Below are 72,089 nucleotides of genomic sequence, written 5' to 3' on the forward strand. Positions count from 1 at the left end.
GCTGCACACAGACATAAGCTAGGGGCTATTTTTACGACACCAGATAGACTCTATTTACCCAGCTGATGGTGCCCTCTGATGCCACTACAGTGGGGAATAACTCTTCCCTAAACTAACTGTCAGCAAGACAGATGTGGATTTCCTTAAAATAATAGAGGTCTGAAAAGAAAGGGATATTGATTTAGGCTCTCTTGTCAATCACAGGAAAGAACAGCCCAGCAGCTATAATATAAGGGGAGTTCGTAACAGAATGTGCTTTTGCTTCTAAAGACCAGCAGATATAGTTGGTTTTCATGTTGATCGGATGCACTATAGGCTTCCAAAAGTTTCTTCTGAGATAAAATATTTTGCTGGAGACAAGCAAGACCAAGAGAAGTTTTCCACTGGGCCAAAATAAAATGGTTCCATCAATAACATCATTAGCACCTTCAAAGACAAAGCAGGAAGAGCTGAGCAATATGGGCTTGGTGGGTGTCCTGGGTTTAGCAGTAGCAGTCATTTTTTTTCTCCTTCTTAGTAGCTGGTGCAGCGCTGTGACTGGGTTTAAACCATGACAGTGGGCAACTGGTATCTCTTGCCTTGCGCAGATCCCTCAGCCACAGTTGGCACTGACGCATTGCCCGGGTCCCTGAGGATGCTAAACTGGTGGGCTACTTGGTTCTTTTGGGATGCTACTGGCACAAAAGGTCAGCAGCCTTCCATGGTTTTATCACAGAACCACAGTATCACAGAACCATTAGCGTTGAAGGGCCCTCTGGGTATCATCCAGTCCAACCCCTGCCAAGGCAGGGCCACCCAGAGCAGAGCACACAGGAATGTGTGCTCATTAGGTTTCTCTCCAGACTATTGAAGTCCTGCTGAATGGAAGCACAGCTTCAGGTGCATCCCCAGCTTCATATCATCAGCAAACGTGCTGAGGGTGCACAATACCCCTTCATCCAGGTCAAAACTGTAGTGGTTTGAATTGTACTGTGCTCCCCCTCATTGGAAGCAGCAAGAATGTTGCCAGCCTCAGTCACGCTGCGTCATGCTGCCTCCTCAAGCAACCTGCCCAGTGAGGGCACTCACTGCCAGCCCTGCAGCAGGGCAAGGCAGCACAGGGCTGCACAGACAGACCCATGGTATAAAAGATTATAGAGCCCCTATACGAGGCCCTCAGTGCCATGGGTTAGCGGTTATCTTGGCAGTGCTAGGGAACGGCTGGACTCCATGATCTTAAAGGTCTTTTCCAGCCAGGTTGATTCTATGATTCTATGATCAAACAGAGCTTCAAAACTGCAAAAATACTAACACCCACCAACCCCAGAAGCATAAAGGTCCTTTAATAGGCCTATACTGCTCTTGCCATAAGCTCCAAGCACTTTGAGAGGAAGTGACCTTTACAGCATTATTGTTTATGATCTCTCCATGTGTGCTGGTATAGGCACAAAGAGTATCCTAATTTATTTAAAAGGTTACATATCAAAACTGAATATGCAGTACAACTGTGTCATCACATCAGATAGCTTCTACACAGGAAATCCAGTCCTTGGCATGTATGCCTTCTAGGCACTGGGGCTGGATTCCCTCACCACCAAAAGTAGAGATGAAGAAGTAATATGTAATGAAATACATTATTCATCCTTCTTTTTTTGTTTGTAAACAGTCTATAAAACACTTACAAAACTCCCTGAATAATCCCTGGCTTTAAAGTACTCACAGATTTCTTCAAATAAACAGCATTTTAGCTTGCAGAATATTTGAAGATGGGACTCAAGGCACTCAGCACCTTTGCAAGCAAAGACTGCTCATGCTGAATAATTTAGTTGTCTTGGTTTCAGAAACCTGATCTGATTTCTTTTTGACCCTCTTAGAGCACCTTAAATATCATAAACAATCTCCCCCTCACCTGCTGCTTGTTAGAGGCACTGGCTATGTCTGCAAAAGGAGAATGACCCAGCACTGCCTGTTACCTGCAGTCAAGCTGACTCTAATAACTAGGTGAGAAACCACTCCTCTGCTCTGAGGGAATACCTGTGCACTAGCATGTACTTCAGTTCTTTGATCCCCAAGTAACCAAGTGACCTGAATCAGACGTAGGGTCTGGGGAAAGTAAAAGGTGAAATCCAGACATATTTGGTCCAGCAAAATAAGTGGTTAGACTCTTAGTATCCTGGAGTCAGTGGCATTGGAAAAGCCCTTTAAGCTCATCCAGTCCAACCATTCCTCAGCCCTGCCAAGGCCACCACTGACCCATGGCACTGAGGCCTCGTCTCCACGGTGTGTGCACACTTGCAGGGATGGTGACTCCAGCCCTGCCCTGGGCAGCCTGTTCCAATGCCTGAGCATTGGGGAAGGAATTGTTCCTCAGCTCCATCCAAACCTGCCCTGGTGCAACTTGAGGCCATTTCCTCTTGTCCCATCCCTTGCTCCTTGGGCACAGCATTGGATGCGCTTACAAAACAAAAACTAAACTAAACTTCAAGAGCATATTTCTAGGCTGCAGTTATGGATAAGGACCTCTCCTGCTCCCTGCCCCTGAGATCAGCAGCACAGTGGGCTGGCAATTGCAGGTAAAACCTCAGCCGGGCTGTTCACCTGTACATGTGTCAAGCAGGACACATCTCACCCTCCCACCTTGCCCACTGTAGTTGGTTTCTTCCCCTGCTACGGAAGATTTACTGGACTATTTCTATCATCATCCTTAGTAAGAATATTCTTTTCAGCTTCAGGTCTTCCTTAATCCATGCTCAAGATCATGCTGAAATTTTATATACCATGAGAACTGTTTTATACCAACATCTTAGTAGAGTTAGTGTGTCTTAAGTGAAGTTAGCTTCCTGTATGAAAACACACATTTCCGAGTTCCAATGAGTTTGGAGGTCCATTGCGTATACAGGGCTTTTTCTAACTATTAGCCATAGATTTCTATCACAATTCTTGTGCCTTAAATGGTTAAAGAAAAACCCCACCCACTTTGTTAATTCTGCTTGGACATAGCCACTGAACTTGCCAGCAACAATCTCCTGTCAGGACAAATGAGGAGAAACTGGCCTCTAAGATTCACTTTCTGCTGAAGTACAATGTCCAGTACACTAAAAAACAGTATTCCTCAAGTAGAAAATGGCAATCTGCACAGTTTCTTATTTTCCTGTATCTTCTAATTTGGTTCTGCTTCGTGATGAATTCTGCAGTTCAAAGGTAAAGGTTCTCCAAAGCAAAAACCGTCCTAAGGTCCATCAGGAATGCAGTCCCATGGAATAGATCCCAAATACCAGGCCTCACGATTGGAAATCCAAATCTCACAATTACATAGATCACCAAAAATGTATTTTCTGCAAGTATCCAAAAAGTCTAATTGAAAATTTGCTTTGGCAAATATTCATGAAAGAGAATTTCAAGTCCTTGTATGCTCAGAGCGAGCAAACTCACAAAGCGCCATAGACATGATCAATTTGGAGCTCATTTCTGAATTGAAATGAATATTCATAGACATTTTTGACTATTCCTTTAACTTCACTACAGACTCATCAGCGCTCATTTGCACCTAGTTTTTATTAGTGCAAATCAGGATTAAAAACACGGAAATCAAAAGTTAAGCATGTCTGAGATGTGCCCAAAGAAGAAGAGAATTCAGCCGGATCCTTTCTTCTCTTCAGAATGGAATAAATCCAGCTCCCTTTTTTTATTAAGATTTGAGACTAATCTGTGATCTTTTGAAGTTATTGTTCTGCCATCAGCTCCAGCTATTTATATGCTGTGATACTAAACATTCCTTTACATAATGGTGTCTCTTCCTCCCAATCCCTTAAAAAGCATTCATCTGCAAGACTTTTTTCCCCTCATTTCCTTGGATTCAGTTGAAATGAAGTTTATCAAACTCTCATGAAATGATCTATTTCAGGCTGGTTTCAAACGCTAGAAATTTGAATATTAAAGATGCTTTCATTTATGAAAAGATTTACAAAATCAAGACAAAGGAGGAAGATGGTTGAGACAATAAATTTAAACAGTTGCAGGTCAATGAGTTATTGAAACATTTTCCTAAAGAGTAGCAATAGTCACACTTAGTTAGAGTGCTGATATGTTTCAAGGTCTCATGTGAATGAAGAACTCATGGGATATGATAATACAGTAAAAATCCCACTGTTTGGAAAAGCTTTAGTCCCAGAACTTTCTTTTCTTCACATATTGTGATTTATTCTGTCTCCGTTTGAAGCTGAACTCAGCAGCTCCTCATTTGATTTGCCTCCAAATCTCTCTGGAAATTCTAGGATGACCCCTGAAGCTGTTTGGAAAGATGGGACTGGATTAAAGGTCACATTTTCAAAGATATTTGAGGTGATTTAGAAGTATAAAGGTCTATTGACCTATAGGATTCAAAATGTCTTAGTCACTTTTCAAAAGGGCATAAATCTGGGACTACTTGGCTCTTTCAACCATCTCCCTACTGTTACTTCGTCAACACACACTGAGTTGCATCTCAAAAGCTAACAATCACATTACAGCTAATCAAGTTTGTGCACTATGATGCCAAAAAGCCACTGGTGAGCCTGATGTCCATCAATTCTTGAAGAGCGACCTATTTGTTCTTCATCATTTCCCCTGGGAAGCTGAAGGGATATAGAACAACGTCTTCTTAAGATTATACCTTTTAATACCACAGCACCTTCTAGAAGTTACAGCTGCATCATACCCAGTTAGTGTTTGCATTTATATAGAGCCAGTCGCTTTTCTACAACAGAATTTGCTGGAAAATGTTGGCAACAAATAAGCAAGATAAAAAATCCAAAATAGAAAAGAAAGCGGCTTCACTCCTCCCCCTTTTCTGTTTTTGAACCATTTTTCTTAGATTATCCTAACATCTAAAATCAATATTCTTCTCCCTACTTATTTTCTTCAGTACCCAGCTTCTGGGCATGTTTTATACAAGGCAAAGGGAAAGGTTTGGCTTTGAAGTCACAGCAAACTCAGTGGCCAAGTGCATCAGGAATTCATGGAAACACACATGAAGGCAGAGAGCAGAGAATTGGTACAGATCAGAGAAAGTACACAGGCTGCTGCATCAGTTCAGCTTCATTTATTAAAAGGAATTGACAAGATACTCTGTAGTGGAGGCTCTGCTATATTACTTACAGAACAACAGGTCAAACTTTATGAGAAATTTCTGGTGCTGCCTTTCGGGGATGCAAAGGTCTTTCCTCAGGTGGATCGTTTCATTCCCTTGAGATAAGGCATTCTGATTCTATCCAGCCTGATCACTCTCCACCATTCTTTCTTATATCACATTCACCCTTGTTGCAATAATCTCTGATTACCTACAATTCTGAAAAGACAATCAAAACATGCCATTTCCTTAAACCCCCTTCTATTAGTAGAATATGGAGACGTGCATATACCTCCTATGTTAAGTGATTAGCTAAGGAAGGATTGATTCCTCCTTTGGTGGAGGAAACTGGTTTAACACAGCTTTCAATTCAGACCACAAAATCCTGCACTATTCTCTCCTATTCAGTATAAATAATATTCATCCTTGTCCTCTTTGCTTCTTCATTTGCCCCACAGTCATTTACTCAACTATGGGGCTGTGAAGATTGCAGGAGCTGTTAGTCTACATGAAGACACTGTTATATTCACACCAAAATATGATATGCAAATACACCATTGTAATTCATCTGTTTCTTTAGGCTAATTTGTATTTTAATGGGTTTGGTCATTGGGAATTGAAGTACTTTAGCTTCAGAAATAGAGCTCGTGGAAAACCTTTTCCTGAAATACAGAATTTTCAAGCGGGTTTTCAACCAGCTCAAATCATTGTTGAGAACCTTTATTTAGTGAACCAGCACTTCAATAAATAAGACAGAGATACGACTTTTGTATAATAGCTCATCATTTTGTATATGAGATATAGGGATAGCAGAGAAAGCCCTGCACCACTGGGAGAGTCAGACAAGCTATTTCTGAGGTATAATGTAGTCATAAAGCATGGTTTGAATATTATTCTAAAATGACTTTTTCAGAAGAAAATTTAAATCCATTTAAAAGATGCCATCAAGAATTGATAGACAAGTTCTGGTCATCACTGGGAAACAGAGTTGTGGGTGGCTCCTATGTCAGATAGCTGGCGGAATAGAGTGATGGGAACACTCACAATGTTGATGCGGTGGGTATCCCAGCCTGGCATCACCAGAGAAAAGAAGGCTCAGGTGAGACCTTATCACAGTGTTCCAGTATTTAAAGGGGGGCTACAAAGAAGATGGAGACTCCCTTTTTACAGGGAGTCCCACGGAAAAGATGAGGGGTGATCAGTACAAGTTACTCCTGGGGAGATTCTGGCTGGACACTGGAGGGAAACATTTCCCAATGAGAACAATCAGCCACTGGAATGATCTCCCCACCGAAGTGGAGGATTCATCCATGCTGGACACTTAAGATCTGGCTGGACAGCATGCTGCACATCTAGGCTGGGTCATGCTTTGCCCAGAAAGGTTGGACCAGATGATGCTTGAGGCCCCCTCCAACCTTGGATTCCAGGATTCTATGAAATTCATTTGGGAAGGGGTGTAATCCTTGTCCGTGCTGGGTGTGGCACTGGCTAGCCAGTGCCTTCCGAAGTCACACAGAAGCTTGAAGACATTAATTTTCCCTACCAAAAAGCACCGAATTCAATTTTTATGTAAACTGGATTTAGTCTGACATGTGCAGAAGCTGGATCCTCCACTGGCAACACTCACTATAGGAAACCTGAGCTTTTAAAGACACACACACCAGACATCTTGGAGCTCTCGTTCATCAACTGGGGATTGCTGAGCTCACTGCTGCTGGAAAGCCTGCGCTGTCATGGTCAAGCTAGAGTGGTGCGTGGTGGCAGTTGTTGGCTCTTTAAATAGATCAGTTTGGATGGGAAGAACATGCAGATTCCAGACCACAGTCTGGGAGGATGGTGAAAGAGACTGAGATTAAGAGAGCTATCACTAACAAACCTCACGTGCTGAAAACAAGGGCAGTAGAACTCCTGACGACAGATCATTTCTGTCGTCATGTTTGAGAGTCTGAGTTGAGAGTTTGAGAGAACATCGATTTAAAGGGTGTAATCAGATCCATTTATTGTAAGGACTGGGAAAAAATATGGAAACAGTGAAAGTGAATACAAGTATATCCTTTGCTGTATTTCAAACCAGTAGCATAGCTTTACCCAATTAGAGTGAAATCCATCTTACAAGAAATATCTAATTAGATATGGTAAACTTATTTTCTTTTAAAAGAAAGACATTGATGACTCCTAATTATACACATACATGTTCTCTAAGTAAATTAGTTATTGTCTAAGCCATGATACCGAATATGGCCTTATACAACAGTGTCATCTAGTGGTCAGTGGCCAGACTCTGCCTTAGCTGGGAGAGAGATGGTCCAAGGGACAAGTAATAACCACCGGGTTTGTTGGTTGCCTGTTTAACAGATTGCATTATCCCACATAACAAAACACTTCACGGTTCATGATGTCCATGTTAATGACGAACATTTCAGCATATGAGCAGAAGGCATGAATGGAATGATACATGGACACTGGGAGAAGAAAGGAAAAGCCCATCCGCTGCCAGTCCAATAGGCTGTGCCAGGGGTGCTTTCTGCTATGTTAGCAACAGCGCTACGTTTAAACTCTTTCTTTGCCTCCACATTTGTTCCCTGTAGTGCTTTCGGTCCAGATTTATAGTTTAAGACGGGGGATATTTTGCCGCCGACTGTGCGCAGTGCTGATGGGTCCATAGCCTCACCTCACCATCAGCAAACAGGGAACAACAACCCTGCACGACTGAAGTGATTTAGATCAGTTCATGCATTCAGGTCCGCAGTCCCTCACACGGAGCTGTTCTGCTCTCTTGTATTCCAGAAAGCTGGCTAATACTTTGCTTCCTATCAGACAGCTAACAGCGCTGGGTGAGAGTATAGGGAGTTTGTGCTGCCTCTGAATGCGACACTAGACAAAACTCCCAGGGGAATAAATAATTACATCTTACAGGCCTGCATCCTGAAAGCATTCATAATTAACGGGAAACAGAAAAATCCTGATGTGATGACAACATGCCCTAAAAGCTCTGCATCACCGTGGCCCTGAATGACCTGCCATCGGCTGAGCCCTCTAGCAGGAAATCATATTACATGAAAAAGAAGAAGTTTGTATTCTGGAACTAGGTGGAAGTTCTGGGTGACAGCATTGTATGAATGTACAGTCTTCATACAGACACCTAGCACAGGCTCCAGTGAAAGCCATGTTTTAGAAGGTATATGCCTCTGAGATCCAACACTGATCATAATGGCCAGACATGCAAACCAGACAGTATTTCTCCACTCCTCACTAAACAGGTTCCTTCTCTTCCCAGAAAAGCCCTGTGGCCCAATACCAGCAATCCTGACAAAGCCAACATTCCAAACTGTCAAACTGGCAAGCCATGACCTTTGAGATAACCAAATACAATCCAGATTCCAGCCCAAATCACAGGAGTGCAGTACTATTTCCAAGAATCTACTCATTCAAACTTATTCCTGGAAGACTCGAGCCTTATTTCTTGACAAACAAATGCCACAATTAGGATCATTAAAAGACTGGATTTCATTCAGAATAGGTCTTTTTGAGCATGTGCTACAAAAATTTCAAACACATTACGCACAGGTCTTCAGCATCTAGTAATTACAACAGGTATTGTCATATTCCCCCTGACTAATGACATCAAAATAAGCTTCTTTGGAGGTAAGAAAGAAATGAAGGGCTGGATTTGATGCACCAGCCCTGATCTCTAACCAGCATGGGGTTTTCCCTACTCCCTGCTGCTGGGTCCCACTTACCCAGCTTTTTCCCTCAGTCCAGCACTCCTGAGCAGGGCTGCACTAAGTCAGCATTCTTCCACTGGATTGTTCCTGTGATCAATAGAGAAAGGACAATGATTTATTTATAAAGCAGCAATGCAGCACTGCAAGCATTAGTACTCTTCTGGAAATGTTTCCCATTTGATGCATTTCGTACAGGAGAGAATGCACAATAAACTTCAGTGGGAATTGTAGCCTTTTGTTAACTTTATCCCTTCATTCTTTTTCCTTTTTTTAAAAAGTACTATGTGGGCTTTTTTACTTAAAGCTTGCTGTATATTGATTTAGCAAGGAATAGGTAATAGCCACATCAATTTTCTCCCAGTGAGATGTATTGGTAGAAAACAACTTTTTAACTAGAAACAGAAATGACTGATCTATTGGCTATTATGAGCTATTCTAGTTATACTATACATAGATCATATAGTTGATCTATATAAAAAACATAGGCAAGTTTTGTATTTTAGCTATGCTTCAACTAACATAGGCAGTATCGTTAAGCGCAGGAGGTCCAGGTCACAGTATAGGATACTAGAAATTGCTATGTTGCATAGGAAATGGGATCTATGCCTCAAAGATCCTTATTATGTTGATTATTACAGTTAGGAGAAATAACAGTCAGTGTTATTATGTCAATTTGAGAACTAAAAATGCATCTGCAAAAAATACAACTGGCAACAATCTGGGCACACACTCAGTGTTCCCACAAGAAGTAAATGGGGTAGAAAGTGTGTTTTACACCTTCAAAAAGAGATGATATTTTCCCCCCTTTTGGGTTGCATGTTTCTTCCTAATCATCATTTTGCAATATAATGTCAGAATGAAGCACAAAAGGGATTTTTTTTTCCCCAACAATTGGAATTGCCATGGCAACACCCCAGATCTCAGATAAAGTTTGGTCCTGTACCGATAGTCACATTAGCATTTGTTTTTGTGCTAAGCGCAGCACTGCATGTGAAAAGCACTTTGGTCTCTCTAGCTAAATATAAGAAGGTGTCATTTGATTATTTCAGGAATGGGAACGATAGAAATTTGATAGCTCCATAGGAAGCTTCATCTGCAAAATCACATCTTTTTGATACGACACAAATCATCACAAGACAATTAGGCACAATAATTAGCTGCCAATATTAAGAGCAGTTGCTTGCACCTCTAGTCTCAATTATGCTGAATTTTAATAACTGTCCACTGTCCCTTTTCCATCAGCTTTTAAGTGTCCCAACCATGTTAATCTTCAGTGTTTGTATTCAAACCACACACATATATATATAAACGGATGACATTAAGTGATGCCTTTAAGCTACTGAAGAATCAAAGGAGACTACTTTTCCTAGACATATTTATGAGAATTTCCTTACACTAATGCAAAGAATCAGATGAATTTAAACACAGACTTTTTCTTCCTGACACTCCAAAATCCTCTCCAAAATATAAGGAAATCAAAATCCTTTAAATTACGAACATTCTAATCCGGCATATCTACATATCTATACATGTAAAGGTATTTAGGAAGTGTTCAGGAGGTTTTTATCCTGTAACACTACTCTGTAGGCTTGTAGAACAACCTCCCAGAAACAAAATACAGATGGAGAATACATGACCACTCGAGCTGAAAGCCGATTCCTCCCCAAGCAGAAAACAAACCCAGAATATACTTTCTATCAAAGCAGCATACGACTCAGATTTCAATCACTGATTTTCTCAACTAGTGCAGAGACAAAGGCTTTGTTTTCACAAATGCCATGCTGGAAATATCTTCAAGATAACCATACTTGTTCCCAACTAAACTGCCTGACAAACAAGAGTGTCAAAGCGCTTACTATGAGTTTCAACAGTCCTTATAGAAAAATAAATGGTACAAAATACAAAAAGACACTGAAACTGTATTGCAAAAATAAGACATTTCAGAAAGAGTTGATTATCCATTACTGGGCAAATGTCAGGCACTATACAAACAAAACAATACAAATACGTGGTGTTGGTATACTCAAGCAGGTGCCACATACTCTGTAAAAAATGTGATAAAGAATATAATAGGCAATGTTTCCAGCTGGAGACTGTGTAACTCAAACATAAGACCTGTGTCTCCTTTTCTCTTTAAGGGACAGATGGCTAAACAGCACTGGCTAGGCAAGGATCTTCTAGAAACCTGACATTAAACAAGGCAGTCATGGCTGTCACTGGAAAGATCATAGAATCCCAGAATCCCAGCCTGGTTTGGGGTGGAAGGGACCCTAAAGCTCATCCAGTTCCAACCCCTTGCCATGGGGGTTCCACTAGATCAGGTTGCTTCAAGCCCCTGTGTCCAACCTGGCCTTGAACACTGCCAGGGATGGGGCAGCCACAGCTTCTCTGGGCACCCTGTGCCAGTGCCTCAGCACCCTCACAGGGAACAGCTTCTGCCTGGAATCTAACCTGAACTTCCCTTGTTTCAGTGTGAACCCATCACCCCTTGTCCTACCATTACAGTCCCTGATGAAGAGTCCCTCTCTGCATCCTTGCAGCCCCCTTCAGACACTGGAAGCTGTTCTGAGGTCTCCAAGCAGCTTCTCTTCTCCAGGCTCAACAGCCCCAGTCTTCTCAGCCTGTCGCCATACGGGAGCTGCTCCAGCCCTTGAGCATCTTCGTGGCCTCCTCTGCACTTGCTCCAACAGCTCCATGTCCTCCTGTTGTTGAGGACACCAGCACTGCACTCTCACAGGAAAGAACTTATGCCTTAGATCTAACCTGAACTTCTTCTCTTTAGATCTTAAATTCTAACTTTTTTTAAGAGTATACAGGGTCCATTTGAAATACTGTTGATATTAGAGGTAGAACTTCATGGGTCCAGGATGACACACAGGTCCTCAAATGAGAAAAGTGACAAGCTGCAAATGGTATTTAAGGGCAGAATAAGCTAATGACCAAAACCAAACCCACAAATATCTGAAAAAAAAAAAAAAAGCAAAGCACAGGGCTAGATGCTGTTAGCTGCTGCAGGGCTCAGTTTCCAAGCACCCAGCAGTACTTGAAGTCCTTATTTACTTGCCCCAAGAGGTGCGCATTGCTCCTTACTGGAAATCTTGATGCCTTGATACACAGGGTCCTTCCTTAGACACACGAGTATTTTGGGTTATGTGAGGAATCCTGAAACAGTTTCGAGGTCAAGAGCCTTGAGAGCTCCAAAGCTCTTGCCAGATAAATCCACCATGTCACAGAACCACACAATCCCAGATTGGTTTGGGTTGGAAGGGACCTTAAAGCTCATCCAGTTCCAACCCCCTGCCACAGGCAGGGACACCTCACACTACAGCACTTAAAACCAACTTACATGTGTTTCATTTTTGGTATTTACTGGTGGATACTCGGGAAGAGAAGGGGATTACTTGCTACAATTCTTCAATGCTGTTTACTTTTTTCTTTATCCTCTAGATTTTGATGCTGCAGAACAGCAACCTGCTCTAGTGAAAGGTGTCCCTGCCCATTGTAGGGGGTTGGAACTGGATGATGTTAAGGTCCTTTCCAATCCAAACCATTCCATGACTCTCTGGGAAATAACTGGCATCTTCTTGAAGACATCTGCTTACCTTGAATCTGCTTTTCCAGATGTCACACTTATTATTATTATTCCCTGGGGTGCTAGGCAAATGAGTTGAGTGATGAAAACTCAGTACTTTGGAGACTGTAAACCAAACCCAAAAACTGGGAAGGACCTGGGAAGAAAAGACAGACAGCAGTGAGTGTCTGGGGGATTTTATACCTTTCCTTGCTCCCCTGCAGTTTCTCTAGAGGTTGCTCTTTGAAGGCAATAATATGTAGGTAGCTGTGTCACGGGTAGCTCTATCTGCAACCATGCAGTTGTGATTTTATTATGCAGTGTTGTGTTTTAAGAGCCATTTGAAAGCATTGTTGAAATATCTCGGTGTGCATTACGATGACTTCTGTACCAGTAACTAAAGATGTAGTCCCCAGGAAGTGCCATTTATTTCAGTGGAGCACAGCTGCACTAGAGGAAAAAGCCTGGGGCACCCGCAAGAAGCAATAGGGAAGCAGAGGGAATCAGCAGCTTCTGTCTGATTTGAAAGAAGAAACATCTCTTCTAAAGCATTTATTTGCAAACACCTTGCATGATTACAGGTATTTCTAGAGGAGTCTCCCATTTGTTTTAGTTCTGATTTATTTGGTCTTCAGGTGTTTTGGTGATTTTGCTAATCTTTCCCTTTGCAAATAAATCTACTCCTTGTAAAGAAGTCTAGCGGGTCTTTTTTTAGTATCCAACATGCCCACACATGGAGGTTACACATTGAAAAACATATGCCCCTTTTCAACTTGTGCTTGTGCTCTAATGGAGGAAAAGCAGCAAGTCCCTGAAATGTCTTTCTTCCTATGTAAAAATTGGGGGTTTCATTTTGTTTCCATTTTAGATAAACATGACTGAAATGACAGCTGGGAACAGCAGTTTCTGAAAAGCAGCCACTGTTAAAACTATTGCTGTAGAGAAGCACAAAAACAATAAAAATAAAATTCAAGCCAATTCCAAACCCCTTGCCTTTTTTTTTTTTCCCCTAAAAAAGAGGATTCCATTTCTGATGACTCCAAATTTAGGAGGTTGGTCTGGGAATTTGCTTCTCCTGCTGTCAAAGTTGTGTGTTGTGATCTGGAACAGGTCACTTAATCTCTATCTGCTGTTTTTCTTCTTCCTTCCTTAGCTGTCTAATTTATACAGTGAAATATCAGGACAGACTATAGCACTCTGCTGCCAATACAGCACGTAGAAAAATGAGGCATGATCTTTTAAATACAGTATTCATTATAATACTGGCATTAGAAATGCTTTGCTCTTTTACAATGCAAATGAGAACATCTCAGTTATGGAGGTTACACATACACATGTCACAGAGGCACATTTAAGGACAAGCAAATCTGTGAAAAAAGCAGAAGAATCTGACTGATGAGTCAATTTCATGGGGTAAAAATCTGATCATGAAGGACACTGCACAGTGCATAATGCAGGAGACGGTATATTCATTTACGTGTCCCACTGTATGCAGTTTCAGTAATTAGAAAAGAAATATGATGCTAAAGTTGCCATAAATAACAGAAGTAATCAAGATGCCTTTTGCTCTTGTGTGGTTTTGGAGGTTTTTTTTCTTCATGTCTGACTTACAACTCTCTTATTTCCTTTGTGTGATCTCAAGAGATTAAAGTCCAAACTACCTAGGTGCATCACTGGCAAAATAAGTCATTATGACATGCTCAATTTTTAGAGTCATTAGCTATCTGCAGGCATCGTCTTAAGCAGTGGAGTTAAAAAAACCTAAAGAGAAAAAGACAGGATATATGAGAGTAAAAAGCCTTTGTGGGTGTTGATGGAAGTATATGGAAGAAACCAGCAAGAACAGCGAATAATGGAAGATTGCTAGTGCAGGTAGTGGGCTTATCTAGATGACAAATTGATGAAGAATGAGGAGGAAAACTATGTTGATTTAATGCTGGCAATTTGAAGCATAGGCTGCACAGCTGTTTCAGACAGAAATACCAAGATAAATTCAGAAGCAACCCCTGCTCTGACAGATTAATAAAATACCAAGAATTATTTGAGCTTCTTAGAGGAAGGGATCACTAAAGAGCCCTTCGAATACCCAAGATACTGCACATAAGAATAAAAGAAGAGCTCACCCAGCCCTTGCCTGCCTGTTATCATGAACATCCTTTAAACTGATAGCCAAGCTTTTCTAAAAGGCATGAAAAAACACATATTAGAAGTGAAAAAGTAAAGAATAAAGTTAACACCTTCTGCCTTAGATCTAACCTGAACTTCCTCTGTTTCGGTCTGAACCCATCACCCCTTGTCCTGTTGCTACAGGCCCTGATGAAGAGTCCCTCTCCAGCATCCTTGTAGCCCCCTTCAGACACTGGAAGCTGCTCTGAGGTCTCCACACAGCTTCTCTTCTCCAGGCTGAACAGCCCCCACGTTGCTGCCTCAGCCCGTGATCATCCTTGTGGCCTCCTCTGGACTTGCTCCAACAGCTCCATGTCCTTCTTATGTTGAGAACACCAGCACTGCACACAGTGCTGCAAGCGGGGTCCTTAAAGTCATTACTCACAACTACCGCTTATCCTGGTAAATGGGAAATCCAAGCTTTTTACACTTCCAAAAGAAGACAAACTGACTCCAGGTAAACATTTTCACCGCTGCTTTAAACATGCCTGTGCATACTAAGCCCTCCAATCCCTCACCAAATATGAAAGCCCACAGTTCCCTGGTTCTGCCAGGTGTTTACTATGGGGTCTGAATGATCACTGCTAACAGCACCAGTCTACTCAGTCATTACACAGTACATTCTAGCACATTTTACTCAGCAGCCAGCCACGCCTTTGCCTGGAATTATGAGAGAAAGTTTGATTTAGCAGCATTTTTGCCCAGTTGCAAACAATCTAGCCCTCTCGGAAAGGCTATACTACTGCATCAGCAGCTTTCCACTGCTCTGCTCCAGAGCCCTTTGGCAAAATAACATGGATTCCTTTGCAGACCTAAAAGATCAGAGCTGAGAGTTTGCTCTTTGCTGGGAGAGAAGCTTGCTATGGAAGAATGCTTAGGCAGTGGTAAGACCACATGAAAACATGTCAAGTCTGCCAAGAAATACCAATGGTGTGGAGTAATTCTACCAGAGATGACACAATTGCCCCTCTAATGATATGAGCCCGTTTGAGGAGTGTATCTGAACTACATTCTTACAAAAGATGTTAGGCATTCCCAATGATTTCCTATTTAATACTGGGAAGACTTCAAGATGAAACAAGCTCCTCTGAGCAACTTCTAAAGCCAGGTTTTATTTTAATTTATCAGCATTGCCTAAACTTATTATTCATTGCACAGCCCTCTTCCAGCACTACCTGGAACAGTATAAGCACTCTAAGCACTAATTTAATACTAAGATGGCCTATGTTGTAAAACTGCCCACCACCTCCTCATCTCAGTTCTGGGAAGAACTGCTCAAACCTCAGTCCAACAGACAATCCCAAAGGGTGGGGAAGAGCAGAGGATATGAAATGTAAGTGACTTACCCTTGATATCTGGGTTGAACCTATTTTTCTTGCACTCCCTGTAGATGTAGTACAGAAAAGGTGGTATTTGGAATGCTTTTTTGTCAGGCTGCTGGTTAGTTCTGGTGGTCAAGAAGGAAACTCCTTTATGAAGGAACCTATTGGGAAAGGCCTGTTGTGATTTCTCACCTCATTTGCAGCATCACTGCTTAAATGCAATTTGAAAATCAATTTAAGTTGCAAATTACATCTTAATTGATGCTTAGTGTTAAGAGGTATAAAGCACTTGCCTTCCAGGACCAAACTTGACATTCATCTAGGGGACTTCATTCTTATGGGAAAACCTTTGTAGACTCAAATGTGTCCTTCATAATCTCTCTCAAGAGCTTGTCTCCTTCTGGTCATGAAACCTGATTGCCACCCTTCACTAATTGCTTGTGTTTTACTTGTGCACCAGTTGCAACGATCTTGATTTTAAAGCCTGTGCACTCCTTCCTATAAAGTAACCTCCATTTCCCACCACGGTCAGCAGCAGCATTTCCTGAAGAGAGAATAAAGGATTTTCTTCTTTTTAGGGTCACACATTTAATCTCTGAGCAGTGACCCCATATTCTTCTTCGTGGTTTGTTTCTGAAACTGCTTGCTTAAGGCTGGGTAATTTTATCATGTTTAATATCCAGTGCAAGGTCTAACTCTGCTTGACTTTTGTTCAGTCCACCTTAGTCCTGTGCTTCTTTTGCATAGATTTCTTGGCCTGTCAGTCCTTTCTGCAATTTGTTTTCATTCTCCTGGTTCATTTTTAACAAAGTGGCCTTTCCTCCAGTTAGGTTTTTCACTACAATGTTTCCTTCTTTGTTCTGGATATTAACTCCACATAGTTTGCTACCTTTTGAGTAAGAAAGTTCCAGACCTCCTCCACGTTTGAGTTTCTGAGCTTCTGTGGTAGACTGATTTAATCATTCACACCTGTAGAGTCTCAAGCTTTGAAATCCTCAGTTATACACCTATTTGTTTTACTCCTGTCATTTAATACTATCTGAATCACACATCAGAAGTTCTTTAACCATGACTTAAATGAAATCAGTCTTTTATCGATGAAGTGAAAAACTGGCAGCTCTTACCAGCAGAAATAAGCAGTATTATTAGCATATGTTCTCCAAGCTCTGCTGAAGAAGTTACATACTTCCATACGTGGGGCTGCCCACCTGTATGGTCACAACTCCTGGGAGTACTTAAAGCTTTAACCATGCACAAAATGTCAAAACACAAAATGCTTTAAAAAGATCCCCTTTAGTAACCAAACCCAACCCTACAATACCTTCCAGATTAATAGCATTTTTCTAACCATCAACCCCTGATTATGAAGTGCAAACAACATAGCTACAACTATTGTTGCTTCTTATTTTAACCTGCCTCATAAATTAACATGCAATTCTCTTTTCTGATGACCACATCCCATTCTATATGTTTTTACACTGTGTTCTTGTAATCCTTCTGAAAACCCACATTTTGCCGGTACAGCTCAGTTTATGTGAATGCAAACATCTCAATCACTGTTTCCTGAAATTCAATTTTTACCCAGATGAATTAAAATCCTTCTGCTAATTACAGCACCTAACTATACTCCTGAAGAACTGCTCCAGCCTGTTGCTTTTCCCTCCGGCTGCTGCAATTCCCTTGACAAACCCATCTCGGTGGATTCAAGTGGGGTCTCACCAGAGCTGACAAAGTCATCTTGACATAAAGTCTTGAAATTCACATTGTTTCCTCTGCTATTCTTTTCTAGAATTTTGCAACGGTTCTTCTTAGCATTTGGAGACAAATACTTCTCAGTTTTGAAGACAAAGAGCCTCCAAAACTGTACACGGTACAAACACATCATTCTAAGAAGATATCAGATTTGGGCTACAAAATAAATGAAGTCTACTCTCCTGTGTGCTCATGCCACACCTTACACATTCACTAAACAGGATTCCCACTAGATACACCAGATGTCTTAGCTAATCCTAAGCAAGATATGCAGTGGTGGCAGAACAGGCAGTAGCTGGTTCATTGCATTTCGTCAGGTCCAGGCACAGGGAAACGAACACCCTCCAACAATTTACTTGTCAAGTAGTAGCAACTGATATTTTTAAAGCATAAAGATACTTGGTATGGGGTTATATATAAAATAAGGGGATATTAGTAGAACAGCTGTCTACTCCACTATCAGTTTCATATGTATGTATGCTATCAGTTTGCCAAGATGCTTTGCCTAAGTAAGGGGTAGGAGATCAAGCCAAAATGTAAAAACTATTCTTTCATGTAGAAATCAATCTCAGCTCTTTTTTTGGGTACAGGAGGCATCCCTTTTAATGGTGTTGAAACTATTTTGAGCTGTTTTAGCAATTTTGTAGCAAATACTGCATGGAGAAGAAGAATCTTCTGTTGGACCAACTGCCAAGTTTTCACACAAGGGCTTTCCCACATGTTAATATTTGACAACGAAACTATCCTAAAATGTTGTAAACACAGCTGTTTCCATCGTAGGATTGATGTCTACTATGCTGGGCAAAGCCCAGCACTCACAAAGTTCCCTAATATTACCCCTTTGTATTTTTTACTTATTCATAAGCCTGCTTCTCTAGCTAATAATATTGTGTGATAACACACATTGTTCTTTTGGTCAGTCACGTGTCTCAGCAGTTTCCAGGTTTCTAAACCAACCTCCACTCCTAACTGTCATGCATCATCTGTTTGCAAGGACTTAACAACAGGTCTTCATAAACTGAGCCTGATAGGCTGCAAAAGAAATAAGTTACTGTCTGTGTAAATGGCAAGAAAGGGATCCATGAAGCAAATTCAGAATTAACACCTGAAGACACTATCAGACCCTGCAGATTTCCTTCCAACTCCAGCAGACTCTCATTGTTTGCTTAACCTGGATATTGATTGTAGTTAGACTGCTGGCTCACTTCCTTCAGCTGCGATTCTCAGGTTGGCAGTTCCACATACATCATTCAAATTCCTCTCCGCAGCCACGTTGTTCACATTCTTTCCTCTGGGTCATAATCCACTCCCCATGACCATTCCTTCTTTTCTGCATTACAGTGATGTTTGGGGTTTTTTTTTACATTTTCTGATCTCTGGAGAACACAAAGGGGCAGGTTTTAAGCACTGTCCTTTACAATTAGCAGTACAGTTTTATGAAAGAGCTCAGTGACACAAGATAGAAGTGAGAGATTCAGTGGCAGTATAGCTGTAGAATGAATTTTCTATGTGTGTTATGAATTACTATCCACATATAATTTTCTATCAATAAGTATTAAAATGTTAATTAGGTCCCATGTAGATCCTAATTTTATGTCTTTAGTTACAGAGGACTGAAAACACCTTTTACATGAAAAAATTTCTTATTAGTCATCCTTGTACTGAACTAAGGCAAGAGGTACACAAAGTTTCTGTCTAAAAAGATAGGAAATCTATTAAACATTGTGAGTAGGGAGGGTTAATTCAAACAGCAGCACATAAACCTGGATTGGTTTATGTAGGCTCACCTACCCATCCTTGATTAACTGGGTCACTGAAAGCATGTGTGAACAACAAAAGATTGCTAAATCCTTATGAAGCAAATCTCAAAAGTCTAACAACAGCCTAAAAAAAGATAAACCAATGATCACAGGTTTGCACAGTACTTTCTGAACCTGTTCATTACACTGCAAGAGCTAAACCTGAGAATCGTTCCATTTCGATGCATTATAAACAGACTTTGGTAAATGAATAACATTCCTATCAGTCACTGTCTCTTCTTTCCAGTTATTTAACAACCAGAACCACACCTGGTCATTGATAAACAGGTTCACTGAGGTACAGTATTAATCTGTTTCCTTCTACCTAAAGTTCAGAGCTCCCAAATGAGGCATCAGGGAAATTAAAAATAGAAAGAATGTGGATTCATATATCAAATGGATTCAATAAGCCTTTAAAGGTATGTTAAATATTAATATATTGGTTGCATACTTTGTGCCTAGGAGATACTCTAGTATTTCATGGCATGAAGGACAGATTGCTAAATATGCTATTCATCACAAAGCAAGGACAGCAGCAATTATTTGGAAACGTGAAACCATTCCTTCAGCAGAAGAGACAATGCAAGATTAGAACAGATGGACTCAATCTGACAACAGTGCAAAGTATTAAAAAGGAAAAAAATCGATGCTTTCATATCCAATGAAGCTTGGCAACTGTTTTTAGATATTGTAAAAATTATGAAACCCAATAACGCTTCACCTGGAACATTTTCATGTCTGAAATTTGGCAGAGTCACATCACTTAAAAGGATAGCACATCTCTCGATATCGATCAGGGCTTTGTATATCTACAGTGTCATAAAAATGATCTGCAGCTATAAAAGAGATAACACGATTATGAGTACCCTACATTGTAATTTCCTTTGGGCAGTCAGAAAGCAAAGACAGTCTGATAGTCTCTGAAAGAAAATCAGCTTGGAGGATATCCACTGTCTGACAGAGAAATCATTGTACAATATTCCAGTTAAAGCACCTTCCCAACTTATAGAAGAGCTTAACAGTCACCTTTCAACCAAAAAGCTAACCAGCTCACAACCGATCTGAGAGCTTTAATGCTCTAACTCCTTTGGTAGTTCAGCCATGGAACACAAAGTTAGCCTTATTTTGAACCACAACATGAAGCTTACTATAAAGCTTGCTCTAATAAATGGTATGATATGAAGGTCAGCCTTTAATTTACCATCAAGCTGTCTTCTGAGCATAAACATAATGCCTTCTGCTTACACACTACACAACCCTGAACAAGAACTCTACTTGACAACGCATTTCAGTCCTAGAAAAATGTCCTCTTTGAGTCAAGGTGCCCAATGTCAGCACATTCACTAATATGCTGATTATTTGCACTGCAGTGGTGGAACAGAGTCAAATACCAGGAGCCCTCCATACCCTGCTTCTGCCTGCCTAGGGAGCCGATGGAATAAAACAAGATTTAATCCTGTCCGTATCACTGTGCAGTTGGTGAAACTCGACAAGTCAACATTAAGCATTCCAAGTGGGATTGTAGCCTAAAGGGATCACATGCAGGCTGCACATGAGAGTGAAGGAATAGCTTGGTTCTGCTTCAGTGTTTGTAAATTTAATTTGTTCAAGAAAAAGCAGCTCTGGAAGGGATTATGAGCTAGGATCAACACTCTAACCAAAGGAAAAGGGGAAATGCAAGTAGGAATAATATTGACGTTTCTGTCATACAAAATAGCTTTTTGGGCTTAAGTGAATAAATAAAAGTTGGAGGTGACTGCAGCTCAGCCCTGGCATACGTGAATTGGTGGTCCTGAGTAGGAGGGCCTAGAAAGGCTGAGTATTTCATGGAGATTGTACAGGCATCTAGAAAAATACACATTTAAAAAAATGCTCTAATTTATTTAGCCAAGTATTGCCCACTATTGTCTCAGTGCAATAGCTATTTCTTTAAAAAAAGGGGGGTAATAATATTCATGGCATAACAACTTCTGACATATTGACTCTTAATTATTCCAAGATCTAATTCCACAGGTTAAGGGAAGAATCCCAGAATCCCAGACTGGTTTGGGTTGGAAGGGATCATAAAGCTCATCCAGTTCCAACCCCTGCCATGGGCAGGGACACCTTGCACTGGAGCAGGTTGCTCCAAGCCCCTGTGTCCAACCTGGCCTTGCACACTGCCAGGGATGGGGCAGCCACAGCTTCTCTGGGCACCCTGTGCCAGCGCCTCAGCACCCTCACAGGGAACAGCTTCTGCCTGAGATCTAACCTGAACTTCCCCTGTTTCAGCTTGAACCCATCACCCCTTGTCCTATCACTGCAGTCCCTGATGAAGAGTCCCTCTCCAGCATCCAAATATCTGTGGTTAAATGTGTAAAAATCCCAGGCACTCCAGAGCCTGTCATCATACATGTGCACAATAACACATTGAAACAAAGAATAACCAGTATCTGCACCTGTAAATCCCCTATAGCAAGCATAGCTCTGTATTTATGCTACTTGCAGTACCTCTGAATAGCACAATCAAAGTGTTTCAAGCCGGCTCTAGTCCTACAGCAGAAAATGAGGAACAAATTCCTGGGTCTGTATAAAGCTCTTGTTGCTAAACACTGCAGAGGGAGAGGTGCTGGAAACCCCACTGGAAAATCCCATTTGGATTTGCATCCTGGGCCCTTTTGATAGAGATTAGGGACAATTTAGGTAGAGGGTGGGGAGGACAGGTGGAAGTGATGGCAGAACAGTCTCCTGTTTTGTTTTATCATGGGTCCTTAAACTCCAAATCACTGTTAAACGTAATGCATATTTTCCTAGAGCCAAGGACAATGAATACCTTTTCCTTCCAGATTGGTACTTCAAATAGAAAGCACGAGAGATAAGCACTGCCAGCAAGGAATCTAAAAATATGTCTTCTTAAGCTTGATTAACAAGCTAATAAAACACTATAATAAGAAAAAATCCAATTAAAGCATCTTGTGAGCTTTCTCTCAAACAGAAATAAAGAACCCAAGAGAACGGTAAAACTTTGAAACTTCAGTATGATCCAGATGACAGCTTTAATATCCAAGCCTACAGTACATCAGTTTTATGCTTTCTTTGACTAGCTGTCCTTTATTTATCATCTCTGATGTGTGCTGTCTGGAATTCTCATCTTTGATGAGTTTTGTTATTGCCTCACAAGGATAATGCCTGAATTTAAATACAGATATTGAAAAACTCAGGCATTAGATGGGTTGTAGGTACTTGATTCAGAAAACCTGTAGGCCTCTGGCACAACACATAGAAACAGTGAAATACAGACAAAACCAGGAAAGAAAACTCATCCATCACATACGTAAAGTCAGAAATCAAACTAGTTACACTTGCCTTATCATTGATGCACAAACGACGGAGGACAGAATAGAAAATTAATATTGATATTTACTCTTTTTCAGTATCTGGTACCAGAGGGTAACCAGAGGACATGGGAGCTGCGAGGACACTGGAGAGCAACTGTAAAGGACAAAAAGTTGGGAAGAGCTGTAGATTTGGATCTGGATGAGAGGAACCTGCACCACAGGGAACCCCAGCCCATGCCTTGCAGAGCCTGGAGGTGACCAGCACATGGGCAATGGCTGGTAGCAGCCTGCAAGGAAGGCAGCCCATAGGAGAAACACCAGGATCTCCAGAGGCACAGAGCAGGGCACAGCAAACAGCCGCAGGGCAGGGCCGGTTTACAAAGGGTTGGAAGGGAAAGAAGCCTGGGGTTCTCGTACCAGGGCCAGCTGTTATTGTAAAACCACGGAAACCGTCTATTTTAACTTAAACCGCACTCTGTCATCAGCGAGCATCCAGGACAAGCACATCCCATCTCCCTCTGGTGGCTGGTCCATAGAAGTCCAGCAAAAGCTTTGCCAAAATGTGTGCGCTCAGCTCTGCGTAAAGCCCAAACCTACACTTCCCTCTGAATTTTAGACTCTGGGGCTCTTACGAGAGAACACGAAAATGTCTTCGTATGCATTTAGTAAATGTATATATAGTAAAATGTCTTAGTATATAAATGTCTTCGCATACATTGACAGGCGTCTCCTTACACACTTTCCTTTGCACAGCTCAGTGAACAGTGTTTTAACTCTTTCTTTCAAGTCGTGGCTCAAGACTTCACTGAATAGCAGGAAACACTGCATGAGTTTTCTCCTTAACTGCCCGGAGTGCTTCCCGGATGAATGCTTTTCAAAACACTTTCCTTTGATTTCCTGGTTTGTCTGTTCTAATTTGACAGCTAGGGAACCAGGGTACACAGAGATTATGTGGTGTCCACAACAACCTGCTGAAGTACCTGCCCAGGGATCTCCAAGCCTACGTTAACAACAAAAGCTTCTTTGACTTCAGATGTTTCAGATGGAGCCTGTAAAGACTTGCCTTATTCTTTCCTGCAACAACACGAGGAGCAATGACCATAAACTAACACACAACAACTTCCACCTTAACATGAGGAAGAGCTTCTTTACGTGAGGGTGTCAGAGCCCTGGCACAGGCTGCCCAGGGGGGTTGTGGAGTCTCCCTTTCTGGAGCCATCCCAAACCTGCCTGGACACGTTCCTGTGTGCCCTGCTCTGGGTGGCCCTGCCTTGGCAGGGGTTGGACTGGGTGATCTACAGAGGGTCCTGCCAACACTGATGGTTCTGGGATTCTACACTGTACAAACAATGGGTTGCCCAAGGAAGTTGTGAATGCTCCATCCCTGGCAGTGTTCAAGGCCAGGTTGGCCAGAGCCTTGGGTGACATGGTTGAGTGGGAGGTGCTCCTGCCCACGGCAGAGGGTTGGAACTGGATGATCTTAAGGTCCCTTCCAACCCAAACCAGTCTGGGATTCTATGGCCTTGCTGACGTGGAGGAGGAGCTCTGTGCTCAGCACAGAAGCTGGTTGCTTAGGGTGGCATGGAACCCCAGCACAGGTCAGACCAGCCTTCCCCTCCCTCACCTTGCCTGCCCACTTACTACACACCCCTGGCTTTTGCAATTAGCAGCACTGCTCATTACTTCTTATTCAACACTGGCAACTCCAAAATCCCTCAGTTCTGGTGTTTGTACTTTCTGCAGCTTTTAAAGGTTTGGCATCCTTTCCCCACTGCTTTTCAGATACAATGTGGTGTCAATTTGTCCTCACAAGTAAAATCTCTGAGCCCAAAGTAATCTCTAGCTTCAATACCAGAAAGTACACCAGACCCCATGATGAAGGAGTGAGCAAGCCTCCAGCTACAAAGGGCAGAACAGCTATCGAAGGTATAAAAGAGGCAAGAAACAAGGCCCATTTTCTGTCTGCTGCTTCGATGGCAGGGATGAGCGATGTGGGACCTGCAGCCTGGAGGGAAGAGAACATCAACCCAGAGAAAGAAGGAAAGTCTGGGTATGCCCATCCCTGCCGAGGGCTGTCAGGGCTTCCGAGGACACCGGCTGAGCCAGTTTGGCTCCCCAAGGCTCTGATGATCTGATTGAGGGCACCCCCAGTAACTCTGCAGATGACCCCGAGTTGGGTGGGAGCGTTGATCTGCTGGAGGGCAGGAAGCTCTGCAGAGGGATCTGGGCAGGCTGGATCAATGGGCTGCGGCCAAAGGGATGAGGTTCAACAAGGCAAAGTGTGGGTCCTGCACTTGGGACACAACGCTCCAGGCTTGGAGGGGAGTGGCTGGAAGGCTGAAGGGGCTGGGGGTGCTGGTTGATGGAGCTGACCATGAGCAGCTTGCGCCCAGGCAGCCAGGAAGCCACCAGCATCCTGGCCTGTATCAGCACCAATGCGGCAGCAGGGCCAGGGCAGTGACTGCGCCCGTGCACTGGGCACTGCTGAGGCCGCAGCTCGAAGCCTTGGCGGTGCTGGTAACGGGTGGCCGGGATGATCTCAAAGGTCTTTTCCAACCCAGGCACGGAACCTTCCCAGTGACGCGGACCCGCAGCAGCGCTCCCCGCTAACCAAGGCCCCCTCGGCAGCCCCGGCACCGCAACGCGCCCGCCGCCTGCACGCACCCGCCTGTGGGCGTTGTGAGCCGCCGCCTGCCCCCACCCCTTCACGGGAGAGGCTGCGGCCTCCTGCACAGCCCCGCCGCTGCGAGGGGCAGGCCCCGCGCCGCTTCCCGCTTCCTCCCGGCTCCGCGGCGCTGCCCTCCAGCCGCCGACTCCGCTCCTGCGCACCGGGGCGGGCGGCGGGCGGCCCATTGCGGCCCTCAGGGGAGCGGCTGCGGCGGGGCCGCCGCCCGCGCTCGCCGGGCAGGATGGCGGCTGAGGGCCGGGTGCTGGCGCCGCCGCTCCGCCCGCCTTCCCCCGGCGGCGGAGGGGCCGGGGCCCCCGGCGCGGTGCCGGGGCCGCTGCTCGCCGCTGAGGTGCTGGCGTTGGACGATGAGGAGGACCTGGAGGTGTTCAGCAAGGTACGGAGCGCGCTCCCCGGCGGGACGGGGAGGGAGTGAGCGCGGCCTCTGCCCCGCTGCCCCGGGCCGTGCAGCGCCGGGCGGGGCACCGAGGGGGAGGCACCGGGACCGCCGGGCCCTGGGGGCCTCTGTGCTTGGGCACGGCAAGGGGACGAGAGGGTGCTGGTGTGTGACGGGATGTATGGCACTGGGGACAGTGAGCAGACGCGTTTCCAGTGTGCTTTAAGGGGGTCTTGCGGATTAAATGTGCACTTTCTGTTTCCGTCAATGAAATGCGCCCTGAGATAAGCTGAGCAAGTCCTGGCTGCGCTTACCTTCCATTTGCCAAGTGATCGCTGTAACCATCGCTTACGTTTGGCATGTGCCAAGTATGTGTCTGTAAATGTCGATGCATTTAGTAGGTGCCGTTGTATTTAAATATAAATAAGTAGTGCCAGAGTTTTCTTTTAAAAGACGAAGGGAAGCCCAGCGCCTTTGCAAGAGGTGGTTTGAGAAGGTAACGTCTGTGTTTTGATGATGAGAATAAGGTGAATGTAACTGAGGAGGTATTAGGGTCCGTGTTCCACAAGCACACACGGTTAGCTAGCTACATGGGCACAGGCTTACCAAATTGCTCATTTTCATTAAAGCAGTGAAGTGAGGTTACCATGTATATTGTTTCTTATTTCATAGTGATTTGGCTAAGATGAGACTCACCCCTTGCCTTCACAGCTCTTAAAGAAGGCATGTCATGGATCTATTTGCCTTATCAAGGCAGCAGCTAAAATATAAGTACATGCAGAGAGCTAAGGTGGAATATATATATATATATATATATATGGGGCTAAGGCCCCATTCACCTTCTGAGGCTTCTGAACTGCTGTGTGACAGGATGCGTGACACTAGAGAGATATGTTTCCTGTTTGAAAATGTGACGTCAAACGTATTTTCAGGAGGTCATACAAATTAGAGGTGCATTTTGGTTTATTTCTGTAAGTGAGGTTTATTTTTTGGTATGCATAAATATAGACATTGCGGTAGGAGCTTTGTTCTTAGGAGCTACGTATTTAAACTTTGACTGTAGTAAAATTCATGGATTTTAAGGCCAGAAAGGGCTATTAGGTGATGTAATGGTCTGTAACATGCACGAGTGCAGGCTAAATTTCACCAAGTTATCTGTGGTTTTCTGAAGCATAACTGTTGTCTGGCTAAATCATGTTCTCTACTCTTGATTCGACTTAAAGAGATGAATGATTCACTGAACTTGCACGCAAAAGTGGTTCTAAAATATTATTTTAGTTGTTTGTTTCTTCCTTTGGATTCTTTTGCTTTTACTAGGTGAGCTCAGGCAGTTGTGCATGCAGGTTATGCTGCTTGCTTGTCATGAGCAATGCTCCTTGTGAATCAAAGATAAAACCAAGTGTAGTTGATGCGAGTTACTGCTGCTGTATGGCAAGTAGATTTCTGCTACCTGGATTATGCCAAAAACTTCTTCCTTATATTAAATCTTAACTGCTATTAATGCATGATGATAACTTATTCCTGCAAACAAGAACTTCTGTCATGCGATGTGAAAACACATCATTCTTTCCAAAGCTTGGACACCTGCATGTGGTGGCTACAGACAGACCAGAAATTCAGGGTTTGCTTTCAAGTGCAATTTGAGGGCTGATCTTTTGAGCCGATGAAAGAAAATCTGTGAGGTTCATTGAGCATTACGCCCCATTTTTGTTCATTTTCCATGTATTCATGGGGAACTGACAGCCTAAATGGAGCTTCAGACTAAGGTTTGTAAACCTCATTTTTTCCATAACCTACTGTTCCAGAATTGTCTTGTTTTAAATTGTATCCTAATGGGGTTTTTCATACCACTGTCTTTAAGGTAGTGGTGGAGCATTTGCAGTCAAGGGGGACAGTGCAGGACTCGGTGCTTGTCACTGACATCAACTTCATCGTTCTCCGTTTAGTCACTGAAATGTACCAGCTACCAAAATGGTGAAAAATGAGATTCTTAAAGCTTGTCAACCTCAATACCAGAAGTTATTACTCAAGATGTAAACACAGGGCTTTTATTTTATGAACATTCATAGAGACTTAACCTGAGAGCATCAGAAACTGTTGATCCGGTATCCTGTGACATAGCTCAAATATTACAGACTACCATCATCGGAGCCCTGGTTTCGGCTGGGATGGAGTTAATCTTCTTCCTAGTAGCTGGTTCAGTGCTGTGTTTTGGCTTTACTCTGCTTTATCAACTCTGCTTTCATGATGTGACATGCAGTTCACTTTACCCTGGTTTCCATTACCATCAAAAATGTTCTGGGTACTTCTTAGCAGAGACAACTTCTGGGGTGGAGTTATGAGTCACACAAACACAGTGTTTCCAAACTGCTTTCTTCCATGAGCTTCAAAGTGTAGAGTACCATGTGTATCCATTCCTTTGTTAACTGATACAATGACCTAGCATTGACAAGGCTGTCAGCACTTTGGTTAATTCTTAAAATCTTCAGCAGCTGTTCTTTCAGACTGTGTTTCACAGTGTTTGTCTCCATTTCGTAGTTACAGGAAACTAAATTAATGGTATTTCTGGAAACATGCCACTTCAGAATTGCATAGGGGCTAATTTTATTTCTATAACAAGTTGATAAAGGACTTGAGACTGATTTATAAGTGATTCTTTTGGCCAGGGAACTTGTCTGTCTTGTGAATCTCTTTGCTTCTTTGAAGAATGTGCCAACAATGAAGCTTTTCTAAGACAAACTCTGCCAGCACATCCTTTAGCTCCAGACCTGCTTTGGATCCCTGGCCTCAGAAGATTGCAAGTTCTGGATCCTCCTTGGGAGGGATGGATGAAGGGAGGCATGGACTGAGCCAAGGATCTGTGCTGTGGGGAGGACTTAACGTGATCAGGCATTGGAACAGGCTGCCCAGGGCAGTGCTGGAGTCACCGTCCCTGCAAGTGTTCACACACTGTGTAGACAAGGCCCTCAGTGCCATGGGTTAGTGGTGGTCTTGGCAGTGCTGGGAATGGCTGGACTGGATGAGCTTAAAGGTCTTTACCAACCAGGTTGATTTTGTAATTCTTCTACAAAGAGCTGAGGCTGAGTGGTGTGCTCAGCCTACTTTGAGGCTGCTCCTGCTGTATGAGTGTTTTCCTTCCCTTATTTTGGAGTCTTACTGACTGCAGCCAAATGTGAGAGTGAGATACAGTAGCTGCAAGTATTAGAGGAAGGAGACCCAGAACAAAGCCCTCATGCTGCCAGGAGCTCATTGATTTTCTATCTGCTTGGTCTCCTGGCTGGTAAATGAAAATGCATTAACCTTTTTGCTAATCAGCACATACAGCTCTGCCAACTGCCATCTATACAGCTCAAGAGCTAGAAGAGTTGTCTGTCTTGTGCCACAAAACTCCTTCTGCCCTCATCTGTATGCACACAAAACCAGAGTTCCAGCCACGAAATTACTGCTGTATAGAAAACAATCACCTTTTTGACTGTGTTTCTGTGATGACATCAGATTTGTGTCACATGAACTTCAAGAACTGCTGGAATTAAACCTCAAGTATCATAAGGACAAAGGGAAACAGATGCTTGTTTGAAACTCCCGTGCATTCATTCATGTGCAGATGAACACTACAGCTGTATTACCACAAAACAGGGGTTTTATTGCCCTTGTTTTGTTTCACAAACCACATATTCATAAGCCCTCCCAGATCAAAATAGACTTTCATAAACCTGCTTGTGTGGAGCAATTTTTAGTAGCAACCTAGCAGGAGGAATGAGACATTAAGATATTAATGACCCATGGAAAATGAGAAAATGTGAAGCACATTTGCATTGATCCAACTTAGGCCTTGCAGTGTCCTTATTCCTTAAGTTATATGGCCATTCAAATCCCTTGGATGCTCACAGGCATTCTTCTTTCCCTGGAAATTTCCTTTTGTCTCAGTACTTTGGGCTGCTCTGAACCAGCAGTCCTCATTCTTCATGTACAGCATGGCCAGTTAGTGCTTCTCTATCATACCTAGGACAGTGCTGGCTGGATACCAGTATAGAAATGGTGTAGGAACACACTAAGTAAAAGAAAAATGACTGTCAGGTGTACAGATACGTATATTTTTACAATGTAAAGAGTAGTTGTAGTTTTGCATCCTGTTTTTGTTTCCCTGTTCATAGAACTGCACATAAATGGTTGGAGGAGAACTGGTAACATCAGTGTTTTCCAGGCATAATTCCCAATATCAATTTCTACTCTTTATTTGTGGGGGTACCCTGATACATATACTGATAAATACACCATAAAGGAGAGAGAGATGGCAGTAGGCAGGAAAAGAGCAAGAGAGAATGTGTTCCAGAGGAAGTTTTGATCCAGATGAATTCAAAGGGAAAAGATGACTTTCAGCAAGCCCAGCACCAGTGCTGTGCTATTCACTCCCATGGGACTGGCCTTGGGATGATGCCGTGACTCTAGTTTGTGTGGACTTGCAAGTTTCCACTCCTGGCGTTTGAGGGGGTTTTTCTTTTCTCCTTGCTCCATAGTTAGCAAGGCACCAGAAAGGGCAGCTTTGTGCAACTGGGTAGTTAGTGTAGTCTAACTACACCTTTAGAAAACTCCAAGATGAATTTTAGAGTTTGTTATGAAAATATTTCATTGCATTGGATATATTAGGAGAAACGTATAAAATGCATCAAAAGGAGCATGAGAAGCAGGTCAAAGGAGATGATACTGCCCCTCTGCTCTCATGAGACCTCACTCTCATGAGACACCACAGTTCTGGTATCCTTAACATAAGAAGTACATGGAGCTGTTGGAGCAAGTCCAGAGGAGGCCATGAGGGTGATCAGGGGCTGGAGCAGCTCCTGTATGGAGACAGGCTGAGGAAGTTGAGGCTGTTCAGCCTGGAGAAGAGAAGCTGCGTGGAGACCTCAGAGCAGCTTCCAGTGTCTGAAGGGGGCTCCAAGGATGCTGGAGAGGGACTCTTCATCAGGGCCTGTAGCGATAGGACAGGGGGTGATGGGTTCAAACTGAAACAGGGGAAGTTCAGGTTAGATCTAAGGCAGAAGCTGTTCCCTGTGAGGGTGCTGAGGTGCTGGCACAGGGTGCCCAGAGAAGCTGTGGCTGCCCCATCACAGAATCACAGAATCACAGAATCCCAAGGGTTGGAAGGGACCTAAAAAGATCATCTAGTCCAACCCCCCTGCAAGAGCAGGGTAACCTACAGTACATCACACAGGAACTTGTCCAGGCGGGCCTTGAATATCTCCAGTGTAGGAGACTCCACAACCCCCCTGGGCAGCCTGTTCCAGTGCTCTGTCACTCTTACAGTAAAGAAGTTCTTCCTGATGTTAACGTGGAACTTCCTATGCTCCAGTTTACACCCATTGCCCCTTGTCCTATCACTGGATATCACTGAAAAAAGCCTAGCTCCATCATCCTGACACCTACCCTTCACATATTTGTAAACATTGATGAGGTCACCCCTCAGTCTCCTCTTTTGCAAGCTAAAGAGACCCAGCTCCCTCAGCCTCTCCTCATAAGGGAGATGTTCCACTCCCTTAATCATCTTTGTGGCTCTGCGCTGGACTCCTTCAAGCAATTCCCTGTCCTTCTTGAACAGAGGGGCCCAGAACTGGACGCAATATTCCAGATGCGGCCTCACCAAGGCTGAGTAGAGGGGGAGGAGAATCTCTCTTGACCTACTAACCACTCCCTTTCTAATGCACCCTAAGATGCCATTTGCCTTCTTGGCCACAAGAGCACATTGCTGGCTCATGGTCATCCTCCTATCCACCAGGACCCCCAGGTCCCTTTCCCCTTCACTACTTTCCAGCAGGTCACCCCCCAACCTGTACTGGTACATGGGGTTGTTCTTCCCCAGATGCAAGACTCTACACTTGCCCTTGTTAAATTTCATCCAGTTTCTCCCCGCCCAACTCTCCAGCCTGTCCAGGTCTCGCTGAATGGCAGCACAGTCCTCTGGTGTGTCAGCCACTCCTCCCAGTTTTGTGTCATCAGCAAACTTGCTGAGGGTGCACTCAGTTCCCTCATCCAGGTCATTGATGAAAATATTAAACAGCACCGGTCCCAGCACCGACCCCTGAGGAACTCCACTAGTCACAGACCTCCAGCTAGATTCTGCGCCATTGACCACAACTCTCTGCCTTCTTCCTTTCAACCAGTTCTCGATCCACCTCACTACTTGATCGTCAAGCCCACACTTCCTCAGCTTATCTATGAGGATGCTGTGGGAGACAGTATCAAATGCCTTACTGAAATCAAGAAAAACTACATCTACCGCTCTACCATCATCCCTCCACCTAGTCACTTCCTCATAGAAGGCTATAAGGTTGGTCATACATGACTTCCCCCTCATAAAACCATGTTGGCTGTTCTTAATGACCCCCTCATCCTTGATATGCCTAGTGATGGAGTCAAGAATAAGTTGTTCCATCATCTTTCCAGGGATGGAGGTAAGGCTGACCGGTCTATAATTACCCGGGTCCTCCTTCTTGCCCTTCTTATAGATTGGTGTGACCTTTGCCATCCGCCAATCCTCAGGCACCTCGCCCATTTCCCACGACTTACCAAAGATGATGGAAAGTGGCCTAGCAATGACCTCCGCCAGCTCCCTCAGCACCCGTGGGTGCATTCCATCCGGACCCATCGATTTACAGATGTCCAGTTTGCATAGCTGATCCCTAACCCAATCCTCATCTACCAAAGCAAACTCCTCCTTTGTCCTGACTCCTTCTGGGGCTATATCCCTGGCAGTGTTCAAGGCCAGGTTGGACACAGGGGCTTGGAGCAACCTGCTCTAGTGTGAGGCGTCCCTGCCCATGGCAGGGGTTGGAACTGGATGATCTTAAGGTCCTTTCCAACCCAAACCAGTCTGGGATGCTATGAAAATAGCTGATATTTAAAATGTAGTGATCTATTTAAATTGCTCTAATTTGTTATTTTTAATGACATTAATTTATTATGCTCTTTTATAGAGTTAGTTAATTTAATTCGTTTTCCTTGTCACTGCATCCTTCAGATTTTAGATCAGTAGATCTCATCTGGACTCATATCTAGGTAAGATTTCTTGCCTGTTCCCATTTTCCTCTCTGTTTCTCAGCATTTGAGTAATTGCCATTGAAGAGACTGAACAGCAGCAGCTGCTATGGGGACATGTTCTTAGAGAGCTGTGGTGGAAGTGGCTGATGCTATCAAAAGTGGTTTTTCACTTCAGCAAAACTGTGGTTTGACTTTTTCTTTGAGAAATGAAGCAGCAGATTTGTCCTGCTCCTTCCTGGGTTTCTTTGTGAAAAAGATGATGTCTCTGTAAACATTTTCCATTTCGAATTTCATTTTGAAATAGATACAAACTGAAGCATCCAGTTCCAATCTGTGATTCAGATTTTGTCTTGTTTTCTTTTAATATCATTGGATTTTATCCATCCTGGTCAGGTTAATAGAGATAATAATTCATACTTCGTAAGTCTTGAATAACTGGCTTCTACCAATTTTAATCAAGATGGTAAGTATCCTACTGGGTATGTGGATTCATAACTGGTTTTACTGCTCAGTGGTGAGTTCTCTTTCTTAGCTATGCATCACATTCTTCTCAAATGGTGGCATTTTGCTTTTTTATCAGTTTTAGAATAAATCTCATTTCTCACCCCCACACTGCAGCAGATACTAAAAGGAGAATGGACTTGCCATGTACTATGGAATTCTTCCGTCTGTTGTATGTTTTACATGGTTTATCTGATTATTTAAAGGCTTGGTATTTTGGTATCTGAGACATATGTGTTTGTATGTGTGTGTTTGTATACAAAGATATATTGAGGTGGATGTTCTCCTGTTTCATCTGTAGGATACATCACTGACTGAGGTAAACTCATTCAGTTCTTCAGTGCCAATATCCCCCTCATCAATGATAAACCAGTATAAATTGGAAGATGAACCAGAATTAAGAGATCTCTTCATTACAGTCGATGATCCTGAAAGCCACATTACAGCCATCGAAACGTTTATTACTTACAGGGTAGTCACAAAGGTAAGAATCTATTTGTGGCTATAACAGTGTACACTGCTAACAGTAGAAGCATTTTCACTCTTCTTGCTTACCATTCTCTGGGATATCGTTAAGTTTAAATTACACTCTGATTTTTGCCATGAGTTACAGACCATTAAAACTGTATGAAACTGTGCAGTAGGTTCTGGAAAAAACTCAGTGTAAGTCTACATACATCAGTGCTTAGGTTCTTTATGTCCCTGCCCGTGGCGGGATATGTGGAACTGTATGATCTTAAGGTCCCTTCCAGCCCAAACCATTCTATGATTCTGTGGGTCTATGAAAATAGCTACTAATTCTTCCAGAGCAACATCAGTTCTGTGTGAGAATAACATATTCTGTTGTGATCTTCAGCAGGAATATGAAACAGCAGCAGGACTGATTCAGTTTGAAGGCAGAGTATTAGCCCAAGTATTTGTGACCTTTGTCTTGCTTAAATGTGACCAGCTACAATGTCTTTTAATTCCATTCCTTTCTAATTGCAGTGTCCACTATCACATGAATGTTCGCTTCTCATTGACAGTTGCATATGATTTCTGGGGAAGCTGCCATAATTGTGCAATGTAAAAGTAAATCTTAGGAAACAACCAGGTATATTTTTAGCTGTCCTGAATGCAAATTATTGATGAGAAAGAAGGAAGAAAGTCAGCCTTGTGAGACCAGCCGGCTTCTTCTGGGACTACCAGCAAATATTCTGCAGGCTGCATGTTGAGACTTGCACTGTTAATTTATTTTACTTTGAGTTCCTTTGAAAAGATTCATTTAAACCCAAATTTCCAAATGGGAATTACTCATCCTTAAATATGAGGAGATATCAATTCTTCATGAAATGTTTAAAGAGTAGGAAGAGAGCTATCTTCAGGAGATTGCTAGCAATCATTTTCACTTTATGCATGCTTTTGGAGATGAGAGAACATTTTCTCTTCAGGCGAATATGGCAGGGCTGTAAGGTGGATTGCTTTTGCTTTTTTATCTGTTCTATCCTTTCTTATCATATTTAATTTGAAGTGCTGGTTGTTGATGATAAAGTAATAGCTTTCCTCCCACATACCTCAAAGAATTCTTATTCAACCCTCAAAAATGTCGAGTACAAAAGCATGTTTGGAGGTTTGTTGAATTTACTTGCGTTGTGTTATAAATCTCTGTGCAGCAGTGCATGTTAAACAGCACACATTAATGAAAACATGGGCTCTTCGTGGCTTGATTCGAGAAGATAGAGCAGTGATAAAATAAATGTCATGGTCTGACAACTTTGTAACCCTGTAATAAGCATTTTTTCCTGCTCATTAAAGGTTTGTTGGTGAGTTCTAACAAAGGGCTACAAAACTAGAAGTGATGATGGAACAGAGAGTCTGTTAAGCAGCGCAGGAAGTGTTACCGCTGTGATATGCTGAAGTTTTCATTCTTGAATGTGGTGATTGTTGCCTAGTGTCAGCAAGTCCTGAGGATGTGTGGCAGCTATTTGGGGCTTTTATTTGGAATGCTAAAAAAATGGACTTTCCTCACTGGTGGATTATTAGTAACTTGCAAAGAAGTACCCTAAAAGTAAGGAACACAACCATGACTACTGAAAGGAAAACACCACACTAAAATAATGACTGACTGAAATCTCTTGAAACATTGTGGGAGGCTAATATTATAAGTGACTTTTTTTACAACAAAACTTTGATTTCTTGCTCAAATGAGGTGTGTTTTATCTCTTCGAGTAGTTGATCATTTACCTTTAAGAACCAGCAAGCAAATAGTACAGGCAAAACAGAATCACATACACGTTCCCTTCAAGTATTAAGTTTTCTTTTAAGACTAATACTATTCTGTTCTTCTTTTCTTTTTTGGCACCTTAACCTAGGCCTGTTTTTTCTGCCTTTGTTTTTCAGACATCCCGGGGTGAATTTGACTCCAGTGAATATGAAGTTCGAAGACGGTACCAGGATTTCCTTTGGTTGAAAAGCAAACTTGAAGAAGCACATCCAACACTGATTATTCCTGTTTGTTCAATTATTTGTTAAAATATTGCTTAAAATATTGGTTAATTTATTTGTATTTGTTTATAAGATGGCTTCAGTTTTATACGGAGATGCTCAAGGCCTTTCTTCAGTTTCTGAAGTCTCACAAGCATCAAACTCAACCTCTTTTTATTAGCTTTACACGTATGTGATAATTAAAAATCCCATAAAGGTATCCCATAAATACGCATAAAGGTATTATGGTTATAATTGTGCCATTTGCAGTAATTTATGTCCTTCTTTCTTAGTTGTATTCTCTGCACTGTGTGCTAAAAGAACCATGTTCTTTTAGCACCACTGTTGAATATGATAACGTTATAACAGTTTGGGGTTTGCATGGTGGATTTTACAAGGTTTTTTTACCTGTTTTTTTAGTAAGTGGAAGAACTGTCATAATACCCATGATATTATGCAAATGACATAATCTATTTCTTTTTCTTTCCATAGCCATTGCCTGAAAAATTCATCATGAAAGGAATGGTGGAACGATTCAGTGATGAATTTATTGAGACTCGAAGAAAAGCTTTACATAAATTCCTAAACCGCATTGCTGATCATCCAACTTTAACTTTTAATGAAGACTTCAAAATTTTTCTTACTGCACAGGCCTGGGTAAAATGACTTTAGTTTTGTATTTACAGATGTGTGAAACCACGTCTTGTGTTAGTAGAGTATATCAGGAGTCTCATAGTGTCAGTAGATTCAATAGTGTCCTCCCACAGCTTGTGACAGATGTGTCAGAGGAAGACAGGGGATTTATGGAATATTCCTTCCCTGAGATAACCTTTTCTTCTGTGCTTTTGGTACATAAAAACTGTATTTATAGTTACAAATTGTGTTGCTATAAATATTGCTGTATCTTCCATAGCAGCTTTTCTTGCCCCATTTTGGATTTCTATGTCAAATTCACAATATCTCAACTCTGCATACTTTTTGGTATACGGATAAGCTTCCAAGATGATATGAAAAGTAGTATTTAAAATTAATTCTTGTTTTGGCATGGCACTGTCTTTTTCATCTGCTTTTCTCAAGAGAGTTATACTAGTCTCATAAAACTCAAATACAGCCTTTGAATTTCCTGTTGTAGTTTTGCATGATGTATCCAGTTGAAAATTGAAGGTTTGTACTCAGCAAAAGCTCTGAACTTCAGCAAAGGTTATTCTAGCAACACAGAAAAAGAGCTTAAGAAAACAAAGAGATGGATTACTTCTTCCAATAGGAACAGTGTTTGCTTTTCTCAATGACTTATTCCTGCAATCATTACCTCTGCTTTCCTGTCAAAAGGCTAAATTGCAAACCAGCTACCTCACCCTAAGGAGTGAAAGGGTGAAGGTTCTTGGGAGAGAGTGATACACAGCACGCTTGTGTTTGCCCAGAAAGGCTTAGGTAATAAATGCACGTGACAGGAAGAGTTCTGACACTGATCTCATAAGTTTAAAGTAAAGATTTCTATGCTAAAAAAGAATGCATGCAGAGGTTTAAGTAGTTTTGTTGGGGTTTTTTGAAGAAAAAGCTTTAAAATATGCATTATCTGTAGAGAATTTAAAAAGAAAGTACTTGGAAGTAAACACTTGTTCTGTCTTTAGGAACTCTCCTCCCACAAGAAGCAGGGTCCTGGTTTGCTGAGCAGGATGGGACAGACCGTCAGAGCTGTAGCATCCTCAGTGAGAGGAGGAGGAGTTAAAAATCGTCCTGAAATGTTTACAGAAATGAACGGCTATATGGAAACATTTAGTCAGAAAGTTAATGTACTTGACAAAATCGCTCGTAGAATTTACAAGGAAGAAAGGGGTAAGTGGAAAACAATATCAGTTTTATTGATGAAAGAAATCAGTATATTGCAAAGTAAATTAGTTTTCATTATGCCAGGCAAAGTTCTCTTCCCAGCAAGCAGGAGGAAGGAGAGATTGGTGTTTCTACTGTGCTTTTCGTAATGATTATTGTTTTGGCAGTCCTTTAAATTAGTTTGAGTAACTTGTTAATAGGAAGACTTTTAACTTATCATTGAACTACTTGATCAGGAACTTAGAAGAAAATGTAGCAAGTTTGGCTCTATTTTTACTTGCGCTTTTTGGAAAGCTGTGTGACCTTTTGTTTTGTATTTTGAGTGGAATGTGAACAGTCACAGTTTTCTGGGCTGTCTCATACAGGCATAATGCTGTCTAGAGTCCAGATCTCTAAGCATTTCTTTTCTGGGTTTAATTCTGCACCTTTTTCCGTGTCGACCAAGGAGATTTTAGGGGGTTTTAAATAGCTTTACCATTGGCCATAATTTCTGTTAGAGTTTTCTTTAGAAGGATGGCTTAATCTCAATTTTCTCCTTAAGTAGAAGCAGTTTGCACCTCTTTGGAACGCTACATTTCTGACTTCCTGAGATTAACCCTCATCTCAGACTAGGCTTATTCAGTAGAACTTCCACTGGTCAGCACTTGAAGGGATTTTATTGTCTGTATAATATAATTTGAAGGGCTGCACTGTGTTCTTTAAGAACTGAGCCCTTGTGCAGTACCAGACCTCAGCGTGTCCTCTCTAAAATGGAGAGGGTCTTATCAAAGGAATTGTTTCTTTTGATATCATTTGTTTCAGTGGAAATAGCTGGTTGAGGTCCATAGGATCAAGGCATCAGTGCCAAAATATTTTTTGGAAAACCTTATGAATTTTGACATGCTCCCAAATGCTGTAGATCATATCTTTCTAGATTTTCCAGATAGCACTGGGCGGAACACTGGTGTGCAGGGCTGCACTGTTGTGGATGTGAACTGGTGATAACTGATTCAGACAACATTTGTGCTTGCAGTAGCTTAACATGGGATTCTTAATGACATCTTTCATGGAGGTTTTTGTTGTCCATTTAATCTCAAAGTAAGCATTACACTCTTCATGCCACATGGCTGCTTTGCACATTTTCTTGGACATTCCTTTATTATCACTTCAGTTGTGATGAAACTGAGTTTTCAGTACATGACCAGCACGTTCACAGTACCCTCCTGTAAACATGCAGCTTCCAGATCATATCCAACCTTGCCCAAGTTTGGCCCTACCAAACAGCACAATGGTGAATTCTGGGCTTTTTGTCTGCTTACAGATTATCACTTAGCCTAGAGACAGAAGAGAAATAATTTGTAGGGCATCCTAGTATTTAGATCAGTAACAACTACTAGATGAACTAACACCTGCAGAACTGGAATCAACTTCAGTGTATCTTCCGAAGCTTGTGGGACATACCAAGGCTTAGTAGACAGGACTTGGAGCACTACTGTAGCAGAGGAATTCAGGGCAATAGAAGCAAATCAGACTGACTTCTGCCCAGAGATGCTATGGCTCCTGTGCCTCTCTATGAAGACAACATGAACTAATTCAGGTCATTGGGTAGTCTTGAATACAACTCTTGAGGTCTGCCTGAGTATGTGTGTCCTTTTGAAATGACTGTGGCATTTTTGCTGATAGGTTTATAGGAACTGCTTAATTACAAGACATTCATTGCTTGGTTTATTCGTAAGCAATGAACTGCAGTTTACTTACCTCAGTCACTTGAGCAGATTTAAACCTTAGCCTCAGTCTCTTTGTTCACAGCAAATAGGAGGTTGCAATTAGTATCACTTAGACATCTATTAATGAACAAAAGAGTAATATGCATATATGTTCCTGTTAAGAGTATTTTAATGAAATGAAGGAATATGGCCCCATCCACACACTGTGGTCAGCATCAGAAGAAGATATAGCAGAATCCCTGAAAGGTGTTGCCAGCTGCATTGACAAGTGCTGCAAAGCTACCGAGAAGAAGATGGCAGGGCTCTCGGAAAACCTGCTTCCCATTCTACATGAATATGTCCTCTACAGTGAAATTCTGGTGGTAAGTGTTTCTTAAGGATTGATTATGGCTGTATGTAAAATCTGGTATAGTCCAGTAACAAATGCTAGAAGAGAATTTGTAACTGTCGTTATGAAAGGTGCACATCTGTCCATTAGGGAATCTGGTTCTATTTCCCTTGCTGATCAGGCAAGAGACACCCCTTCCAGATGAGATCTTAGTAGTTTTGCCTGGCTTGCAGCCCTTTGTTGCTGTGCTAAAGAGCATGAGGTTTTGCCATCTGCATTGTAGCAGGGAGACAGGATCACAGAAAGGTATGAGGAAGAGCAGCTGGGAAAGACCTCCTGTGAAAGGAGTCTGAAAGGCCTTCCTTTCTGCTGAAATATGAACTCAGCAAGCAACAGATTGTGTGGGGGAAAAGGAGTGGAGAGGTTTTTCCCTTTCCAGGAGATGTTCCTAAACTATGTTTTCTTTTTCCAGAACAGCAGGGAGCTTCCAGTCCCTGTGCTATTATATAAGCATGTGTTAGCCTTTGCCATAAGCTGATGCTTTCAGTTCCCTTTATGTACGTGTTTTTCTTACACTCGGAGAGAATGGAAAAAATCTCACTACAGAGTTGACAAAGTCAGTGCTGATGGATAATCAACATGATTAAGTAACTGAATTCAGCATATAATTCCTACTTTGCTGCCTCCAGGAAGTAAAAAATGTGTACAAACCCCTCTTTGTCAAGGTTTTGAGCAATGCAAGCTGCAGGATCTGTTCTTACCTTACTGCTGGGAACCCAGCTGCTACTGCAGTGGTTTCTGAGTAGGAGCTGCGAGTGTATTACAGGCCATGCGTAGAGCAAGACCCAAGTTAACTGAGCCTTTCCTGGCACTGAACAGAGCATTGCCAGTTTCTCAGTAAGGCTTAAGAATTATTGCTGCAATGCCCGCAGGGACATGCAGGTAGATGGGGGTAGGAACTACTTTGCTTAAAGCTCTGAATTGATTCCTACCAATTGCAGGTCTTATTCCTCTGCCCCCCTTACAGACCTCACATTTTCTGTTATCAATGAGCACTCCTAGCATTCATGCTATTGAGGAGATGCCTGCCCATTGCCTTCTACTTTGCATCACCCTTCCTCTTTTTTCCAGTATCTGGAATTTTACTCTTGAATATCACTCTTTCTATTTTCCAGTATCTGAAGGGGGCCTACAAGGATGCTGGAGAGGGACTCTTCATTGGGGATTATGTAGTGATAGGACAAGGGGTGCTGGGTTCAAACTGAAACAGGGGAAGTTCAGGTCAGATCTAAGGCAGAAGCTCTTCCCTGTGAGGGTGCTGAGGCGCTGGCACAGGGTGCCCAGAGAAGCTGTGGTTGCCCCATCCCTGGCAGTGCTCAAGGCCAGGTTGGACACAGGGGCTTGAAGCACCCTGCTCTAGTGTGAGGTGTCCCTGCCTGTGGCAGGGGTTGGAACTGGATGATCTTAAGGTTCTTTCCAACCAAAACCATTTTGTGATTGTGATTCTGATTCTCAGGTATTCTCTTTTGTTCAGAGCACAGAGAGGTTCCTGTGGACAAGCCCCAGAGTGACTACCTGGCTCTTTATGCACATTACAAACAGCTGTTGCCCATGACCTTGTTTCTTTCTGCTTCCAGTGTTCTTTATTCAACATTTGCAACACACGATTAGGCTGCCATGTAGTCCTGTCCAGAAGAAAATCTTCCTTCACTTGCTCATTCGTGTTCTACAACTGTTCCTTTCCCTTCATTTACAATGGATTTTTCGTTTTCGTACAGCTTGCTTCCCTCTTGCAGTTGGGAGTAGGCAAACTTCTACTCACACTAAAAACACAAGAAGGGAAGTCACACACTAGCAAAACCTGCTTTCAGAGGTGTGTTTAACCCCTCATCACAGGGACCTTTGTGCTCTGCTGCTATGATCATGGGCAGAGGAGCAGGAGAAAGTGTGGTCGATACAATATAATCCTTGTATTTTCCAGGTTTGGAAGTTCAGCCTGAATCTGGGCAAAACAATGAATTCATAGCTAAAATATATACACCTGTATTGGCTCCTTCCTAAGTGACTAACAGAACAAATCTGGGAAGTGCAGAGTCCTGCTGTGCCTCAGGGTACAAACTGCAGCATTAAATTGCTTATGGGTCCACATATCATTATTTGAGGGTTTTATGGCAGGGTACCATTAAATATTACACAAAAAACATTGTACAAGTATAATAATATCCTTTAAAAACTTTTAAGAGTCCCTCTCTTTGCCATTAGAAGTCAGCACTTGTCTGCAGTTGTAGCACATTAATATTGAAGTAATTGGGTTTATCTTGTAATTTAAGTACTATTTGTGATAAAGTTGCCAAATAATCATTAAAAGAGTTTTAAAAGAGGCAAAAGAAATAGAAAAAGCATTTTTAAGGACAGCTTTTCCAAACATACTCATTTTGCTAAATGTTTTATCTATTTATCTAACCAAAAGATACCCTGAGCTATAAAGATATAGATTGATGAGTATTAGTGTGTATTGCTAATCTGTTACTACTCACATTTGTCCATTCAGGTTCACCAATATTTTTCTAGTGAGTACCTGTTGAAAAAGAAATGTTGAAAAGTTAATTGAGAATTAACCTCCTAAATTCTTCAGTTGTGTTTGTTAAAGTGACAAGATTTCAAAGCGAACTCAGTCAGATAAGACAGCTAGAGAAGGTAGAGCTGCTTGTGCCGTCTGCTATTTCAACATGCCCTCTGCTAGAGGTGAATTCTCAGAATCTCTTCAGTATATGCAGAAGAAGCAGTAAAACCAGTTGTGGCAAGGTGATGCAAAAGAAGGGTTTGAGATTTGTATTCAGTGTCTGCTTCTGACTTCTTTTCTTTTTAAAGAGGATGAAAGCCTTGTAACATTTCTGCAAGATAAGCACACCTGAGTGTGCTTTTCCAGATGAGGAAACTAAGGCTTCATCAAGGTCACAGAGCAAGTGAGCATTGGAAATGGAAATCTAATCATAATACATTCCTGTTTTGTAGTTCAAGTAACATTCCTTCCCCTTTCTAATTATTTTTGACATTATGCTAAAAAGCCAATATCTACTAAGACAGTTTTAAAGGAGGTAATAGTTACATACTCTGAAAATAAGCACATATATCAGTGTTAGCACATCTCTCATTTTCATGATAATTTCAGCTGATTTTTCTGAACTACTTTTGGCATTTACAATTTAATATTGAAGGTTAAACTCACAATTACAGGAATACCATTTTTAGTCATTTTTTCTACTCTATACTGTAACTTTTTTCTCAAAGAAGATACTTTTGTTCCTGAGATTGGGCAAACTCATGTGGTGGTTTTTTTTTTCTGGAAGGTACATGTATCATGTCCAAAGTACTAAATGGCATCATTCTGTGATCTTGCTTTGTTTCTTAAATAACCAAGTTGTTTGATGGTTTTCTGCACAGATGGCTAAAATTTGGTGAAGTTTACTACTTTCTTTCTTTCTCTTTTTCTCTATGAAGGGTGTTTTGAAAAGGAGAGACCAAATTCAAGCCGAGCTCGACTCCAGAGTTGATGCCAATAAAAAGGCAGAAAAGGATCTGGTGAGTATGTACAGAAAGTTGAAATCTTCCAGGCCTTATTCTAACTGTAAATGATCATCCCCTGAAGAAAGCATGTCATAGAATCATAGAATGGTTTTGGTTGAAATGGACCTTAAAGGGCATCCAGTTCCAACCCCCTGCCATGGGCAGGGACTCCTTCCACTAGAGCAGGTTGCTACAAGCCCTGTCCAACCCTGCCTTGAACACTGCCAGGGATGGCTCACTTCTGGGCACCCTGTGCCAGCACCTCGGCACCCTCACAGGGAGGAACTTTTGCCTAAGATCTCATCTCAGGCTCCCAGGTTAAAGCCATTCCCCTTGTCCTGTCCCTACAGGCCGCTGTCCAAAGCCCCTCTCCAGGTTTCCTGTAGCCCCTTTAGGCACTGGGAGCTGTTCTAAGGTCTCCCCTTAAAGAGCCTTCCTTTCTTCAGGCTCAACAAGCCCAGCTCTCTCAGCCTGGCTCCAGAGCAGAGCTGTTCCAGCCCTCAGAGCATCATTATGGTCCTCCTTTTGACTCTGCTCCAACAGCTCCATGTCCTTATGAGTACTAAACACAGTACTCCATGTAGGGTCTCGCAGGAGCAGAGTAGATGGGTAGAATCAACTCCCTTGGCCTGCTGGCCACGCTCCTTTGGATGCAGCCCAGCATACAGTTGTCCTCTGAAGCCATGCTTTATAACTGCATAATCTCTGTAATTCTGATCCTTATGATGACTTGGTCTTCGTAGCTATGCATGTCCTGTAAAGGCAATCATGAGAAAGATGCACAACTTCAGAAGATAGGACACTGAAGCAAAGGAAAAGCAAACAGTGGGTGACCACTGTTGTTTTGTCAACACAATCTGTACCATAGCTTAATATTGGCACTTCTCTTTACTTCCACACTGGGAGATAAAGGAAAGGAGGATTTGCTGCAGTGCTCTTGGAGCTGCTGCTCCAAGGATGGATATCGGCATTTTTTAAATTCTTGTTTAATTTTTCAGCCCAAATAGTGTTCTTTTAGCACTGTGTTATCACAAAATGTTACACAGAATACATAAAAATGACTAATAACTTTTTAGTACATCAAAGGAAAAAGTCCTTGACATTTCAGGTACTTTTAATTAGGGTTGTTGTAATCAGCTTTCATGTAAAGATGAGCTGTTTAGATCGGGTTTGGCACTTGAAATGCATATTTTTCTGTGATTTCTTATCACTGAGCTGAATTATTCAGTTATATTAGCACTGTCTGAGTTCTACAATGGCTATAGCATATTTTGTATCAATTTGCCTTTCTGTCCTGCAGTAGGACAGTAAGTAAATACCTCTAGGTTTGTTTTTTTCCTGAAGCAGAAATTCTGTTCTCTTATATCTTCTGTTGTCCTGTGGTTTCACAGAATATTGCCTGGCAGGATGTGGTCTTCTCAGAATGTATTTCTGATGCAGATCTGATGGAGTCCTCAGACAAGGCACATGCACCCTCTCTTCCTGAACTGGCACAGACAAAAAGGAGTATTTTTCCTTTAGCATAGTATTGATCATACCATGTTGAGTGCATCTCAACAGTGGTTACTCCGTAAGGAGGTATTTGTACTTGCTTCCAGTAAAATTTGGAGATCTTGTTTGTTTTCACTGTTTCTGTGTTTTCAAAGCCATGTTTACAGTTTTGGTAAAAGCCTCTGGACATTGGGATTATCCAGGTGTTTTGGACATTGGGATTATCCAGGTGTTCAGATCTTGGCTTTATCTTTCCAACTCCTCTTACTTCTTACTCAGTTCAAAACCCCCTTTTTCTAGAGCCTGATTCTCCCTTCAGTCTCACAAGAGCAGTAGAACAGATGTCTGTCTGTCTAATCTGATCATAAACCCCCGTGTTGTCCAATGGAGTGGCAGGTGTATCCTGAAGACTTTTTCTTCATTGGAAGTTGAAGGCTTTTTGTATGAATTTTAGTTTGGCCACTGCTATTTTTAACCATTCAAGTAACTTGTAACCACTTTCTTCATCTGTTTGTTTTAGTGTTATAATTCGTATTATATATATATATATGTTGAAATACTCTGCTCACATTTCAAATCAGACTGATTTTAGAAGCAAAGGTGGTCATACTACATGCTAGTGTCATTGGAATTGATGTCAAACACTGAGTTTGGCTGTATTTGCACATTTCTATTCCTAAGCAGAACTTATGTAGTTTCTAATGATCCCATAGATGTCAGATTGAACTTGTCAATGCAATTTAGTAGCCAGAAATTCTGCTGATGAGTGGCATGAACTCTAATCTCATTTGAAGTGTATTTCCACCATAGATAAGGAATCTCAGACTGTCATTATAGCTGATAAAAGCCTGCAAGATCTTTAGCATTGGTCATGACAACCATTAGATGATTCAACCAACAGGAGGTTATACAGCAGGAGAATGCAAAACATCTCCAAGGTCAGTGCAGCTGAAAGAGGCTAGAATCACAAATCAAACCTTAGGAGATGTCAGGTTCATTGGCTGAGAAAAACTATTTTCTTGAGTTGTGCTTCTGCCACTGGGCTTTCACAAAGTTGCTGGTGGTGCTGCTAAAAAGCCAAAACCTCGTCTCCCTCTCCAAAAGTTAGTCCATGAAGAAGGCAGTTGTTCACAATATGGAAGGTTTGAAAAGTGGGAGTTTGGATGCAGTCTCTGACAGAGGTATCTGGGAGGACTTTGCTTATCTAGACCTTTCTTGCCTCCAGGCTGAAAAGATGTTGGGAGTTTGTGGCTCTTTCACTCCCACACTCCATTCTGAAAGCATAAACAGCAATGGTAGAGCATCCCTCTGTGGCTTGGGAGTTTTTAACAGTTTTGGTACTGCCACTGGTACTGCCGCTTTTGACTTTGGTTGGTATAATGTGCTTTGACACAGATGAGCATTAAATGCTAACTTCAGGATTTTCGTGTTCAGGCTTGGAACTTAGTAAAGAGAGGAATTGCTGAATCTATCACATTCTGAATGTATCTTATGTTTTGACTCACAGAATCATAGACTCAACAAGCACAGGCCTACAAGGATGCTGGAGAGGGACTCTTCATCAGGGACTGTAATGATAGGACTAGGGGTAATGGGTTCAACCTTAAACAGAGGAAGTTTAGATCCTGGCACTGGGCACCAGCTCCAGGCTAAGAAGGATTAGTATCACCAAGCTGTAGGATTAATTCACAGAGCAGATAGAAATTTGTGCTATTTTGCATAGTGTGACTGTAAAATGCTGTGTCACTTACCAGGTAATTTGGCTGTTAGGCCAAGTCTCTTTGGCTACAGGTTCACATCTGGTTGTGTTCTGCCCTATCAGTGCCTGGGTCCCACTTCCTGTCCCATGGTCTGAGGTCTGATGAGCACTATGCTGTCCTTCACTGACGGGAGATTTAATTTATCCTACTAGCTGCTTCATTGAGATCAGTGTAAGAAAACTGATTCAGAATCATATTTAATTTGCAGGGTAAGTTGTGTAAATGAGGAACACATTAGGTAGATGGTTTTGTTGCACCAAGCCATTCTTCTTTGGTTTCTGCTGTCATGGCAGCTGAAGAGGGTGGCATTTATGATATCAGTTGTGAAAAAGTAGATCTTAAACCACTCTATTTCAGATGAAGAAGCGTGGTATAATGCTGTCTTTAGACCTTAAGTCCAACCCTTACCTTGATAGAGCACACAGTTTCTTTGGGCTGTAGAGGGTGATGTTTAAACCGCATATCCAGGCAGGAATGGAGAACAGAGTCTGCCTGTCCACATCATGTTGTGACTACACCGTGGAAGAAATTCATAGTTCCTAGAAAAGGCAAGACAAGAAAGCCCTGTAAAATAAATGTCTCAAAGATACGAAGAATGAGATAAGAGGAAGCTGCCAGAACCAAGTCAGAGAGGTTCTTTATGTGTGCAGCCTAACTCATTCCCATACAGAGGCTTTTTTTCTTGTAAAAGCAGAATATGGATTCAGCTGCCTTTCCTACACCAAATCATCTGAAAATATTCACTGTTTTCAGTATTCTGTATGTATTCAGTTTTGGTATTTGAAGGAAATGCAATTAACATGGGACGTGCCCAAGATACCAAATCCAGGCGCCTGTAATTCCTTTAAAGGTGATTTCCCCACACTTAAACTTTAGATTAATCTTTTCATATTGAATGTAGTGTTGGCAGTTGAAATGACCTGTGTCCATAGTTTAATTACTGATCTGGCTAGATAATTGAACATGGGCTTTTCAGCTCCATCTACTTCCTCATTCCCATTAGCTGAAAAGTCACTTTGTGCATGTACAGTGAGTAGAAGCTAATGATGGCTGTAGAGCAGCCCTCAAGGTTTTGGGTCTGGATCACTGTAGAAGAGTTTCTTCTCTGCAGAAGTCCTTTGGTTTACTTTCTTTCTCTGCTTCTGCATTTCTCTCATATGGTCACACAGACATTAGTTCCACAGGAAAAGACAGCAATGTGACAGGCAAGAAATCAGGCAGTTTGTGCTTTTGATTTCTACTGTCTTCTCCCCATTCTGCTTTCTCCTGAGGTTCTCAAATGTTCTGTCAGGGTTTCCTCAGTTTTCTGGCCAAATCTACTGTGCGTATTTGATTTGGCATTTTCCTTTTCAGATGCATTACTGTCAAGTGCTAGTGAAGAGGTGCCAGAGTCTGTAACTTCTCAGTCAATACAAGTATCTTCAGCATCACTTTACTTCTGGTCTAGAATTTCTATTATTAATATCTCAGACTTTTCCCCAAGTTATTTATTAAGAATAAAACTTACATTTTCTCTTGGGGCATGATTTTCTGTGCTAGGTTCAACACCAGCCTCAGTTCTGCACTTCTCTTGATTTCAATCCCTTTGAAATAGTGCCTTTACTAATATTTTTCATGTTTACAATTCATATTTAGTTCTCAGAAGAGATTGGGAAACTTGAAGACAAAGTCGAATGTGCCAATAATGCCCTGAAAGCAGACTGGGACAGGTGGAAACAAAACATGCAGTGTGACATGAGATCAGCGTTCACTAATGTGGCTGAGAATAACCTCCGTTATTATGAAGAGGTAAAACTACTTTCACAATAGCAACGTTATTCTTTCATTGATTATTTTAGTGGAGAAGTCCATGGATTGTCTCTAGTGAGGAATTTTTGCATTTTAGTCCAGACCTGTGTTAAGTTCAGGATCAGTTTTTGTGGGAAGAGGGAGGCCGTTATCCTTAACTGGACAAGTTTCAAGCCATATGTGTTTCATTTGTTCTCAAGTGCCTGATCCTGAGTTCATCATCGACAGAGGGCACTCTAGTTTTACTAACCATTTAACCACATAATTTGGACCATATTTTGTGGTTCATTGTCAGCTGCTGTAGTTCAATTTGGAAATCATTTGCTTTAACTGCATGAAGAAGCCCTCTGGAAAGCTGAAACTTCTGCTAAATGTATGAGGAAAACATTGAAATGTAATTCCATTTCAGACAGCACATTCAGGAAGTCCTTATTTTTCTAAAGGAATTGTCTTTTGTGAAATAATCAGACTTTAGGAGGAGAAAGAAGAACAATATTATTTTTAGAAGTTAATATGAAAAGTTTAAAAAATACAAATGCTGCAAGTATGTAACGTGAATAAATCAAATCTCTTTGTAATGGAAACTTACTCCTTCAGAAAGGAAGAAAAGTGGTTGAAATTAGATTCTTATTTTCATATCAAATGCCACATAATATTCTTGGTGAGAATTCCCTTTTACAAGGATGTATACTAAGACAGAGAACTTGAAAACATATAACCAAATATGTTAAGCATTCTGTGAGGTTTCTTCCTGAGAAACACGCTGTTGATTGAAGAGCACATTTTGAAGATGTCCCAGATGTCTTGAAACGATTTAAAGAATTTCTCCTTCTTTTGAGAAAAGAATTGCAGTATATAAGCCATCTATTAACCATAAATCAGTGATTACACAGATCTGTGTGGCTAGCTGTGATTTCCAATCCTGTATGCTGAACTTTTTATGGCCAGTGACCCTGTCCTGATTTTACAAATCACTTTGTTAAAACATAATTGAAAAGACAGAGCTCTTGATCATAATCTAATTAATTAACATCCAGTCTATGAGATGCATGGACATCGACAAGCTGTTGTTCCATATTAAAATCAAAATATCTCCTGAAATCAGGCAGCAAGCTTTTGGCATCCTTTCACATTTTCCTCAGTTATTGATGATCCCTGACTTCTATCTCAGCAATACGTATGTAAAAATGATGCTGAGTGGATTGGAATATTTTGTTAATGAACTATTTGCTAAATTAAAACCCCAAAAGAATAATTTATTTCTCTTTCCTGTCTAGAAATGCTTTTTTGCTGATTAGACTTTTAATTCAGAATAGCAAAGCTCGTCCTGTACCTTAAATTACTCTTATTAAGTCACAAACTGGTTTAGCTCTCACATGTCCAAAATTAAACCACTTTCAAGTGTTAACTGTAATTATATTTCTCCAGATTTAGTCATTCAAAACAAGTAGAGGTATTTCTGTAGCCTTCCAGTTTATTGAGTGTCTGAATTTAATGTACTTGAGTAAGAAATGATCCTTTGCTTTTGATGCACCATTTGGTGCTTACTAGGCTTTCCCTTGGTGCAGCATCCCTCATCTTATTTCCTGCTTCCTCCCACCTCTGCCAAAGTATGTTTTCTGTATGCTCCCAGGCCATGGATGCCATGGATAGGATTCATGCCCAGCTCTTCTGTTCATCTCCTGCGAGATATCATCTCTTACTTTCTAATTTGATCAGTACCTGCTTCTCCTCCTTTCCACAGCTTCCTCTCCCTCCTGTTAAACTCCCATTCTTGCCTCTCCACAAGCACTGTCCCATGTTCTTCTCTACGTCAACATTTCATGGTGCTTTGTTTTCCTCCAGTCTTGCTGACTTCATTTTCCATGCACACAACAAATTCATGTTGGTGGCCATTCTCTGCATCCCTTACGTTGCTGAGAACTACAGAGTAATGAGAGACATCTCATGTTTTCTGGTGGATTTTGCAGTAGAGAATCCAGTCCTTCAAGAGTATATAAAACTAACAAACACCAGTGTGATCAAGTCCAACACCGTCATGCATCAAAGTGTACTAGAACTTCTAAAATGTTATTTTGTCTTTGTCACAATATGAGGAAAGAGTATGACCTTACATTTGTTTGGATCTTTCCTTATTTGTAGTTGTCTCAGAGTTCTGCTGTCGATCTGTCAAGCATCACTTGAAAGATGTGCTTAAAAGAGTATGTCTCATCACATGAAAGAGAATGTCTCCCTTAAGCTGAATTGATGGTCATGTTACATGAAGTGCTACTTTCAAGTGTTACCTGTAATTATATTTCTCCAGATTTATTCATTCAAAACAAGTAGAGGTATTTCTGTAGCCTTCCACTTTATTGACTACCTGAATTTAATGTACTTGAATAAGAAGTGTTCCTTTGATTCTATAGCTGTGGTGTTTCTTCACCAATCTCTCTGTGTCACTCAGAGCTGTGGCAACAAAGATAATTAAAGCCCCACATTGCAAATGTACAGGGTTATGAGAGTGAAGGTTTTGCCGTGATAATGTGCAAGCTATCTATCTTAGAATTTTATTTAAATATTTAAATATAGTCATAGAATCACAGAATAGTTAGGGTTGGAAAGGAACTTAAGATCATCAAGTTCCAACCCCCCTGTAATTTAGTAGCCAAGAATTACCATGACTGAGTATTTGGTATTCCTGTAGCTGGTCTCAAAAGTTCATAGGGTTCTCTACTTCCTTTTCTTTGCTTCTGGAAAACAGTTGAACACACACTTAAGTCTCTCTGTATTCCACAAAGGCTTAAAGCCAGTAATACGCTGTATTAATAATGACTGTAAATGCACTGCTAAAATGGGGGAGGAGGGGTTCTGAAAGAAGATTTCAAAATTCAGAACCTGATTTCTGAAGTAAATAGCAGTGATTCTTTAGTCTTACAGAGAAAAATGCTTGAACGAAGCATTTGTTAACACCCTACCCTTTATTTTATTCCTTATCCCCATGCCTTAGGTGCAATGCTGTTGTCTGCAGTAGCACACCTTAGCCCAGACAAGGTGTCTGCCACACAGTTGAAATCACAGACTGTTCTCAGAGTGGAGTTTACAGCTGAGAAAGATGACTGTCACCAGGAGTATTTTCATTGAGTTAGGTACAGATGCTCTGCAGACTCAAACCAAACCAAGATCTAAAGTTAGTGCTGGTGGTGGTATTATTTAGCCAGCATGTCTAAAGTGTTCCTGGCACAAATGAGCAAAACCAAACCAGGCAATGCTGAACTGTGGCTTCAAAGAGCAATGGAAATTAAACATTTACTACATTTTTCCTTTTGCTTTTCTCACATGCTTACTATCATCTTGAGGATATTTACAGCAGTGAAGACAAAGAAACACTTTACATGTTTCTCAGCAAGGATCTTTGTTAACCTGTTCTCTCCAGAACAAACACCAGAAGAAGAAGTGGTGAGATTTTGCAGCCCAATCCAAAGATAAGTTAAACATTAGAAATGCAGCAAATATACCAGAGTTTGGTTTTCCACTGCTCATGAGGCACTGTAGTAAATGCAGGAAGACTTGTTTTTTGTCATAATGTAGGATGATGTTTAATTAGTTTTGGCATGGAAAGAACATGGATGAGCCTGTTTTTTTCACAGCATAGCCTCTGATTTTCTCATGTCAAACTAATCCTGTTGCAATCTTTGCAGCTTAATCAAATCAAAAGCTACAGTCATCTTTGCTATAGTGAGATGCTTGTTGGTAATGACACAACTTACTCCTTTCCCAAAAACAGAAATCATTTCCTCATTTTCTTAACTATTTCAAGTTTATTTCTGTGACCTACAATGTTGTACAGGCATAAATTGAGCCAAAAGATTCACTGGGGCAAAGCAATACTCCTTCCCCATTACAACAACTTCCTTCAAAATCCAAAGCCCTCCTATGCCTCTGTAGCTAGTAAAAGCTGTAGAAAAATAGATGAGATTTGTTGTTTGCCCTAGAGGCCTCTGTAGTGATGCATTTAACTAGTCATTTGGTTGCACAGCAAAAAGTTAGCTGCTCATGCATGTTGATTATATCCTACCTTAACACTGCCTGGGATTTTAGCTAACAAACTTCATGTGATTTCCCAAAGCTTCCACATGGCTGAGCCCATTTGTAACTGTAACTTCAAAGCCACTATCCATCCTTGAACTCTCACTCATGTCAACCATAAACATTTCTTTTAAACACTTTGAGGAAGATGTTTTTCCTTGCAGTTGGAATCACTGTTTCTGTGCACTCCAGTTTTCCTTTCCATGCACTCAGGACTGTGACAATATTTTTGGTCACTTTCTCAGGCACACATAAGATTTTATTTTCAGATTTTACTCCAGAAAATGCCACCAGAAAAGGTATTTTTAAGGTTTCAACCTTGGAGAAGAGGCAACTGGGACAGAAACACACAGGGCACGTGACACACTGCTTCTGCTGTTATCCCTACTATGGGCTCTATTTTTAGATCTCCTTTTTACTTACCTATGCAGTTGTACTAGATATGAAAACCTTTTTTGCTGTTGATGTTGCAGACTCAATATATGACCTGCAGTAGTAATCAGAATATTTTAGGTAAAACAGGCTCATTTAGCTTCTTGCTATTTCATTTTGTGTATTTAGGCATTTTTATGTCTTCCACCAGGCTTTCACAAATAATTGGATTATGAATTTCAATCCTCATTGAATTTCCTAGGTTTGGTTTTCCTTTCTCTCACCTTCTTTTCTGTCTCCTTTGTGAAACCCGGCTGATCCTCTACTTCCATCTCAGTTTTCCAACTTCCAGGAAAATGAAGTAAAATCATTCCATAATAATGTTGAAATATCCATCACTACAAATGTTGTTTATGCAGCTCATGCTTCACAGTAGAAAAAGCTTGAGCCTAAGGCACAGAGACCTAGTTTTGGGTTGGTGTAGTTAATTATAAAGCTTGTCAGCTGTGATGTCTGACAGTGAAATGAGCCACCATTGCTCTTACAGTTTGGGAAATGTGTTTTGGTTACATAAAGGAGGATGAATTAAAAACTGAATAACTTGTGTAACTGAAAATGTTTTACATCTTTTGTCTGGAAAGACTTCAGGAGAATGTATCAGTCTGGGTAATGAACATCCTGGGACTGAATTTGAAGATGTGCAGTTTGGCTCAGCATGGCAAAGATAACAGAAAGCCATTTTCGCATTCCAGCCAGTGCTGATACATGTGTTTTAATTCACATGGCTGAAATTACAGAATGACAAACCATGGAGTTACAGGCTAGAAATTAAACTCCTATTCAGGAAAAGCAAAAGTCAGCCATTGCCAACAAAAGACTCTTCAAGAAAGAGTGATCATTTCTTGTCCCACACCTAGAAAGAGCCTAAGAAAACAGATGTGCTTTGCAGCTGTCTAGGATGGTAATCCAGGCTGAGCTCAATAAGGCAGAATTCAGAGTCCAAGACACAGTGCTAGCAGCTGTTGACATTGTAAAACCAAGATGCCACCTTCCAGCTCAAACATCGCAGACAGACTTGCCTGCCACAGTGTCACATGAAGTAGGGGAGAAGCTGTTGATCAAACCTTTAAGGCTTTATGGAAAAGGTCAAAAAGACCTTTTAAGCCAGAAATCAGTTTGCAGCACTTGCAGTTCTTGCTAGTGCTGTTTTCACTGTTTCTCCCCGATTTACCATGTCAAAATAACACTTCTCCAAAAAGTCAGTGAAGACATAGATTTCTACACAACGCTTTCTTAGCCTGTTGGTCTTTTCACAGTAAGTCGAACCATACATGGGCTCTGAACAGCAGCACAACGTTATTGTGTGCTCAAGCAGCAGAAGTTAGTTGGGGATTTTGTCAGCCACGTCAGAAAAAGACTGGAGGAGTAGGTTGGAACTGGATGGGCTTTAAGGCCCTTTCCAACCCAAACCATTCTATGATTCTATAATTAAAACAGGGCAGGCAAATTCATGCTATCATTCTATTGCTATGCTGCTAGTGGAAAAAAGAACCTGTTTCAAATGAAAAATATAGTTTGTACAATTATAAATACATCTTGCCATGAGGAGAGAAATGCCACTTGTTGTAAGGATGACAATTTCCTCAGCTCTTGCCTTTCTGGTCCCATTTCTTTCCTATTACTCAGGGGCAAAAAGATTTTTTGGTGTGTTTAGAATCTAACCTTTTCTTTTAAGTTGGAAGTAAAATTAGGTATACAGTAGGAAGCCACAAGGATTACAACAGAACTTTACCTGACAGTGTGCTGCTTATTTGGTAGAGATCTTTGTAACTAAAGGGGGAGATGAAAGAAGAATGTAATTAATGTTAGCATCTTCCATGCTAACACGTACCATTACAATTCTCACACTGTGCTCTTGTCATTATGTAAAAGAAGTGACCTTTACAGCTCACCTGGCTTGTTGGCTAATGTTCTGCACATCACTGAGCTGCCTAGGAAACCATATTTTGCTCTTACCATAGCCCCACAAAAGCAGCTTGGGACAATGTGGATGTATTCTGCTTTTTTCTTCTCCTTGGCTACCAGTTTGACAGGAATCTATCCATCTGCTATATTCACGTGTTTGTGTTGTCTTTTGGTTTTTTTTAAGTGCCTTGCTACATGGGAGTCCTTCCTAGCATCTCAAACAGTGGAGCTTCATACGGAAGAAGATTCTGAAGATCGACCTTGAGTAATATCTCTGCTCAACCTCTGCATAGTCCATGCAGTGTTTCCCAACCAAAGTGCTTTATACAAGATCAAATGCATCATTAAATTTAACTGTTAAGAATCAGTGAAACCAGCTTATTGAAAACTCAGGTATTCTAGTCCTGAAGTACATTTTTGGAACGTGCTATATATTGCTTTATATTGCTTAGCTGTGATTTTACATATTTTTATGCAAGTGTTTGCATACAATTGTTTTCATAAATATTGCATAATTTGGATATAAAGTATTTTAAAAATGTGAAAATAGCTTCATTTTAATAAAAAGTTTAATAAGAAAAGCTTGGTTTTGTTGTGGATCTTAGCCTGGGAGAAGTATTTTGGTATTTTAGCATGCTTGTTCCATTCTCTTTGTTAGTAATTTCCTGTGAAATTACCTAGTGTACTCTTCAAGGAGCTCTGTAGGATTACTTTACTAGCTTGTGCTACTCACCTGATGGCAACATGGTACGGAAAGATGCTGAACATGTTCTTGTGAGATTAATGCTGCTTTAAAGTACTGGTAATTCACTATTCAGATTGTTGTATTTCCATGCCTATTAAACATCTCCAGTTTGACATTTTATAAAGGATAAAAAAAACCCTGACAGGTCATGAAACAGACTGTTTCTACAGTGATACAACATTAGCTGCCGCACTGATCCTGCCAACACAAGAGCTCCATTTGGAGTTTGCAGGATCAAACCTTGTATTCCCATGGTTGACCTTCCTGTGATCCTGAACTTCCTCCCTCTTTGGATAGCTGGTGTGGTAAAGAAAGGGATAAGGAAGGAAAAGAGAGTTTTGCATTAAAATGATGGGCTGAGTGGCTGTGGACCTGTCCAGGCTGGATAAGCCATTGGGAACTGTAGATTCCAAGTGAGACCTGGAATAGTAGCATGGCCTTTTCAGCACTGCAAGGAATACTGCAAGTGTATTAATGAAAGTTCAGCTATTTCTTTCTTTCAGCTATAAAATAGCATTTAAGATGCTTCTGCACTACTGCAGGAAGAATGCATTTCTCCCAGCATGGACAACTCAGAGGAGAGGCAAGTCCGTGTTAGGAGGAATTTGGTATGGGCATGTATGCTCACAGGAGGCATGGAATAACATGGCTGGACTTTTCCCATTGTACCCTTCCCACTGATTGTTTTTAATATCAGAGCTTCTATCAATGTGTTTAATAGCCCTTAATGTCTTTCCTTATGCTTTCTTTTCTTTTGATTTCCATCTAAACCTTTTGTATTTACTGTGCTGAATATCGGTGGATTCCACAATTGGCAGGAAAAAATCCAATTCATTTTGAGATTTCCTAAACCAGCTACCCAGTAATTTCAGGTAATGCCCTCTGCCTCTTAAACTGGGAGATGAGGTGAACAACTGCTTCCTATTTGTCTTCCCTATGCCACTCATGAATTGACAAACCTCTAGTGTGCCTTCCAAGTGCTGCCTCTTTTCCCAGAGGAAAAGCCATAGCTCAATATCATCTTGTACAACAGGCATTTCACATCTGTGCTCACGGCTGCTGCTTTCCTCTCTATTTTCTAGTTCTTCTGAGACTGGATTCAAAGTGCAGGCACACCAGACATGTAAATGTTGTTGAAATTTATGCCTTTGATTACTTTTCCTCATTCTTTCCTACTCATGTGTAATTTAAAGTAGCACTGAATGCTGAGCTGCCATCCCATAGAACTGTCCACTAACATTAAAAGCTATTCTGAAGGTTACTAAATAATTGAATTTCCATCATCAGTGTGTATATATAGGAGAACTGGCTTTTCCCCAAGGAGCATTCATTTGCATTTATTAATACTCAGTTTTGCCTGCTGTTTTTAGCTCCTAATCTCCCAATAGTTTACGCTCCTATAAACAGGATTCCAACAAGACAGACAGCAATAACACTCTCAATACCAGATGAGCAAAAGTTCAAGAAATTCAGCTGGAACAGGCTTACCTGGAAGGATACGAATGGTTAAATGGAACACAAAGCTAAATACTGAGCCTCTAATTTAGGCTCCTCCAAGAACGTGTAATGCCTGGTGAGCTCAGATGGGGAATGCCAGTGTGCTTTGCACTGATTTTACCCATATGTTCAGCAGAAAGCTGCTCTTTGAGGTATCTGGAAATCAGAAGCATTTTGCATCCTTGGTAAAAACGTGGGCTGTGGTTCATTATGTTCATGGTTTAGTTTTAATTTCTTTTCCTTTTTAGCTAGGCCATAACTTATGGGGGAAAGACTTTGGTAATCGGTTATACAGAGGCTGATTTTCTATAGCACTATCATGCAAAACCAATTGAGTACAATCCACCATTGTCCTTTTGTGTCATGAGAGTACTTCTGACACTCTCAATTTTAGAGTCTATTGTATATTTAGACCTGTTTCCAAAGGTCTTTCTTGTATGGAGTCACCTTTTTTAGCCTAATGCTTAGCAAATACTTAAAATATTTGATTGCTCAAAATCAATCTCAGTGGATTTTCTTTCTGCTGTTTTCAGACAGCTTTGTGTACATCTTGTTAGAGCCCCGCCACTTCAAATCAGTTCTGAAGTACCAGAAGTCTGACAAGGAATTCACCTTCCAGCTGCTTCCAGCTAACAGCTCCTGTCCGGAGGCCTCCACTCCCTTCTGCGCATTTGCAGACTGAATATAATGAACCACAAGGCAAATCTGATCTTCGAGAAAGGAAATTGGTGTAAAAATAGGGCAATGTTTTATTGTGTCTGTCTGCAAAGAGCAAGAAACACCAGCGCTGAGTTGTACAACGCTTCCTGGGTGGGTTTTGTTGCACAAACCAGGGTGAACGTGACTGCACAGCTTGTAGGGCTGCAAGGTTTAGATGTCATGTTGAGTGTCTCAACCATAAAGAGGAAACAGTTCCAAGCCAGAAGAAAAGGTCGGTTGTTGGGAACATGCTGCCTCTTTCTGTGTTAGTGGTTCATACCTGGGGTTGCAAATCTGCGTTTCTTGTTAGACTTGAAAACACATATGAAGACAAGAACAAAAAGCTGCTCAGCTACCTGATAGGGGAGCTGTCACCAGTGCAAACTGTTGGTAACAGAGGTAAACCAGACAGCTTGTATGGGTAAAGCATCAGTGGCTCTAGCCACTGTATGCTTGCCTGGTACAGACTCCATGGCTTCAAAAGTGATGTGAGATAAGATGCATGTCCAGAAAAAGGATATATGGACAAAAAGATGTGCTGGCCCCTGCTGCTGCCAGTGTGCAGCCAAAATAGGGACTTTGCAAAAGGATGTGGTTTATATACTGAAATCAGTTCATTTGCCTGATAGCTATGGGCAGCTATGGATCTCACTGAGAGCAGTACTAAAACAAGGGTAACACTGGCACAAATGAATCACAAAACCAACCTTCCAGCAGGAGCTGTGCACACCGGGAAGATCAAGGGCTTTCCTCCCATACTTAAATCACACTTAAATATCTGCACTATTTAAATATTGCACAAACAGTCTCTTGCAGCCTTGTGATGAGGGCAGGGGTTGTTTAATAGGCTCTGATATGTTCTGAGTTTACTCAAGGAGAACAGCTAAATAAACTGCTGCCGACAGATGGAGGAGCTCCTACCTGCTGCAGGTGGGTCTGACTGAGGGTCTACAGGAACAAATAGCAATAGTAGAAGGTAAAGCAGATAGCTAAAACCCATGGCAGGGGTCCTTCCCAACCCAAACCAGTCTGGGATTCTGCGAAAGCACGTGGACAGCAGAACATTCATGAAGCACAGCACAGCTTTGAAGCTTGTAGCAGTTATGAACTGTTGGTTTTCTGTTTCCTCCACTCTCGCCCTGCCATCATCATGAAGAGATAAACCCCCCACAGAGGCAGGTGATTGAATACAGGGTGATTAAAAGAAACACTGCTCAACAAACTGAACCTGAAGGTCCTTCAAGAAACCAACTGTGTTGCTTTTCCAAGCTGCAGCCCCACTTTTGGCAGTGGCTCTGCCTTGCTGGGGGATCTGAGAGGCCACTGCTCATCTGAACCTGAAAGGGACAGCCACAAACTCAGTAATTTGGGAGGTTTTGGGGACCTGACAAGTGAAGGCACCTCCTGTTCTAGGGAAGATACACCATGAAAGACATGCAGAACTGTAAAAGGATGTCCTTGTTTAATTGGAAAGAGTATCAAAACCCCATTGTGTTCCTCAAGGCAAAGAGCCAGACTCTGAGATGTAACAGTTTTTGATCTAGACTGTGATGCGACACTGAGTTTTCAGCAGGAAGAATTCCTTTGATAACTGGATTGCTTAGAAGGTTAGTTAACGAATAAGCATTATGGTGTCTGCATTAATAATTAACCAAGAGTTGCCAGCAAGCCATTAACTGTCAAAGCCAAACTAAGAAACATCCTTGGAATCAAGGCAACGTTGATTACAACGTGGGGAACGTGCTCTGTTTTATAACACTGTGTCAGTTTAAAGAGTATATTCCAAATTAACTTCTTTAATCAAAACCGAAGTGGCTGCAATGTTATAATGGGATGTTTTGTTTTTCCAAAAGGAAAACATCTCACCAGGCTCTTCCGCAAATGAAAAGAAATGAGGTGTTTAGTTCTCAGTTGTGCTATGGAAATGCCTTCATTGAAATAAGAAGTTAAGCTTGCACCAGGAGGTAAAAAACCAGTAATGTAAAAGGAGAGCTGAGCGTGAAGCTCCACACATGTACAACTATCACAAGTCTCCTTGTATCTGCCTCACTGGCATTGCAGAATGCTTTTTCATCTCTTTTTACTGCTTGATACTTCAATATACACAGCTTGAGAGTCCAAAGTTCCTACCTAATAAAAGCAAAAGAGGGAAGGTTATGAAGGTCCCTTTCAATCTAAAAAGTATTCTATAAGTCTATGAAATAAATAGAGTGAAAATCGAGAGTAATGATATGAAGAGAAAAACTACTATGGGGATTTAGTGCATCCTCTTCTACTCTTGTTCACCACCAACACATTTTGCCATAGCCAAAACATCCTGGCGGGTACTCTGCTGACATAGAAGCAGGCTCAGGTAAGGTGAGAGGAGGGTTTGTAATTGGGTCTGTTTGAGAGAAAACAGCAAAGTGAGAAGCTCTCTTTGGACACTGTGTTCATTCACTGACAGGACAGTCCATGGACTATAAGCAAATCAATTGTGACAGCTTAGCCTAGTAAAGCCACTTGTTCAATAGCCGTTGGTGCCTTCCAGCATGGTGCTTTCATCGTGTGAGTGCACAGATTTTGTAACCACCTCATTGTGAGAGCAAGAAAAAGAAGGGAGAAATAGAAAAAGGGAGGCACATAAGGGGAAAAAGCGCCTAACTTACCATCCTCTGAGATGATGGCTGTGCCCTATGGCACTGTTGAGAGCCTCATTTTGTCATATATGAGTACAGCTAATAAACAAACATACTTCTGCTGGAGACTGAACCCAGAACCTTTGCTTTCTATTAGCCTTGTCTTCAGTTCTGAGTTTCTTTGCTGAAGCAAAGACTCAGTACAGACCAGCATCAGCTTTATCCAGAGTATCTAATCCAGAAAGGCAGCACTGGGTCAAACTGGCAAATCTGAGCCAGCTGCTTCTAACCAAGGCAAAAAAAGCTGTGCCCTGCCTGGTTAAATGCAGAAATGCCAATAGAAGACATTCCCTAATTCTGGGGTTTTTCCCCCTCCTTTTCTGTACGAGCTGCAAAGCCACTTAATACAGATCCCACCCTGGTTCCTGCTTACCCACTGAACACCACACTCAGGTTTCTAAGGGCATTTAGAGCCACATTCAGGCAGGTTACACAGTCCTCTGATGGAGGAGCTGGCAAAGAGCAAGGTGTGGAGAGCTGGGAGGCAAGCACACACTGGGAAGAAGTAATCATGGAATCATAGAATCCCAGCCTGGTTTGTGTTGAAGGGATCTTAAAGCTCATCCAGTTCTAACCCCTGCCACCTCACACCAGAGCAGGTTGCTCCAAGCCCCTGTGTCCAACCTGGCCTTGAACACTGCCAGGGATGGGGCAGCCACAGCTTCTCTGGGCACCCTGTGCCAGCGCCTCAGTACCCTCACAGGGAACAGCTTCTGCCTTAGATCCAACCTGAACTTCCCCTGTTTCAGCTTGAACCCGTCACCCCTTGTCCTATCGCTACAGTCCCTGATGAAGAGTCCCTCTCCAGCATCCTTGTAGCCCCCTTCAGACACTGGAAGCTGCTCTGAGGTCTCCATGCAGCTTCTCTTCTCCAGGCTGAACAGCCCCAATGTTCTCTGCCCCGGTTCCCTTGGCTGCAGCACTGCCCCAGTGCTCAGAGGTGCTGAGGAGCAAAAGGAGCTGCTGTACCTTGTCTCCTTACTCAGGCGCTGGGAGTGGTACAAAGATGACTGTCATCTGTCACTTCAATTGCAGTCTATACATAGATTGCAGAATATAGAACAGCAAAAATAGTACGGAAAGGGAAAAAATGACTCGGATACAATTAGAAGGATATTTGCTTTCATGATTCAAATTACATTTAGCTTAGTTTTAACCCTTAACTCAAGATGTTCCTGTTCCTGCTTTATATGGCTTGCTACCTGCACCTGCATTTTGTGAGGGTTGCTATGGGAATTCTGGCTTCATTGCTCAGAAAGTCATTGTCTGCAACGTGATAAAGCTGAACAGTGGTATGCTGTCTATGTTTGTCTGCCCTTAGAAGGATATGGATGACCTTTATGGAAATCAGTATTGTAAGGAGGACATGGAGCTGTTGGAGCAAGCCCAGAGGAAGCCACGAGGATGAGCAGGGGCTGCAGCAGCTCCCGTATGGAGACAGGCTGAGAACACTGGGGCTGTTCAGCCTGGAGAAGAGCCATTCTAACCATGCAAATGTATTTATATGGTGCCTCTTGGCTTTTGGTCTGTTCATTCATTGTGGCACACATGAAGATCCCCAATGTGATTGCTAACCATGCCAGCATCAAGCTGTTCTCCAGGTTCCACAGAAATGAATGAAAAGACCAAAGACTGTGTTCAGCCATTCTAACACAAAAGGGTCCCGATAAAGCAACATTCCATCTATTAATAGTATTTGGGGAAAATTTGCACATTAAAAAGAAACTGGAGCAGAAAAATACAATCAGTTTCTTGACTTACGCTTATATTTGGTAGTTCCATTTGTTTCTAGAAGGCTGGGGGGTGATTTCTTTGTTCTGGGGGGAGCATTTTCCATTGTCTCGTATTCAGTATCTCAGCTGTTCTCCAGCAGCAGCAGCAACATGTTTAGAATGGAAGCAATAAAGCCTTAATTATAGGGCAGTGTAACAGCTACAAATGCATATTCTACTGTGACATGGTCTTCAGAAGGATGTAATCAATTCACACTGTTGTTGAATGATGTTTCATATTGTGATCTTGTAAACAGATCTTAAAATAGCCAGATTATAAAGCAAGCTAAAGCTCTATAATTAGGAAAGCTTTTCTCTTTCCCCAGTCAATCCTAAAGGAAAAAGAGGAGGCTGGAGGTTGAGGAGCTTTGATTTGGAACCGCCTCCTGGAGTAAAAGAATGCTGCTAATTTGATAAGTTGGTTTGTTTTGGCTTTGTTTTAAGGTACAGCCATTGAACCACACACAGAATGGCTGAACGGGGGGTGCCAGAGATGAACTTCCAGTGGTGTTTCTGCAATGCTGAATCACCATCAGGCTGTTCAGTGAACGGTGACACATTGGTTTGGATTTCAGTCAGGAACCAAGACAACAGTTGACAGAAATCAGCATTTTCAGGCTTCTGTTTTGTACCCTCTCATTTAAATAGTGGCCGATGCCTTCTGCTCCCCACTGCGGCAGTGAGGTCCGGCTGAAAGCTCAGATCTCTTGTGAATTGAATTGCCATCCTGGGTTTTAAACACGCCACTGGCTGAGGTTCATAATGGACCCTGCAGGAAAGAACTGATGTTTCACTACAGCAGATATTGAGAACAGCTGCCAACCCCTTGTCATGGAGATGGAAAGAGAGTATATTCAGAGTCTGTCTCATTTTTAACTTTGAAGAAGCTACCATTAATAGATAAATCATAGTTATAATAGGTCTATTCCTGTATCTATCACCTTGAACTATAGCGTCATAAGAAAGAAGAGCCTAATATGAATGCCAAGTAATTGATGTTTCTTAGTGAATAAAGCAGATTTTAGAGGAGCCTGTAGCTGAGTAAAGTCCAAGGCAGTAACACCAGCCCTCTGCTTGGCCCTTTTTGCAGAGACATGGCCACTGAATGCAGGGCTGAACACTGGAACAGCTCTACCCACCAGCTAAATGGTACCAAGATACCACTGAAGCAACTTCGAGTTGCTGCAGCATAGCTTGGTTTGGGATTGGGGTCCCTCTCTCCGTTGCCATTTGCCACTAAAATTAAGCCCAGCTGTCAAAAAGGTGATCAACAAGCTCGGAGTTTCCACATTTGCTACATTCGAGTGTCATTTTTCATAGTGAGAGCTTCTCATCTGGGTCTCCCATGTCACAGAACTGCAGATGAGGATCCCTGTCCGTCCTATTTATCATTTCTTTGCAAGGACAAGTTATCAAGTACAATGCCAATGATTTCCTAAAGGGAAGAAGGTATGTCTGTGTGGGGAATGTTACATCTCTTCAGAGTGTAAATCACTGTTCTAGAGAGAATACCTGACAGGAGGATGGAGCCAGGAGGGGCTGGGCTCTGCTCCCAAGGAACAAGGGATGGGACAAGAGGAAACGGCCTCAAGCTGCACCAGGGCAGGTTTGGATGGAGCTGAGGAACAATTCCTGCCCCAGAGGGTGCTCAGGCATTGGAACAGGCTGCCCAGGGCAGGGCTGGAGTCACCGTCCCTGCAAGTGTGCACACAACATGGAGACGAGGCCTCAGTGCCATGGGTCAGTGGTGGCCGTGGCAGTGCTGGGAATGGTCGGACTCCGTGATCTCAAAGATCTTTTCCAACCTGGTTGATTCTGTGAATAGAACGAGAAGTATCAGAATAAACGATAGATTGCTTTTGCCTCATCTCCTGATGGTGCTTAGGACACAGTGATATCCCCACCGTGTGGCAGAGGGCAAGAAAAGCTTCTCGTTTGACTACATCTCTGACAAACACACATAGCAGGAAGGAGAAGGGCTGTCACATCTCTTGGCCTTTTCTGTTCCTTAAGTTTTATCATGTACTTCTGCAGCATATGGGCACAACTAATGACATTTTCTGAGCAGATGTGCAAGGGACGGATTGATATGCCAAAGCTGGGAAATGGCCAGTAAGGAGGAGACTGGCATGCCCATGACAGAACTTGTCAGTGAGACATCCATGGCAATGATGAACATTAAGCATTGCACTTGAATGTTAGTCCTGAGGTTAAAAGAAGCCCAAGTCCATCGTCAGCAGGGAAAGAAAGGTGTCGCGCCTCTGGGGTTCAGAAAAATCACAGTTTTTCAATATCTGTTTGGAGTATGTAGGGGTTCCCTTGCTTGTTTCCTCTCTTCACCCTCTTCTGGAAAAGGAAGTTTGAGGAGGAAGGGATTTGAAAGTGAAAAACAAAGTTAAATCAATCTCCCACAAAACTAAGATATAAAATTAGTGAGTTTTCAGCTGTCAACATGAAGAGGTGACTCGTAAGACCAGTGAGAATCTGTACACATCACACCTGAGCACACCAGGAGTAATGGTGGTGTTACTTTATGTGGTGCCAGGGCAGATCCTTAATGGCACAGCAGCTACTGCTGCTGGACGTGCCTGTCCCAAGAACAACAGAAGCCGTATGGATTCTGTCCTTAAGACCCACACAACTGTCCTAATTCAGTGTTCAGCTTCTGAAAAAAGTCACTCTGGAAAATCCACATAACACATCATTATCTGATACTCAGAATGGGATTTCTCTCCTAAAGTTATAGCCTTGTCGTAAATCACTGCTCCTGAACACCTAATTCCTTTAGCGGGATCTAGGGATGTCCTCCCCTGTCTGACTTCTGGAGGGTCATTCCTTTGTTTTCTTTGCTTTGTTTCTAAACAGACCTGAAGGAAGCTTGAGAAGTTCGTATATTGTCTGTAGAGAAAGAACCACTGAGGAAGAGCTGCCTCTGAACGTGAGCCATGGGTTTCATCCTTTCCATTTCCCCCTGTTAGTCTCATCATTATTATTCAGATACCTCAGATCTGTGTGTTCACCTTCCACAGTTTTCAGGTGCTTTTCCTTCATAGTTAATTTCTTTCTTCATTTCCCTCCAACACCATGGAATATTTATTCCATTTGTGCTAAAGCTGCATGAATAATTTACCAACTCTTTCGCCTCCTTTCCTGATCAAGTCTGGCCCAGAATGATTCACTTGAAATATTCATTATCTGAAATGTGTTGCTGAGTAATTTTGGCAAACAATTCCTCTTGTATTGTCCAGAGGGGCCACCAAGAATCCCGGTGGCAAAAAACCCAATTGGCATCCAACCATCCCCTGGTGGAAGCTCTTCTGATCCAGTGAAGATGTCCCCACTTCAAACTGGCTCCCTGAAAACAAGGTCAAAGAAGGGGATCCTGCCCCTCTACTGTGCTCTCATGAGACACCCCCCCTTGCTGCCCAAAAGCATGGCCAGGTAAACACAGCAAAGAATCATAGAACAGCTCCATGTCCTTCTTATGCTGAGGACACCAGCACTGCACACAGTGCTGCAAGTGGGGTCTCACCGGAGCAGAGCATCCCCAGGTTCCAGCTTGTTTCTGCACCACATAGAGAGGTGTCAGTACTTTCTTGGCCACTTTGGCTTCTTCTGTTGCCACAAATAAACAGTGACACCACATTTAGCAGTAGTTGTTACTTCTTCCAAGTGTTTGTGGAAGCACAGATACTGCAGGTCCTCAGATGATCAGCTTAAAGGCTGGGGAGGAGTTCAGTTTTGTTGCTGAAGCACCTAACCCAGCATTTGCTGTTCTGAACTTGAGACTTGCTGCTGCAATGGGATTAATTTAATTAATTAATTAACCACACACCTCTGCACGTGTGGCTTTGGAAAGTCCTATGGATGCAAACCATAGGATCATATGGATGCAAACCCTTAGGCAGGAGCAAGTAGTCATCATGAACTCAGGACTAGCCCCGAGGAAAGTGAACCCTACAAGTTGTTTGGCAAACAGCATCAAGTGTAAAGTTAATCCTCGGTGACATCTCTCACAGTGAGGAGGCTGCTTTTAATTTAACCACTAATTAAAAGTTCAATCATTTACTGCTTAATATTCCTGCTGTAGCACTAAAAGAAGATGAAGTGATCTAATTGCTGCTCAAGCCCCTGACCAAACTGGAAGAGGACAGAGAGGAGGTACCATAGCAAAGCAAACCAGTGTCACTCACGTGGAAGACAGTGAAGAAAACAAATCTAGCTTTACTTTCTGAGCTTCTAATCAAACCTTGAGACATAGAAATACACGTAAGGATGATGACTTAATAGGCAATGGGTACTGAGAAGCGGTCTGTAAATGATTGACTGTAGAAGCTGTGACTATTTGGACTCATCAGGCTGCTCCATCCCTGGCAGTGTTCAAGGGACACAGGGTCTTGGAGCAACCTGCTCTAGTGTGAGGTGCCCCTGCCTGTGGCAGGGGTTGGAGCCGGATGAGCTTAAGGTCCTTTCCAACCCAAACCAGTCTGGGATTGAACTGAGCTATCACCCACCAGAGCCAATTCCATAGATGAACATGTATCCTGTATCTCATTATTACTGATTGGTTTTCTCTCTGACCCCTGGAGCTGGGCTTTATAAACTGCAAGCCATTAGGATTTAACTTGGATTCAATGCTACCAGCAGTGAGAATGAGCAGCAGAATTCATCCAACAAATAGAGATGATAAAACAGAATGTCACATTTTACTACATCCTTTTGTTCCATCTGTCAGAGCGATTTCAAATGCCAGATTGAAAGCAGCGCCATTGGGCCACGTGTTGCAGGGGTGCTGGCACGTGGCCGCCCTGGCTTATAGGGTTTCCTTTCTATTAAGAGGATAATTTGGGACACGGTGAACTCCTGGAAGCGCATTTGCAGTGGGGCACTCACCATGCCCCTGTTCCCATCAGGAGCCAGCTTGGCTCTGGTCCTCTCTGGAGACAGCTCCTGCCCTGCCCACCCAGGCCACACACCAGGTGCAGCCCATCCTCCTCACCAAGGAAGGATGTGAATCCATCCCAGCCCTTGAGCCCCTCAGGGACTGTGGGGTTTAATGCTCAGCTCAGTCTTAAAGCATCTTTGATGGATTTTCTGCTTCAAAACTGCTGTGAAAAAAATGAAGACGAAAAACAAGACCCAGAGGAAATAACTCAGTAGAGAAAAACAAGAGCATCAGAAGGTAGAACACAAGATGTAGGGAGTCTCTGATCAAACAGTAGAGAGAAGAGAAAAAAGGCATCATGTATAAATAAATGCTACACTCTCCATGTCCCACCTTTGCTTGCTCCAGTGGCACTGTGCCTCTGCTGTGCCGAAATGGCCATGCACAGGGAGGAGAGGTTTCTTCTCCCTGGTGTGATCAGACTGGCGTTCAAGGGGGACAATGGTCTCAGACTGGACAGCCTGTTAGTGACCCAGCATTAGTACAAGGTATGAACTAATGAGCTGCAAGAACCTCTGTTGCTGTGTCCACCTCCACGCTTCACCCATTGCCGCTACTGTGGTTTAACCCCAGCTGGCAACTAAGCATTTGCACTGCTTCTTGTACGGCTTGTTCTCCATGGGTTCAGGTTGTTATATACATACACCCTGCACCATGCACCTCAAACCCCAGATACAACAATTTAAAGGTATTTCCATCTTCACCCCCATCTCTTTGGACATACCATAGGGTTTACCATTGCGATGAATGACTCCCCGTGCCCCTGCTCCAGCCTAGACTCACTCACAGACTGCAGTCCCTTAGGGTTGTACCTGCCCCAAGAGAAGCCTTACCTCCGAGTCTGCCCACTGGTATACCTGCTGCTGCACAGACTAACCCACAGCCACTGTCACTTTGAGCGTGGCCTTATCCAAGGGCCACAATGCCTTCAGAGATGAGCCTGCTCCAGTGCAGCCGTAAACACAGTCCTTTCAGGAGTAAACCTGCTCCAGCATGGCCTTACCCCTGGCTACAGTCCCTCCAGGGGCATACCTCCATCATGGGCTCATCCATGCTTTGAGATACTCCAGCATGACCTCATGCACCGCCATGGATGCTTGAAGGGGTACTTGCTGCTGCGTGGACTTCTCCACAGCCATAGATGCTTCGAGGTGCACCTTCTCCATCAAGGACTTATCCTTTCGCTTCAGAGGTAAACCTGCTGTGGCACAGACATAACCACGGCCACAGATAGGTCAGGATACACCTCCTCCCATGCAGACCCATGCATGCGTCACAGCCCCTTGAAATCAGGTTGACATGGGAGTTCCGGCCTGTCCAGCACAGAAGCAGCATTAATGTCCTGCCCAGGTACAGCACCACGTTGCTGTTAGAATGTTCCCAGGCACAGCAGTGTAAGATGGCAAGTGGTACAGCAAGCAGTGAAAGCAAAAAGCACCCACTAACAAACACTATACTCAATATACAGGAAGGCAAGGACTAAACAGCAATAACAGTTATAAATTCCACTTATCACAGCTGTCGTGGTTTAAGCCCAGCCACGCAGCTTGCTCTTTCACTCCCCCCCTTCCTCCTGCCCGCTCCCAGAGGGATGAGGAGGAGAATCATCAAAAGAATGCAACTTGCATGGGTTGAGATAAGCACAGCCCAGTAACTAAGGTATAACACAAATCACTGCTGCTACCATCAATGGTAATAATGATAAGGTGTCCTGGGTTTACCAGGAGCCGTTTTGCTCCTTCTTAGTAACTGGTGCAAGCTCTGTGTTTTGACTTCCAGCCTGGGCAGAGAGCTGATAACACCGATTGTTTTTAATTGTTGCTCAGTAATGTTTATTCTGGCCAAGGACTTTGTGAGCCTCATGCTCTGCCGGGGACGAGGGGAGGCCAGGAGGAAGCAGAGACAGGACACCTGCCCCAAGCTAGCCAAAGAGGTATTCCATGCCACAGCACGTCATGCCCAGGGAGGTAACTGGGAGTTACCCGGAAGGGCACACGCTCTCTTCAGGGGGGTTGAACTCGTTCGGCGGTGGTATCGTATTCTCTTGTTATTTTCTCTTATCATTATTATCATTGGTGGTAGCAGCAGTGGTTTGTGTTATACCTTAGTTACTGGGCTGTGCTTATCTCAACCCGTGGGAGTTACATTCTCCAGATTCTCCTCCCCATCCCTCTGGGAGTGGGGAGGGTCGGGGGGGGGCGAGTTGACGAGCTGTGTGGATCGGTTTATACCACGACATAAGGGAAATAACAAGAGAAGAGAATACAACCGCTCACCACCCACCGACTGATACCCAGCCCAACCGAGCAGTGAACCAGCCCTTCTGGGTAACTGCCCCCAGATTACATCCTGGGCATGACGTGCTGTGGCATGGAATACCCCTTTGGCTAGTTTGGGTCAGGTGTCCTGTCTCTGCTTCCTCCCGGCTTCCCCTCCTCCCTGGCAGCATGAGACTGAGAAAGTCCTTGGTCACAGTAAACATTACTGAGCAACAACTAAAACCTCGTTGTTATCAGCACTGTTCCCAGGCTGAAAGTCAAAACCACAGCACGGCACCAGCTACTGAGAAGGAGAAAAATGACTGCTACTGCTGAACCCAGGACACACAGCACACTCCAATCACACCATGTCACTATCTCCACTACTTCAAGCGCTATGTTGGGTGTCGTGGTTTAACCCCAGTCAGCAACTAAGCCCCACGCAGCCACCTGCTCACTCCTCCCCAGTGGGATGGATGGAGAATGGGAAGGGTAAAAGTGAGGAAACAACTCCTGGGTAGAGACAAAGGCAAAGCCAAAGCCACACACACAGGCAAAGCAGAACAAGGGATTCACTCACCACTTCCCATGGTCAGGCTTCAGCCATCTCCAGGACAGCAGGGCTCCGTCACACGTAACCGTTACTTGGGAAGACAAACGCTGAATGTCCCCACTTCCTCCTTCCTCCCACAGCTTTATGTGCCGAGCCTGGCTCCATACGGTCTGGAGCATCCCTTTGGTCCCTTGGGAGCAGCTGCATCCCCTCCCAGCTCCTTGCGCACCCCAAGCCTTCTTGCTGGTGAGTGAGAGGCAGAAACAGCCTTGACCCTGTGTAAGCTCTGCTCAGAGCCATTGATTCCTCTTAGGCCTTGATTTTCCATATTGAATTAATCAGAGTTCAACTTCCCAATAGCTGGAAGTTAACCTTTCATATCTGTTTCTGTGATTGGAAAGCAAGACAGCAAATTATTTCGGCTGCCTTTGAGACACCTGATGTATTTTTCAGCCTTTCACATGAAAGTTGGCTGTACTGTGGTGATGGTCAAAGGAGAAGGTGCCAAGTATTTAGCAAGTTAAGGCTCATTTACAAAAAAACACCAGGAAAAACATATCATGAAGGCAAATCTGCTACATATTTTAACAACAGTTGGGCATGATTTTGCTGAAAGACACTGAATTTAACAAATACTCCATCTTTCCATACTAAATCTTTGAGAATACATGGAATTTTTTCCCCTTATTAAACTTTTATCTTCACAGAATCCCAGACTGATTTGGGTTGAAAGGACCTTAAAGCTCATCCAGTTCCAACCCCTGCCACAGGCAAGGACACCTCACACCAGAGCAGGTTACTCCAAGCTCCTGTGTCCAACCTGGCCTTGAACACTGCCAGGGATGGGGCAGCCACAGCTTCTCTGGGCACCCTGTGCCAGCGCCTCAGCACCCTCACAGGGAAGAGCTTCTGCCTTAGATCTAACCTGAACTGTCCCTGTTTCAGTTTGAACCCATCACCCCTTGTCCTGTCGCTACAGTCTCTGATGAAGAGTCCCTCCTGCTCATGCTTGATCCCTGCAACTAATACCAGAATCAGGACACTTGTTCCTGCATACAGCAGGTTATAAGGGGAGGTAACTCGAGTATTAGGATTTGAATGTGAAAACTTGACTAACTCCAGGCTGCTGTTAGTTTTGAACCCTGCCAGTGAGCAAAGTATGGATCAGACTTGCAGAAATACCCCCAGCTGTGCTCATGCCTTGGGGTGGGCTTAGATCCCACTGATTGTCCCACTAAGCTCCCAAGCCAGTGAGAAGTCACACCAGGAATTTGCATTCTCATAAAAGAATTAGCAGAGCTATTGCTTTGAAGCTCAATTATCCATGGGCATGTTTAAAGCAGAGAACTGCACATGCCTTGTGCTGTTTGCACAGCTGCAGAGAGCTCAAGCCATGGGATGTTTGCAGGTTTCCTATGGAACTTTCCACGCAGCCAAGGAAACACAGGGCTATTTTGAAGTCTACAGAGGACCTAAACCCATGGGCCCTCTGGCATTGAATCAAAAGGGAAGCTCTAAAGAAAGTTCATAACTTCATTTGTGGACACTGAGGATAAAGTCTGAAGGGCACTGAAGGGTTTATATTATGAGGTGCCAGCTGCGGCTCTATAGTAAAGGCTGAATTGAGCTTTGAATTTAAATCAGGGGTCAACTTCATTATTTACGTGGATGATGTGGTTTTCTTTCTGTTCTCCCTCTTGTCTTGAGATTTACAGCAGTTGCTCTATGAGCACAGAATGGATTTCCTACTAACTAGAAAGCAGATCAAGCAGTTGAGGGTTAAAATTCAACTGTGAAATGGATCTCTTATGAAATCAGATTTTGTTCAGAACACTACTGATCTTTTCACATTGTTACCACTGTTAAACCTGTTATACAATGGGAGAAGTAGCTGAACACCACTATGAAAAAAATTAAGCAATGTGTATATAATTGTATGATGAACAGCTCATTTATAGGGATTATTATAGCACCAAAGCTTACGCAGTCTATCATCCCTCCTTGCCAGCACATTGCCACAGTATTCCAGGTTACAGCTCTCCATGCCACAGTACTCCAACTCAGAAGAGGGCGATAGCCCATTTAAACAGACACCTGGGCCTAGCTGCTATGGCCCTCACACCCTAGTGATTTCCTACCTCTGATCAGCCATTCTGAAGCAGTATATAGTGTGAGAACAACTAATATTACACAGATGAAGCTGCAGCTACTGCTGTCTGTGGAAGGCACTTCCTGGATGTGTTACATCCTTCATCCTTACATGACTGC

At 42.5% G+C, this 72,089-nt stretch overlaps 1 protein-coding gene across 3 annotated transcripts; it reads left to right on the plus strand.

Moving 5' to 3' along the window:
- Positions 1 to 25,295: 25,295 nt before the first annotated feature.
- SNX7 (sorting nexin 7) lies at positions 25,296 to 55,255 on the plus strand. 3 transcript variants are annotated; one of them, XM_065669512.1, is made up of 9 exons: positions 25,309 to 25,800; positions 33,638 to 33,820; positions 35,716 to 35,826; positions 36,292 to 36,456; positions 37,431 to 37,635; positions 39,498 to 39,697; positions 43,165 to 43,245; positions 48,117 to 48,269; positions 54,859 to 55,255. In XM_065669512.1, the coding sequence occupies exons 1-9, from the start codon at positions 25,648 to 25,650 to the stop codon at positions 54,937 to 54,939; spliced, it is 1,332 nt and encodes a 443-aa protein (XP_065525584.1). In that variant the 5' UTR covers positions 25,309 to 25,647; the 3' UTR covers positions 54,940 to 55,255. The 3 variants fall into 3 exon arrangements, with proteins under 3 accessions (XP_065525585.1, XP_065525584.1, XP_065525586.1); XM_065669514.1 differs by lacking the exon at positions 25,309 to 25,800 and adding an exon at positions 32,831 to 32,853; XM_065669513.1 differs by lacking the exon at positions 48,117 to 48,269 and having other exon boundaries at positions 25,296 to 25,800.
- Positions 55,256 to 72,089: the final 16,834 nt, after the last annotated feature.

The sequence above is a fragment of the Lathamus discolor genome, chromosome 3 (genome assembly GCF_037157495.1).
Source record: "Lathamus discolor isolate bLatDis1 chromosome 3, bLatDis1.hap1, whole genome shotgun sequence".
Lineage (NCBI taxonomy): Eukaryota > Metazoa > Chordata > Aves > Psittaciformes > Psittacidae > Lathamus > Lathamus discolor.

What these genes read in the sequence shown, in the direction of transcription:
- SNX7 (XM_065669512.1), top strand. Translation starts at nt 25,648, where the DNA reads ATGGCGGCTGAGGGCCGGGTGCTGGCGCCGCCGCTCCGCCCGCCTTCC. An exon ending in ACCTGGAGGTGTTCAGCAAG is followed by an intron (nt 25,801 to 33,637) that starts GTACGGAGCGCG and finishes TTTCATCTGTAG; the next exon opens with GATACATCACTGACTGAGGT. An exon ending in TCTACAGTGAAATTCTGGTG is followed by an intron (nt 39,698 to 43,164) that starts GTAAGTGTTTCT and finishes TTCTCTATGAAG; the next exon opens with GGTGTTTTGAAAAGGAGAGA.